This window comes from Triturus cristatus, chromosome 5_1 (assembly GCF_964204655.1).
Source record: "Triturus cristatus chromosome 5_1, aTriCri1.1, whole genome shotgun sequence".
Lineage (NCBI taxonomy): Eukaryota > Metazoa > Chordata > Amphibia > Caudata > Salamandridae > Triturus > Triturus cristatus.
In genome coordinates this window covers 496,716,041-496,788,129 of record NC_140587.1, presented here as the reverse complement: position 1 = coordinate 496,788,129, position 72,089 = coordinate 496,716,041, and positions in this window count along the sequence as shown.

Below are 72,089 nucleotides of genomic sequence, written 5' to 3'. Positions count from 1 at the left end.
GAGAAGTGGCGTTTTTATGGATTTTGGGCAAAAAGTATATACATGGTATACATGGTTTATCCGTTCTTAAGAAAGTATACTCATCCGTGTCGATCAGTGCCTGAAAATACCAATCACTCAGGAGTTTGTGATAATCTACAATGGTTTTCTTGTATTGGACCCAGTCAATGAGTTCATAACATGTTTCATCCGTGAGTTGTCGCATGGCTTCCAATTTGTACTTGTTAGCATCCATCACCACAACATTGCCCCCCTTGTCAGAGGGCTTGATTACAATTGTTGAATCGGATTCTAAGATTTTCAGGGCATGTCTCTGTTCCTTCGTGAGGTTATCCCATTTGGAGTGCTGGAATGTCTTCCTTGTTTTCTTTAATTCGGTGATGACAGCTGAATTATATGCCTCAATGTTGTTGAATGGGACATTTGGATTAAATTTCGATTTCCTTTTTAAACCACTATGTTCTTGATGTCCGCTCATAATGCCACATGATTGTAGTAATGAATGATTATTGCCATAGTGATTATCTCCCATTTCCAGATCATTCATGACTCTTAACAATTCCATATCTTGAACTTGTAAGTTCAATGTCTCCGGGTCAGTTGTAGATGCTTGTTTGCCCTTAGATTTTGAGTGTGTTGCAAACATCTTAATTAACTTCAATTTCCTGATGTAAAGAAACAGGTCGATTCTAGTATCTGTATAGTTCAGATTGTTGCTGGGACAGAAAGACAAGCCCAATTGTAATACTGAAATTTCCAAATCACTCAGGTTTCTACTGGATAAGTTCACAACTGTTTTGTTTGCCATTAGATCTTGAGTAATCGGTGTGTGAAAACTTCTGTGTTTCTTCTTTCTTATTCTTTTTCCTTTGTGCTCCCTCGTCCTCTTCCTCTAAATAAAATGCGGTGTAATCAGTTGGCGAATTTAGCCACAATGGGACTGCGAAATTTGTCATTAATGTCATCATTTAATGAAGCTGATCATGTCGTTGTACCATTATTCTAATGAAGATTAATTCTGGTGCTGCCTAAACCTTGCAATGGTGCTGGGATTTGCAGTGGATTTACCTACTGTGTAGGGCTCATTGGCTATTTTAGCCCTGATTTACGATATATTAAGTTTATTGCAATCCTGCACGGTCGGTATCCATAAAGAAAACAAATATTACCCTTTTACCACTGCAGGACAGCACATATGTTATGGCTATGAACACCAGTCAGATTAAATACTTGCACACAGCGACATACCATGCAATCGTATTTACAACTATGCTACACCCATAACAGACACAGCGTACTCTCAGCATGGAATTTACGGTCTGTCAATTTAATTAATTTATGTATTTTTTCTTCTGCCTATTTCTAACTTTATTGTTCCCTCGTGGTATTTGCCAACAAGGTCCGAGTGTTCAAGTAATGGGATGCACCCGAATTTTCTACTTCCTTTGATGCAATCGCGAGTAAAATTATGCATTCAGATGTTTATCACATGTAATATATTTTAACATCACAGTAATTCATTGTAAGTGATTCGGGTTACATCTATGAAATTTCTTGATGAATGGTCGAAGTATTTTGTTTATGTCCATGAACCTCGGCAAAGTATTTCTATGTTTCGTAGGCTTGCAGGAAGTAACTTGACAAAGGCAATACGCCGAAACGCGTCGTCCTTTAACTGCTAGCGCACAATAAAGTTTTTGTGCCGTTTCCTGGTGTGCCGTCCTCTTATTGTGGAAACGTTCACCCGAAATAAGAATCGTGGAATATATATATATATATATATATATATATATATATATATATATATTTGTTTTCAGATATTACATCACTGATGACATATGTGTTTTTCTGAAAAAAAAATATTTGTAATATATGTATAGCTAAAAATTAATGGAAGAAGACATGGGTAAATAGGTGTCTAAATACAGTGATGTAATATCTGACGTCATCAGCAGAGGATTGCGGTCGCGTGAGTTATAGTTGCCTGCACTAACTATAACGGGGGAATTTCATTGGTTTTTCACGAGTGAAATGTCCTGCTAACTATAACATGTGTGAAACCTATGGTTTTTTCAGTGAATTTGCAAGGTTTTTTAAATGCTAATTCCTAACTATAACGTGTGTGAAACCTATGGTTTTTTCAGTGAGTATATATATATATATATATATATATATATATATATATATAATCAACTGGCGGTCGCCAGTAGATAGTTATAGTTAGGACCGAGTTCCCATAGGAAATCTGAAAATTCTATTTTGAATAACTTTGGCGCCGGTTGACTTATCTTCGTGAAATTTTCAAAACTAATGGGGCGCTCCGCTCAGCTCCTACCCTGAAAGTCTCGGGGTGATATGTCAAGCGGGGGCTGAGAAAAAAGGGGGGTCCCAAAACGTGTTTTCCCCATGCATTTTCCCATAGGACCTTTAGTCGAAGGTACAGCCCGAACGGCTGAACAGAATTACTTGAAATATGGCAAAGAGGTAGTCCTCAGGTCAGGCATGTGCCTTTTGCATATATGGTGTCAATCTGTTCAGTAGTTCCTGAGAAAATCAAAAGTAAAATCACATATATATCTGGGCGGAGCCTAACTACACATCTCATCGTGAGATCTGATTGGCTGTCAGCACTTCATCCAAGAAGTGTTGGCAGCCATCTTGGTACCAATATACATGATAGCACCTCATTAAAAAGCATTGCAGTTAATAGAAGGTTTTAAGACTTTAGTTACATTATAAATCATTTGTTGATGGTACCATACTCATTTTAGGTATTGTGGTGTGTTCTAATGTGATTTTACCATGTGAAAAAGCCTTCTGCTGTGATATCATGAATCATGTTTGAGAGAAAACTATTTTCTCATGCTTTTCCCACAGAGGTTTGGAAGGTGATCTATAAGCTAAACTGAGAGCATATTTTCTGTAAATTTACATTATCTTTCTCAGTCACGTGAGAATGAAGTCTGACATTCTCAATAAAACATGTACATCCAACAAGGGCAGAGACTGTCAGTTGATTCCTTTGAGTTCTACTGCAGCTTCCCAGAGTGTTCTAAAGAACAACTAGAGCGCTAAAAGTCCTACTTATGACAAACGTATGGCACAACTGAAGCCATCTTGGTTGGAATAAAGTGGTAACGCTTAAAACATTTAATTTAAAAAGGAACAAAATGAGGGGGTTCATTTTGCCATAGAAAGTATGATTAGCGCTGCAGAAAGAAAAATTAGGGTACATTTTGAGTGACTTCTCAAATCCTCTTCTATTTCATTAAAAAATTCTGACATGCAGACTGAAACATGCACTTTCAATACCAACAGCAGACTTCCCTGGTGAGCAGTAGCTTTACTACAGTGATCTAATAAGCAACTAGTGTGCTAACATTCTGAATTTATGGCAAATGTGTGACACATCTTCTTAATGGAATCAAAGTAAAAAAACTGAAAGTTTTTCCTACTGAGGAGACTGCAGTAAATGAGGAAATTAGGAAACATCATAACAAATCAATCTCCCAAAATGGCCACCAGAGACAAAAGAGCCCAAATGTAGCCCAAATATCACCAAGATGTAGCCCAAGTATAGCCAAATGACAGAATATCCCAGAGTGTTCTAACGAACAACTAGAGCGCTAACAGTCTTACTTATGACAAAAGTATGGCACACCTGAAGCCATCTTGATTGAAATAAAGTGGGAACACTTAAAACATTTAATTTACAAAGGAACAAAATGAGGGGGTTCATTTTGCCATAGAAATTATGATTAGTGCTGCAGAAAGAAAAATTAGGGCACATTTTGACTTCTCAAATCCTCTTCTATTTCATAAAAAAATTCTGACATGCAGACTGGAACATGCACTTTGAATACCAGCAGCAGACTTCCCTGGTGAGCAGTAGCTTTACTACAGTGATCTAATGAGCAACTAGAGTGCTAACATTCAGAATTTATGGGAAATGTGTGACACATCTGAATGCCTTCTTGATGGAACCAAAATAAAAAACTGAAAGTATTCCCACTGAGGAGACTGCAGTAAATGAGGAAATTAGGAAACTTCATAACAAATAAATCTCCCAAGATGGCCACCAGAGACAAAAGAGCCCAAATGTAGCCCAAATATCACCCAGATGTAGCCCAAGTATAGCCCGATGACAGAATGTCCCAGAGTGTTCTCAAGAACAACTAGAGCGCTTACTGTCTTACTTATGACAAAAGTATGGCGCACCTGAAGCCATCTTGATTGGAATAAACTGGTAACACTTAAAACTTCATAACAAATAAATCTCCCAGGATTGGCCACCAGAGACAAAAGAGCCCAAATGCAGCACAAATATCACCCAGATGTAGCCCACATGTAGCCCAATGACAGAAGTGTGCAAAACACTTATTTTTTGTGTATTTGCAGTTTTATATAGTGCAGACTTGTCAGGTATTGGAGTGCTTTACATGAGCATTGGTTACATCACACAAATTCAAATTCATTTTGGTTGTAGACATGGGGAGATCAAGTGATTTTACCAGAATCACAGAATGTTGAGCTGAAGCAGAAACTCCAACCTGGTTCCCCAGTTGCAAAGTCTGCAGCTCTGGAAGTAACATCACATCCTCTCCCCTAGGTGCAACATTTAATCAAGTGGTCACCTGGATAAAAAAACATAAAGATTACAAATAATTTAAAAGTTCTTTGTCACTATTTGAAAACTCAGAAAATATGTCCTCATTTTAGTTTTTTAGAGCACTAACCATAATTTTGATGCAAATAGGACCCTCTCATATATGTAATTTCTAAAGGAAATACTCTAGGTATTACAGTTTTGATTACATCAAGATGACGTCAGGCGTTCCACACTTTTGCAATCAATATAGAATGTTAGCAATCTAGTTGTTCATTGGGATACTGTTGAGAGGCAGAGGCCAGGGGCACGGACTCTGAAATTTGAAGGCAGGTAGGAGGGTGCAGAGGCAGCGGGCCCGATTCACAGAACTAACTTAAGACAAAATCCTAAACTTACTACCATTTTGGTATTCACAGAATGCACTTACTGCTTTTGGTATTCACAGAATGCACTTACTACTTTTGGTATTCACAGAATGGATTTACGACTACTAAATTTACGTGCGCACTCGGGCCGGAAATTCCGGCCCGGAGGCGGAGCTTCCGGCCCGGAGGTGGGGCTTCCGGCCCGGAGGCGGAGCTTCCGGCCCAGAGGTGGAGATTTTGGCCATGGCTAAATCTCCGCCACTGGCCGGAATCCCCACCTCCGGGCCGGAAGTTCCGCCTCCGGCCCGGAAGCCCCGCCTCCAGGCCGGAATTTCCGGCCCGAGTGCGGACGTAAAGTTAGTAGTCGTATATCCATTCTGTGAATACCAAAAGTAGTAAGTGCATTCTGTGAATACCAAAAGTAGTAAGTGCATTCTGTGAATACCAAAAGTAGTAAGTTTAGGATTTTGTCTTAAGTTAATTCTGTGAATCGGGCCCATAAATTTTACCACACTGGGCAGGCAGGAAGGGCAGGGGCAGCACAACAGACTATGGAGGGCAGTGGAAAGGGGGTCAGGGGCAACAAACCAACAATACAGGACTGGCAAGAGAGGCTGTGGCAATATAATAGACCATTGTGGGCAGAAGGAAGAGGCAGTGGTAGTACAACCATACATGCCAACAGACCCGTTTCAGCCAGGAAACTTCCAATGTTTTTAAGCTCAAATGGGCTTTATTTGATCTGTCTCCTGTCTACAATCTCCTCTTTTTCAATGTAACTCAAAGGGGAAAATCAATACCCCAGTTGTTTTCAAAATCTCCCTCTTACCAAGTTCAAAATGTTCGCAAGTATGGTACATTGGATCATGGTAGGCAGGAGGAGTTGGGGCAGGGACATGGACTCGGATAACAATCCATAGAAAGCAATAGGGAGGGGATAGGACCATGCACATGGACAACAGAGAACAGAGGGGAAAGAGGCAATGGTAGCTAGCTGACCATAATGGACAGACAGGAGAGAAAGCTGCAGCATAACAGAAAATAAATGGCGGAGGGACGGATCAGGGGCATTACAGTGGAACAGACAAGCCAGGAGGGAGGGAATAGGGGTCTGCACATGGAAACAGAGGGCTGGGGGCAAGGAGGCAGGGCAGGAGCAGCAAGATGACCATGGAGGTCAGGCAGAATGGGAACTAGAAACAAGACACACCATGGAGAGCAACAATGAGACTATGATGGCATACACACAGACCATGGAGGGAAGGTGGGAGGGGGTCAGGGGCAGCTAGCTGACCACACAGGAAAGGTGGGAGGGGCCATGGCAGCACAGAAGACCATGCATGGCGAGCGGGAGGGTTAGTGGCAGCACAATGGCTATGATGGGCAGGAAGGAGGGTGCAGGGGTATGCACAAAGGACCATGGAGGATAGAAGGGAGGGTCAGGACCTGGCACAGACAAGAGAGTTCAGGGGAAGGGGCTTCTCAACAGACCGTGCGGGGCAGGCAGGAGGAGCAGTTGCAGCACAACAGACCAGGGAGGGCAGAAGGGTGTGGCAGTAAAATGGACCTTGGAGGACAGGAGGAAGGGGATAGGGGCATGGCATGTGGACAGGCAGGGTGGAGGTGGCAGGGACTAGTTATAGTCATCTGACAATGCTAGGCAGGTGGGAGGGGAATGGCAGCTCAACAGAACACTCAGAGTAGATAGTAGTGGCAGGTCCATGGTACATGGTGGGCAAAAAGGATGGAGCAGGGGCATGCACAAAGACATCGGAGGGCAGGGGGAAGGAGAATAGGGGCAGCAAGCTGAGCACAGAGGCTAAGTAGGAGGTCAATGATGGGCCATAGAATTGGGCAATGGAGGGAAGGTGGAGTGGACTGGTACATCATGCTAAATGGAGGGCAGTGGCAGCACATCAGACCATGCATGGCAGGAGGGAGGAGGCTAGTCCATGGATTCAGACAACAGAGGATAGGGAGGAGGTGGATGGGGCAGCAAGCTAACTGTTCAGAGAAGGTGGGTATTAGGAACTTTATTGTTTTTAAAATGTGTGTCTGTGCGAACTACTTAAAATATGAACAAGTATGCAGCATAATCTCACATTTATTCAGGAAGAAGAGGACGTTTGTGACTGTGACTCCGGGCTCACTTGGCAGAAACACCCCCTGACCCTCCACCCCCATCGCAAAATGTAATGCCCGTGAAAAGGGTAGGTGGACGCAGTGTTATATAGAACATAGTCCTGAGAGCACGATTGAAAATTAAAACTAGATATAGTATATGGTATAAACTATGCGCCAAAAAGTGTGATATAAGATGAACCGGGGCTTGAAATATAATATGCAATACATTGTGCGCAATGACAGATTCATTGGAGAGCGCGAGATAGCACAGGCACTAGCGTGTGCTATGCAATATGCGCCTTGGAGTGTAATATGCACAGGGCAGTGTTGTGTAACCTAACTAGTCTCTAAAGTTGTAATATAAAATATGTGCTGGGGAGTGTAACGTTGCATATGCACTGTGACAAAGATATGGATCCCAGATTGTAATATGTATGGCATAGCACTGTGCGTTATAACATAGGCATCGAGGAAGGCACGTTAGATGGGGCAATATAACCCGTGCGAAGGCAAGTGTGGCATGACATATTCACGGGGTGGTGTTACAGTGCACATGGGCTAGAGAGTGTCATAGCATACGCACTAGCTGGTGGGATATAACACAGAGGTGTGAGGCACTCGGCGGGCACTGGTGGGTGTAACACAGCATTGGGCTCAGCCCGGAGCACGCTGTGACTCTCAAGTGAGATTCATCTCCTTTCCAGAGAGTAAAATAAAAAGTATTACACATACGGTGGTGGATGTGTATTTTATTAACCGTGAGGGGGGTTTGTTGCATAGTTTGGTCGAATTTTTGTCGAATCCCCTTTGAATGGCTTGGTGTGCGTGTATATTAAATGTGCCCATCAATAGCTATCCATGTTTGTATAGATAAACGACAAGGGTGTCTACTTGGAGAGTACCCACTGGCGGGGATGCCGGGATTAGGCACGGTGGGTTGTCAGACACGTCAGAGCTTCACTAGCGGTGTAAATACATTCCACGTAGATTCATTCTATGCATAGTCGCCTTTTAATGAATATCACGCAAATCGTCATGGTGATAGGTACATACGGTTGGTCCAGCATGTCCTAGGTGTTTCTATAAATATATATATTTTTTTTAAATAATAAAAAACAAAGGCCGGCCCCGGGGGATGGGGTCCCCGGGGCCATAAGTGGCCCTGAGGAGGGGGGCCACGCAGCCCCCTCCTAAAGAATTTTTTTTAAAAAGGCCATGACCCGGGGGTTGGGGTCCCCGGGCCGATTAAGACCTTGGGAGGGCCAACTTAATTTTATTCAACAAAAAAAATTAGGGTGCAGACCCTGAGGGATGGGGTCCCCAGGGCCAGTAAATTAGAAAAAGAAGGGGGGCCATGCAGCCCTCCTTCTTCAAAAATAAAATAAATAAAAGACCGGCATCGCGACGGAGGCCACGCCCTCTCCTTGCAGCACTCTGCAAACGCGCCCCCTGGCCAGATGTAAGTTGGGGAATTAATTCCCCTTCAATACTGAGGGTCCCTGAGGGCCAACTAGCCCAACAGGTATCTCCAGTATGCGCCAGGGAGCTGCGTTGCAGACAGGTGTTCTGATGCCACGCCCCTTTTTACACCTCTATGCAACGCAGCTCTGTGGCGCTTACTGGAGGTACCTAGTGGGCTAGTTTGACCCCAGGGACCCTTAGGATTCAAGGGGACTTAATCTCTCAACTTAGAACGGCCACAGGGCGCGTTTACACAGTGGTGAAGGGAGGGGACGGGGCCTGAGGTGACGTGTGCAAACACGCTCTGAGGCGCGTTTTAAGTTGGGGAAATAATTCCATTTCAATCCTGAGGGACCCTGGGGGCCAACTAGCCCACCAGGTGCTTCCAGTAAGTGCCACTGCGCTGCGTTGCAGAGAGGTGGTCTAGGCCGTGCCCCTTTTTACACCTCTCTGCAATGGCGCTTACTGGACGTACCTAGTTGGCTATTTTGCCCCTAGGGACCCTCAGGATTCAAGGGGACTTAATATCCCAACTTCAAACGGCCACAGGGCATGTTTACACAGTGGGGAAGGGAGGGGACGGGGCATGAGGTGACGTGTGCAAACATGCCCTATGGCACGTTTTAAGTTGGGGAAATATTTCCCCTTTAATCCTGAGGGCCCCAGGGGGCTAACTAGCCCACCAGGTGCTTCCAGTAAGCGCCACTGAGCTGCGTTGCAGAGAGGTGATCCAGGCCGTGCCACTTTTTACACCTCTCTGCAACGCAGCTTTGTGGCGCTTACTGGAGGTACCTGGTGGGCTAGTTGGACCCAAGGGACCCTCAGGATTCAAGGGGACTTAATCCCCCAACTAACAATGTGCCAGAGGGCCTGTTTGCACAGTGGTGAAGGGAGGGGGCGTGGACTTGGACCACCTCTCTGCAAAGCAGCTCTGTGGTGCTTACTGGAGGTACCTGGTCTTACTGAATGCATGGTTAGTGACTACACTGTGTGAATGTCTGTATCAGTCTGTCTGTTGTTGTGTAAGCTGCTGCATGGGTTGGTCAGTAGCTATATGGGTGTCTAAATGGGTTATTGATTGGTTGCCTGAGTATTTTTATGTGAGACTGAGTATGTGTGTGGGTGGGTGGGAGGTGTGTGACTCTGTGCATAGATGTGTGAGTGGTTGATACACTGGGTGTATGGGTTCAAGAGTGCATGTGGAAACAGCTGTATGGGTGGATGAGTGTGTGTATGGTTGTGTTGGTGAGTGAATGATCACCAATGTTAGAAATGGGATTTCTGGTTGGCTAGGGCTTGCGCCAAAGCCAGACAGAAACCACCACTCTAGTCAGGGCTGGGGAGTTACACGCCAAAGATAACCCCTGCTCACCCCCTTGGTAGCTTGGCACGAGCAGTCAGGCTTATCCCGGAGGTGATGTGTAAAGCGTTTGCTCACGCACCCAGCGACAACACCCAAGGCCCTCCACAAAAGAAACTCCACACAAGGTATTATATAAAAATAGCCTTTGTATTACCAAAACACATTAGATAAGAACACACACTTTACAATGTGCCAACAGGCACGGGCAGAGTTTACAAGGGATTATATGTACAGGGGACAGGGCCACATGGACCACTGTCAGGAATTAGCACTTTGTAGAAATTAGCACTTAGAACATAGGAATAATACTTTAGAACATAGCACATACAATCACTGTAGCACTAAAATAGAACATGTAGCACACAACCAGTAACTACTGGTAACAGGTAAGTACCACCTACGCAACCCTAACCACCTTAGGAAAATGTCACGCAGGGAACTAGGACCTCACTAGCACCACCTGTACTAGGAGTAAACAAACAACCACCTAAGTATCACAATACCTGTAGGGGTAATAGCACGTTACACATGATGCATCACATTCAGAGGTGTAGGGAAGGAAAACACATGATGCATAAAAACCTTCAGCGGTGTAAAACAAGGCACATGACGCATAAAAACACATTCAGAGGTGCAGGAAAGGAACATAAGCCACCACCTGTGGCAGTCCCTAGGCCAACTGGCCTTGTAGGGGCTAGGACGCCCTGTGTCCCAATGTCAGTGGGGCCTAAACGTGGCAGCTGCCCACTAAGTGCTGGGCAGCTGTGGGGACTGAGGCCTGGGCACCTCTGGGCCCTTAGAACAATTATGGCCTCCTGAGGCCCTCTAGGCTCTAAAACAAGAAATGCCCCCTGAGCCTCGCAGGCTCTAAACAATAATGCGACCCTTCGTTGGAGCCTCGTGGGCTCTGAAACACGAATGCCCCCGTAACGCTGGAGCCTCGGGGCTCTAAACAAATACTCGCCCCGTTGTTGGAGTCATCCTGGACTCTGGCACCAATGAGGGGGTATCGTTGGAGCCTCGTGGGCTCTCGGAACAAGACTGCCCCTGAGTGGCTGGCCTCTTTGTCAGGAGGAGGGCCCACTGCCAAGCGGGGCCGCTCGGGAATGAAGGCAGGTGCTCCTCTCCGTTGGAGCGCCACCAGCGCTCTCGTTAGTGTGGCCCCCGTGGGAGCGGCCCGCTACTGCGGCGCCGCTGGGGGGGACAGGGCAGAGTCTACCACCCACACGGAGTCCCGCTTACCTGGGACTCCCGTGTGGTCTCTCGCAGCACTTCTCCTCAGGGCCCCGGGGCACAGGGTAGGCTCCTGCCGGCTCCGGGGCTTTCAATCCAGCGCGAGTCCTCTGTGGGAGGCGGGGTAGGCTCCCGCCCTCCTATTTCCGGTCCTGGTTGTCCCGGAGGCCCGCCCTCGGCCTGCCTGACTTCCGGGATGCCCCGGCTCCGGGCTGCAGCGGTGATTTCTCCTGCCGTAAGAGGGGTGGGCTCCCTCGTGATGATAAAGCAATATCCCGCGGGGTGGGCACCCGCTTACAGTTACAGCAATGTCCCTGGCAGGGTGGGCACCTGCCAGGAGACTCCGGAATCGGCAAAGGCGGGGCAAACGCCGGGTGGGCACCGGCTAGCGGAAATAAAGCGTTCCTAGCGCTAAGGGCAGAAGTGAAAGCGCTCTCAGCGCTGAAGACAAGTCCAGCGCTTCCAGGCGCTTAGAGAGGGAAAATAAAGCGCTCCCAGCGCCTAAAGGAGGATCCCAACCAAGTCCAGCAAAGTTCTCCCCTGCATGCAGCAGGGCAGGGGTGATGGGCAAGGCTGGACCCAGAGCCAGCTCACTGGGCCTCCAGGCAGGGAGGTAGTCCAAGTGGCGGTCCTCTGGTCCAGCGGCAGCAGCCCCCTCAGGTAAGATCCTGGCAGAGAACAGATTCTGTGGGGACACAGCCCCATTTTTATACAGTAAAACCCTTTGTCTCAGGGTGCAGGGAAGGGGCGAACCAGTTACAACTGGTTCCTGAGCACTTTGTTTTGCTCAGCCCCTCTCCCTATTCAGAGTGCAGGCCAGGGTCATCAGTCGCACCACAGGGGGCGGAGCCAGCATTGTGTGGGGAAAACTCAGCCCTATTCAGGACCCAGGTGGACTCCTCCCACCCATCTAGGTGCTGATCTCCCTATTCACCACTGGGTGACTCCTCCTGACTCTGGGGATTCCCTAGCCCGTCACATGACCTCAGTCAGCCAATCACGCGACAGGCAGTCACTGCATATTTTACACTAATATGCCAACTCCTAGAAGTGGCACTTCCGCACATGACATAATCACGCATCATACATCATTGCGAAGCATTCAATCACCCGAGTCCGCACATACCAAACTCGAGCCTGCACATCCCACGCATCAGGAACTACCAGGGACACATACATTCCCCATGCATTCCTATGGGAGGGCAGGCCTATCTCACCACATGCACTCAGAGGGCGCACGCACTTTACTCTGGGACACAGGGAAAGTGCGCAGAAACCAAAAATCAATACCAGCAGGTCACCAATAAAAGCAAAAAGTTCAGGGGTGAACCTGCCAGAAGGGCCAAGTCCAACAGTGAGTATCTGTGCGGGTGTATGAGTGCATATTTCAGTGGCTATATTGATGAGTGACTTTGTATATGAGTGACTGTATAGGTGAGTGGATGTGTGTGTAGACCTATGAATCAGTGAGTGGGTATGTACTAACTGGTATTTGTGTTTCGAGAATGGTAGTCTGTATTTTAGAGGGGGTGTATCAAAGGTTATATTAGGGTGTGAGGAGATACATCAGATGATCACGTGGATGATGTCATCATGTCATTTGAGATGTCATCAGTGATGTCACTGACCATGTCACAAGTGATGTAATATGTGACTTCATCAGCAGTGCATTGCGGGGGCGAGAGTTATAGTTAGCACAACTAACTATAACGGCCAAATTTCCCTGGTTTTGTACGAGTGAAATGTCCAACTAACTATAACGTCCCTGAAACCTGTGTTTTATTTAGAGAATTTCTGAGGTTTTTTAAATGCTAATTTTTAACTATAACGCCCCTGAAACCTCTGTTTTTTTCAGTAAATTTCTAAGGTTTTTTAACTACTAATTCCTAACTATAACGTTCATGAAACCTCTGTTTTCTTCAGTGAATTTGTAAGGCTTTTTACATGCTAATTTTTCAATATGCCTACATAGATAGGACGCGCAGAAAGATGAAGAAAGGCACAGAAAGAAATAACGGAGGTGCAGAAAGAGGCCTACTTTGACTGTATCTTTCAACAAACTCATACAAAGTACCCTAATCACTAATCCTTCTCCGAAGATTTCTTGAACCTCACTTTTCTCTTGAAGGTTCACTGTAGGAGAGTAGGATCTGCTTCACATGGGTAACCCCACTTTTTGCTGGTGTTTCACTGTTTTTCGACCTTAGTCTGGCTGTGGTCCTGCTAATCAGGACCCCAGCCTAGCTGCTTCCTCTCTAAAATGGTTTCCATGTACATTAGGTACATTTCTAATTGGATTCTGGAGTGCCTTATAAGCCCCTAGTATATGGTATACTATGTACCTAGGGCATAGGTACCTCAGAGGCCTACCAGGGGCTGAAGCATGTATTATGCCACCCCTGGGAAGCATTCCAAAATGACACCACAGGTCTGCTACTGCAGCCTAGGTAAGGAGATGCCTGCACCCCTTACTCTGGTATAGGCTATGTATCACTACCATTGCATACACATATAAAACCTATAAGTCACTCCCATGGCAGGCCTTAACAATCCTGAAGGCAGAGTGCTTGGTTTTTATGTGAGAGGGGGCTGCTGCATGAGCCGAGCCCCTCTGCAGCGTTCGGAGTGCCTCCTCTGATGCTGTTTGTTGTGCAGCCTGACCATATACTCTTAAGTGCATTATAACCTCGCGGTAAATGCTAACTTTGGACTGGCTGCACGGAAACATGTCGTGTTTGGTGTCAAACGCTTTGGACAATAGGTTTCCTGTCCTAGGGAGGTGTAACCACCTCAGACAGGCAGATGTGTATTGGGGCTGGGCGGGAGCACTCTCTAGTGTTTTGAAGTCCTGCACTGGGGGCACACTTGGTGTCCCTGTGCATAGTCCAGTTCAAACCGGTTTCAGGGGCTACCTGCCCCTGCTCTAGCATGAAACTGGACAAAGGAAATGGGTGTAACCACCCCTCTTTCCAAACCCTCCCATAGGTGGGTCCCTAGAGTATGTCCAACCCCCAAACTGTGTATAAGTATGGGAGCCCAGTCCTTACGACTCTAGATTACCCTGGACGAAACTCTGCAACATATATCCTGGACCTTCGATGTTCTATTTCAACTAGAAGACTGAAGACATCTCCCTTGGGGCAAGGAGTGACTCCCCTGTTTGGCAGGCACCAAAGAAGCAACTGACCGGTCTGCAATTCCGAAACTCCCGCCGTACGCCAAAGTCTCTGCATCCCCAGAGGTAGATTTCCAGACTTCCCCGAGGCTACCCTGAGTCCACAGCAAAGCTGAGGCCCGTGGCTATCGTGGGTGACATGGAACCATGACACATGGACACCATGATCTTTTGCTGATCCATCATCTTCCTGGTCTTCCTTGAAGTTGTGCTTTGGGCTCCAAGTAGCCCCAGCCTTGAGCACCTCCTGCACTTAAGATTTCTGGCCTCTACTCCACGAGTGACCCGTGGGCCAGTTTCCAATGCGACTGCTTGAGGCTCCTTCATGATCGCTAGCCCGTTGGCTAGTGGGTCCTTTTGATTGGGCTTTCCTGGTTGCTCCAGATGTGCCCCAACTTACCCTTGCTGGGTGAGTCCCCCAGACCTTGCTGGTCTGCACCGACATCCTTTTTCTATTTCCAAGTGACTTGCCGTTACCAAGGCTTGTTGGGTCGAATCTGGTCGCCGACACCAGAGCACTCAACAAACTTTGTGGGACAGCTCTAATCCAGCTCCTGGTTGTCATCAGCACGTCCTGGACCTCATGGGTGAAGAATCAATACACCCGTCAACTCACCTGAAACACCCGACATCTGTGGGCATTGGACTATCGTGCCCTTGGTCACTGGTAAGTGACCCAGACTCTGTACCCTCTGCTTTCAGGTTCCTTCCATCCTAGATCCAGGCTTGGATCTCTCCGGACACTTCTCCTTTTCACGGCAGCAGCACTTCCTGAGCAGCTTCCATTCAAAACAGCCACACGACCCGACACCATTTGACACCTATGCACCTGGCTATCACGGGTGAGGTAACTCGAGTACTCCGGTGCTCCCATGGGTGTTGGCCCTAGGCACCTCTAAGTCCAAAAGGGTTTACTCGTAGTCATCCTCTAAGTGTCCTTAAAATCCTAATTTCCAACCTCGACATTCCCCATAGAAGTTAATGGCGATTCGCGGCTGTGTTCTCACAATGCACACGTCTCCCGTGGGTCCCCTGTGTCACTACATTGGGTGGTTCCTTGTGGTCCAAGCACTTCTACAGAGTCTAGGCCTTGTGTCTAGCTCAGTCGTGGTTCTTATATCACTTTGTTGGTATATGGTTTGGTACGCCCCTAGGGTCCAAACGTGTATTTGTGCTATTACTGTTGAATACTGACTTGTAACTTAAGTACTTCGAACTCCAGCCTCATGAAGAGACTATAGGGGTGTGCTTTATCTTAAATACATATATTTTAAATATATACCTGGTGTGGTTGTCCTTTCATTTGGTCATTCAAGAGATTATAGACTAGTAAAACAAGCTGCTTTACATTCCTTCAAGACTTAGCCTGAAGGCTGCTCTCCATAGCTCTCACTAGGATAGCTTTCAATAAAAGTTGTCTTTAACCTATCACCATAAGAGGTTGTTTGGACTGATACAAGGTGCCCATTATAAGTAGTGGACAGCATATATCAGGCCAACTTCTCACATTCACTTATAATTGACTGCTCAGAATGTTCGACCTACCAAATATAAAACAGCAATCCTAAGCATATCGCTGTTGTAAGTCTGACCAAGTTTGTGAAGGTATGCATGCGTGTCTATGCATTTACCTAGTGACATGTTACATTAAAATAAACATACAAACACTTGAATACCTGTGTTTCAAACAGCATACTCTGTAAATTTGTGTAAAACAAGGTGTATGCATTTCTTTTTGCTCACAATACAGGGCATATGTGTATTCAATAGTTTATTTGAGGGGCTCTATAACACATATATACATAAGACATGTCTGCCTGTGCAACCGAATGACAGAGCAGAACTGAGAAGATTTGACCACCTATTGGAGAAGTTACCCGCTGTTTAAGCTATAATCTTCAGATGCATAGCACATGTAAGAATAAATACATATACCAGTAGACATGTACCTCAGTCACGAGAGCATGCAGACCTTCACACTTGCTTTCACTTCCCATTTGAGTACAGAAGGAGGCAAGAGAAGTACAGAAACAGGCAAAAGAGGTGCAGAAAGAAGCAAGAGCAGTGCAGAAAGAACCAAAAGAGGTGCAGAAGGAGGCAAGAGGGGTGCAGAAAGAGCCGAGAGGGGTACCAAAATTTGCAAGGGAGTTGCAGAAGGAAGCAACAGAGGTGCGGAAGGATACAAGAGAACTGCAGAAAGAGGGAAGAGAGTTGCAGAAACAAGCAAAAGGGGTACAGAAACAGGGAACAGGTCGGCAACCGAGGCAAGAAATGTGCAGAAAAAGGGCAGAGGGGTGCAGAAAGAGGCAAGAGGGATCCAGAAATTTGGAACAGAGGTGCAGAAAGAAGCAAGAGAAGTGCAGACAGAACCAACAGAGGTGCAAAAAGAGGCAAGAGGGGTGCAGAAAGGGGTAGGAGAGGTGCACAAAGAAGCAAGAGTGGTACAGAAAGAGGCAGGAGGGGTGCAGAATAAAGGAAGAGAAGTGCAGAGAGAATCAATAGAGGTGCTGAAAGAGGCACGAAGGGTGCAGAAAGAGGCAAAAGAAGTGCAGAAAGAAGTAACAGAGGTACAGAAAGAGACAAGATTGGTGCAGAAAGAGGGAAGGGAGGTGTAAAAGAGGCAAGGGAATTACAGAAAGAGGGAAGAGCGGGGCAGAAAGAAGCAAGTGTGGTGCAGAAAGAGGTACAGAAAGGCAAGAGATGTGCAAAAACAGGCAAGAGAAGTGCAGAAAGAGGCAAGGGAATTGCTGAAAGAAGCAAGAGTGACGCAGAAAGAAGCAAGAGCAGTACAGAAAGAAGCATGAGAAGTGCGGAAAGAAGTAAGAGAAGTGGACAAAAAAGGAAGAGGGGTGCAGAAATAGGCAAGAGGGATGCAGAAATTTGCAAAAGAGGTGCAGTGCAGAAAGAACCAACAGAGGTGCAAAAAGAGGCTTATGACATATTGATCCATGCAGTACCAGTTGCTTCTCTAGAATCTTAGGGTGCACCACTGGTGTGCTTGCTGCAGGGAGTGGAGAGGTACGCTGTGTGGGCACATATGCTCTGTGGAATGCCGGTCTGTCTTCAGGTCCATCTGACCTATGATGTGAGCCTTGTAAACCATTGCAGAAACCTGTCCTGCGGTAATGTCACTTGCTAAGCATCTACATGCATTGTACCAAAGAGGACAAGATGGCATGGCTTCACAAATGTTTAGAGTTAGGTACAAAACAAGTGGGAGAAGTAGAAAAAATATATATAATGGGAATAAAACAGGAACATATAGAAAAGGCAAGGGGGCATCAGGAGGCTGACAGCTGGAGTGTTTGAGAAAAGGCAAGTAAAGTAGAAAACAGAGAAGATGCACAAATAGAAAATGGGGAAAGATGGGCAGAGGGGCAGGAGGGGAAAGAGACAGAGTGGTCAACTGTCACAAAAGGCAGGCAGAAAAGATTAAGATAGATAGAAAATGAGAAAAGACAGACAAAGATAACAAGAGAAACACGCAGATAGAAAATAAAATCACAACAAAGAGACAGTTACAGTGAGCTATGGATAAAGCGAAGGCAGGCAGAATGAAAAAAAAGGCAAAAGGATGAACGAATATTCAGACGGACAGGTGCCACGAAGCAAAGAGACACAGGAAGGCAGATAAAAGGCGGAGAAAAGCTAGCTATGGAAAAAGTAAAAGCAAACAAGGAATGACAACAAGGGAGGCATACAGTTAAAGAAGGGATACACACAAGTAAACCAAGAGGGGAACATGAAGAAAGGCAGGATAAGGGACAGTTGTGAAGTTTTAGTAGCATTAGAAGACAGTTATGGCTTATGATTTGATTAAATGAGTTAGGCTTTGACAGAAAAGTGCAGTCCTGAAATATGTAGTTTGTGTGCAGTTCCCGTACCACTTGCACTGTAGTGAATGAGTTTTGGTAAACTCCTAGGGATAGTGGTGCTTGTCTAGACTCACACTGCGAGTCTGTGTGCATTTTGGAACCACTGTGAGAGAAGTGTTTGGTAACATCGTGTATTTGCTGACAGATAACTGTGTTGAAACCTGTCATGTTGTCAAGTTTTAGTAGCATTAGAAGCCAGTCTTTGCTTATGCGTTGATTAAATGAGTCAGGCATTGACACTAAAGTGCAGTCGTAAAAAATGTAGATTGTGTGCAGTTCCCTTACCACTTCCACTGTAGTGAATGAGTTTTGGTAAACTCCTAGGGATAGTGGTGCTTGTCTAGAATCACACTGTGAGTCTGTGTGCATTTGGGAACCACTGTGAGAGAAGCGTTTGGTAACATCGTGTATTTGCTGACAGATAACTGTTTTAAACATGTCATGTTGTCAAGTTTTAGTAGCATTAGAAGCCAGTCTTTGCTTATGCGTTGATTAAATGAGTCAGGCTTTGACACAAAAGTGCACTTTTGAAATATGCACATTGTGTGCAGTTCCCTTACCACTTCCATAGTAGTAAATAAGTTTGGGAAAACTCCTAGGGATAATGGTTGTTGTCTAGAATCACACTGTGAGTCTGTGTGCATTTGGGAACCACTGTGAGAGAAGCGTTTGGTAACATCGTGTATTTGCTGACAGATAACTGTTTTAAAACCTGTCATGTTGTCAAGTTTTAGTAGCATTAGAATCCAGTGTTAGCTTATGCGTTGATTAAATGAGTCATGCTTTGACACTGATGTGCTGTACTTAAATATGTAGATTGTGTTCAGTTCCATTAACTCTTCTAGACTAGTGAATGAGTTTTGGTAAACTCCTAGGATAGTGTTGATTGTCTAAAATCACACTGTGAATCTGTGTGCATTTGGGTAAGGATTGTGAGAGAAGCATTTGGTAACATCGTGTATTTGCTGACAGATGACTGTTTTAAAACCGGTCATGTTGTTAAGTTTTAGTAGCATTAGAAGCCAGTCTTTGCTTATGCTTTGATTAAATGAGTCAGGCTTTGACACAAAAGTGCAGTCCTGAAATATGAAGATTGTGTGCAGTTCCCTTACCACTTCCACAGTAGTGAATGTTTTTTTGTTATCTCCTAGGTATAGTGGTTGTTGTCTAGAATCACACTGTGAGTCTGTGTGCATTTGGGAACCACTGTGAGAGAAGCATTTGATAACATCGTGTATTTTTTTGCAGATAACTCTTTTAAAACCTGTCATGTTGTCAAGTTTTAGTAGCATTAGAAGCTAGTCTTTGCTTATGCATTGATAAAATGAGTCAGGGTTTGACACTAAGGTGCAGTACCATGTACTATTCTGTTCACTGTGGCAGAACTGAAAATTTAAAAGTTTTACTTAAGCACTGTCCTAGAAGTATACAACAAAAGATCATCCGATTCGAACCTCACTTCGAATAGGGCGATCGTGGAAGGACGGATGAACACTGTCATCGACCTATCATTTGTCCTTATGAAACTATAAGATGGACAATGTCTGGACAAACTTTTCCTTAAACAGACTCCGTTAGCCATACTGAATATGGATATCTGATATTAGAGAAAGCCTACTTCTTGAGCCCTGAAGAAGTCCATATGTGGACGAAACGCATTGGCGGTTGCAAAATGAATAAAAGATGAAAATTCAACACCAACAGAATAACGTTGACTCTTTACTTAAGCAAACAACTGTATCATAACTGTACCTCACTGTGGGTTGTCAAGACTGAATATTTACAAGTGTGCAGAGCTATCTTTTGTTGTATGGTTTTAGAGGAACCGGTTGGGTCTCTCCTGGTTTCTCTATTTTTGGGACCTAGGGGATTGTGTCCCAGGCTTTTTTGCACCTTGTTCTCTGTTTAAATTTTATGAGACGTTAAGACTGGTGCGGGTATTTGTGCTTCGATCCCCATTTTCTTTGTGATATACTGTCCTAGAAGTAGTCTGAATATTTAGTCAGTTTCTAAGTACCAAATAGATTGCTTCAAATGTCTAAGTAGTATGCATGTAGTGTTCTAACATACTATACACTTGTCTTTTACACCTTCAATTCCCTAGTCAGTATCCATACACTTCCAGGAAACACCCTGTCACTCCCTTTGCAGTCCTCTAGTGACCCATTCAACACCATGTACTAATCCATTCACTGTGCCAAAACCCAAACAGTTATAAATTCACCAAGACACTCTCTTTCCAGTACTCTAATGATTCAGTCACTGCCTAAGTATTTATGCACTGAGCCAGGCCTTAGCACATGGACTTCTTCAAACCCCTATCCACTATGCATGCAGTCCTCTAACCACCTACACACTTGTGTTTCACACCTTCAATTCCCCAGTCAGTATCCATACACTTCCAGCAAACCCCCTGTCACTCCCCTTGCACTCCTCTAGTGACCTTATTAAGCATCATGTACTAATCCATTCACTGCGCCAAACCCTAATAAATTCACCCAGGCACTCTCCTTGCAGTACTCTAATCATTCAGTCAGTACCCAAGTAATAATCCAGTGACCCATGCCTTAGTATATGGACTGCTTCAAACCCCTATCCACTATGCATGCAGTCCTCTAACCACCTCCTCAATTGTCTTTCACACCTTCAATTCCCTAGTCAGTATCCATACACTTCCAGGAAACACCCTGTCACTCCCTTTGCAGTCTTCTAGTGACCCATAGTACTAATCCATTCACTGTGCCAAATCCCAAACACTTATAAATTCACCAAGATACTATCTTTCCAGTACTCTAATCATTCAGTCAGTTGCTTAGTATTCATGCACTGTGCCATTTCTTAGCACATGGACTGCTTCAAACCCCTATCCACTATGCATGCAGTCTTCTAACCACCTAGACACTTGTCTTTCACATTTTCAATTTCCTAGTCAGTATCCATACAGTCCTGCAAACATCTTGTCACTGCCTTTCCACTCCTCTAGTGACCCATTCAGTACCAACTACTAATCCATTCCCTGTGCGAAAAGCCTAGCACTTATAAATTCACCTAGGCACTCTCCTTGCTGTACTCTAATCATTCAGTCAGTACCCAAGTAGTGATTGGGTACTTAGCACATGGACTGCTTTAAATGCCTATGCAGTATGGATGCAGTCCTCAAATCACCTACACAGTTGTGTTTCACACCTTCAATTCCCTAGTTAGTATTCATACTCTTCTAGCAAACACCCTGTCACTCACCCAGTGTGTCTCCTTATAGTACTGTAATCATTTAGTCAGTTAGCATGTAGAGTTTTAGTGAGGTTGGCTTTAGGGCATGAACTGCTTCAAAGTAGTATGCACTATGCATGTAGTGTTTTCACCATAGTCACACTTGTGGTTCAGGGACATAGTTTCTTAGTCAGTATTTATATAAAATGTGTTTGTACAGTAATGGAATAGTATAATTTTGAAAGTTATTAATATAAATGTATTTTTGATTCTTTTTTACAGATACAGAACAGGAGTGTTTCTCATCTGTTTGCACTCTTCTCGTGCAAGATTGTTTGGATGAAGGGTCCTTAGGTGTTTCATCATACTTGCTGTGCCGCATGAGTATTTTTTGTTAGGATCTTCTCGTAACAGAACTCTTTTGAAAATCTTGTGCATGAGAAAGGTGGTATTGGTCTTTGTTTGCCCCTCGAGAAAAGTAGAACATTTCCACATCACTGAAGGAAAACGTTGTGGGCGTGGTGCATTCTCCAAAAATTCAACTTTAGATTTGGTGAATATTTTATAGCGACATCTTTACAGTTTTTGTAAGTTAAAGTTAAAAACCTTTGTTAGCTGTGTGCATTTTATATTTCTGTGATTTGTATTTTGAGAATGGCATGTTGTTTTTTTTAACAATCTTTCAGATTGTGTCTTTTTTTGCCCGCTGTTAAGTGATGAATACTATTGAAATTTAATATATTCTGAGAACAGCAAAAAAGGCAAAAAAATTACTTTGGGGAAATTATGCTGTGTTGTATAAAATGTATTATTACATGTTATAATTGTTTTTTCCTTTTCTTTCACAGAACCAAATTTAAAAATAAGCAATTTATATGAATTTATATTTGAATGAAAAACAGAAAAAAATGTATACCATTTTTTATTCCTATTACTGTGAAGGTAAGTTTAACTAAGTCTCAATATGCAGAATGAAGAGGCCTGCAAGAAGCTACAAAGTTGAAACACGTTTCTAAAAACACTCTGTTTATGTAGTTTTGAAATCTGACCATAATCAGATATCATGTGACCTGCAAAAAAAGAGATTTGAGGGGTTCATAATATTTCACCTTTTTAGCTGTTGAAGGACCGCAATTATTTCAATCATTTTTCTTTGAACATCTTTACAAACAAAACTCTGTGCTTACCTTCTATCATTCGCAAGGAAATTTAAAAACGGAAATATGTCACTTTTTGTAACATAAATATTGTGCAAGATACTCTTTTATATTTACAAAGAGAGGAAAAGGCACTCTGTGCACTTTTTATACTCCATGTAAATATAACCTCATCATGCACACCACTTTGTGTTGAAAGGGTGCTCTATAAGTGTTGTTGTGCATGATTGCACTTAATATTCATAGAACAAGACACATGTCTAGATTTAACAGAAATCATTAATCTCGATATGTGTGTGAATGCTGCACCATTTTAAAATTGGTGTAGGAAAGCACAACAAGGAGAATTGTTTTCATTTCTCCACATTTTTATATCTTCAATGCATGCTGAAATGTTTAGCATACATTGAAGGACAAAAATGCATTTTCTCATTGTTTTTGTGCAGGAAGGTGTGTCTTCCTGCAGAAAAACAAACAGCACATGACACAGATATCCTTGCAGTATGGTGCAAGGGTGCCTGTGTCACCACATGGCTGCAATTTAAGCAGCCATGCAGAGAGAAGCATAGATTTGCAACATATTTATGTACATATGTTGCATCCCTGTGCTTCGGAAGTACTACAGCACACTGCAGTTAAAGAGGTTACTGTGTGATGCTGCAGCACTTCCTCATAGTTCTGCACTTTCACCATACGCTACTAATGCATTCATTCAGTCAATTACATACTACACATACAAAGAAATTTAGCTCTTTTTTTAAACCAGGAAAGCTAGTTCTTACAAGAACTTTTTTTTTTCTTCTTTCTTCTTTTATAATTTTTTGGGGGGTTTCTGAACAATTTTTAATTTTTTTTGGTTTTTCTGCAACAAAAAAAAACAGGAGAAACCAAACAATGAACTTCAGGGAACAATAAAAAAAAAAAACTAGCAAATGTGACTTTCTTGGCGGCGGCAGATCAGATCGATCGACTGCTCACCATAGCACAAAGTCGCATTGCACTTAGTGCAGAGTACTTTTAAAAATTGAAATTGAGGACGGATGTTCAAGGTTTGGGCTGATGGATGCCCTCTTGATGTGCTCGGCTGCGATGAGGTGGATGGCACAGGAGCAGGAGTGTTTCTCATCCGCCGGCACTCTTCTCGTGCAAGATTGTTTGGATGAAGGGTCCTCATGTGCTTCATCATACTTGCCGTGCCGCAAGAGTATTTCTTGTTAGGATCCCCTCTCGATAGGACTCTTTTGCAAATTTTGCACGTGACCAAGGTGGCATTGGTCTTATTCTGCCCCTCGGGAAAAGTAAAAAATTTCCACACCACTGTAGAAAAACGTTTTTGGAGTGGTGCCTCCGGCAAAAATTCATCCTCAGAAGTATGAGGTGATGCAGGTGATGCCTGCTGCCCTGAAGCCATTTTTGGTTGAAAAAAGTTAGAGCTAAGTGTAAACTTAGTCTAAAAAATCTTCTTCTCTCCAAAGAGATGGTGCTCTAAAGAAGGTCAAAGAAGAATGATTGAAATAGTTAGAAGAGGAAGTGTAATGAACCAATCAAATTTATTTTTTTGCAGGTCACATGGGATCCGCGCACCGTGCGCTTACGCAGCATGCACCCAGCGCGCATCCGCGAAATTGAATTAAAAAAAATTATAGGATTAGATGTAAAAATATATTAGTTTTAAGACTAGTTTAGAGTTTGTCTTCAATTAATATTCACATGAAATACATATATATATGTTTTTTTAAATGTTAAATATTTCGCGGGATCTGCGCACCTACCGCGCCATAGACGCAGATGACGCATCACGGAAGCGCGTAAACGACACGTTATGTACATCAAACGTGTCGCGTATAGGCTGGGAGTCGCGCACCGGTCGCATTGCGATCGCGCACTAAACACGTACCCAACTCGTACCATGCGCGGATGCTATCACGTAGGGATCGAGAACGGTGCGCATAGGGTGCGTGGATCCAAAAACATTGAAAAAAAATATCTATAAAATAAAGTTTTGCACATATAGTTAAAAAAATATTTTGAAAAATATTAAAAAAACATTAAGTTCAAGTAATATTTTTTTAATTTTTAATAGAATTAATTGAAAAAATAAGTTTAAAAAATGTGATAAAAAAGTATTTAAAAAAAATGTAATTAATGAAATTGACACACTGAATTTGAAAAATATAGAAATCCAATCAAAATCATTACACATGATATCTTCAGAGATAAGTTATAGATCGGAATTAGCATTTAAAAAACCTTTGAAATTCACTGAAAAAACCATAGGTTTCATGCACGTTATAGTTAGGAATTGGCATTTCAAAAACCTTTGAAATTCACTGAAAAAACCAAAGGTTTCAGGGGCGTTATAGTTAGGAATTGGCGTTTAAAAAACCTTAGAAACTCACTGAAAAAAACCATATCTTTTCAGGGGTGTTATAGTTAGCTGGACATTTCCCTCGTACAAAACCCTAGAAATTCCCCTGTTATAGTTAGTTCAGCTAACTATAACTCGCGCCCCCGCAATGCACTGCTGATGACGTCACATATTACATCACTCATGACATGGTCAGTGACATCACTGATGACATCTCAAATGACATCACTGATGACATCACTGATGACGTCATCCATGTGATAAATTAGTGCATCTTCTCACACCCTAATATAACCTTTGATACACCGACTCAAAATTTCAGACGGCCATTTTGAAAACAATAGATACTCCAATACGAATAACTACATACCCACTCATTAACTCTTATGTCTACATACACCTCCACTCACTCACCTGTACAGTCACTCATTCTTACATTCACTCCGTACAAGACTATCAGATGCATTTATACACCTACATAGACACTCACACACCACCAATCACCCATAGAGGTACTCTCACACCTAGTCAGTCATGCAAAAAATTAATCACACTCCCATTTACTCACCTACGCAGTTATACACACTCAAGTTCACTTACTCATACAAATAGTACCACATTCTTACGCTCTTATACAATCATTGATACAAGCATACACTCATCCATACAGCCACTCTCACAATCACACACTCTCACATATACCCTCTTATATACTCTTACACTCATATATACTGCATTTCACATACATAGTTAGTCACACATGTACCACTGAGATATACATTCAATCCCTAACACACCCATACATACAGTCACACAACCATACAGTTCATCACATATGCACTCTTAAAACCATGCACCCATAGAATCACCCACTCACACATCTATGCATAGAGACACACGCACAAAACCCACACATACACTCAGGCACCCATACTCAGACAACCAATCAATAACCCATATAGACACACATATAGCTATTTACAAAACCATGCAGCCACTTATACACCTACACACAGACACATACAGACATTCACACAGTTTAGTCACTAGTCTGCAGTAAGATACATTTAATGACTCACTTATAGAGTCAGTTACGCACCTAGAAAATCATCCATTCACACAGTTGTACACCTACTTATTCTTCCACAGGCCTTTCACTATAAATATATAAAACATATTTAAACTTTACAGAAACACAGTCACTGGATGACGTCATCAGTGATGTCATCAGTGATGTCATTTGAGATGTCATCAGTGATGTCATCAGTGATGTCACTGACCATGTCATGAGTGATGCAATATGTGACGTCATCAGCAGTGCATTGCGGGGGCGCGAGTTATAGTTATCTGAACTAACTATAACAGGGGAATTTCTAGGGTTTTGTACGAGGGAAATGTCCAGCTAACTATAACACCCCTGAAACCTATGGTTTTTTCAGTGGATATATATATATATATATATATATATATATATATATTCATGCCCCCTCAATGCACTGCTGATGAGGTCACATATTCACATATTACATCACTCATGACCAGGTCAGTGACATCACTGATGACATCACTGATGATATCTCAAATGACATCACTGATAGCATCATCCACTTAATTTCTGATGCACCTACTCACACCCTAACATAACCTTTTATACACCCACTCTAAAATACAGACTACCATTCTCAAAACCATAGACACACCAAGACCAGTTAGTACCCACCCACTCACTGATTCATAGGTCTACAGACACATCCACTTACTCACCCATACAGTCACTCATACATGCAGTCACTCATCAATACAACACTACCATATGCACTCATACACCTATACAGACACTCACATACCGCCACTCATCCATGGACTTGCTCACAAACCTAGTCAGTCATGCAAAGAATCAATCACACTCCCATTTAATCACCTATACAGTTATACACACACCACCTCACTCATTCATACAGATATTAACGCATACTTACTCTCATATATAATCACTGATACAAGTACACACTCATCCATACAGCCACTCTCACAATCACTGACTCTCACATATAGTCATTTATATACTCCAACTCTCACATACACTGCCTTTTACATATGTAATTACTTGGACATGTACCACTGAGACATCCATTCACTCACCAACACACCCATACACACACTCACCCACCCATACAGCTGTTTCCACATGCACTCTTGAACCCATACACCCAGTGAATCAACAACTCACACATCTATGCACAGAGTCACACACCTCCTACCCACCCACACACACACTCAGTCTCCCATACAAATACTCAGGCAACCAATTAATAACCCACATAGACACTCATTTAGCTACTGACCAACCCATGCAGCAGCTTACAAAACAACAGACAGACTGATACAGACACTCACACAGTTTAGTCACTAACCTATGCATTCAGTAAGACACAGTTAATCACTCAATTATACAGTCAGTCACGCACCAACTAAATCCTCCATCTAGACACTTATACACCCAATCATTCTTCATAACATCTTTGCATATTTATAAAACATATTTAAACTTTAAAGAAACAGACAATCACAGGATGATGTAATCAGTGATGTCATCAGTGATGTCATTTCAGATGTCATCAGTGATGTCATCAGTGATGTCACTGACCATGTCATGAGTGATGTAATATGTGACGTCAACAGTGCATTTCGGGGGCGCGAGTTATAGTTAGCACAACTAACTATAACGACCAAATTTCTCTGGTTTTGTATGAGTGAATTGTCCAACTAACTAAAACCGCCCTGAAACCTGTGTTTTTTTCAGTGAATTTGTAAGGCTTTTTAAATGCTAATTCTTTTATATGCCTACATAGGTAGGACCTGCAGAAAGATGAAGAAATGCGCAGAAAGAACTAACAGAGGTGCAGAAAGAGGCCTACTTTGACAGTACCTTACAACAGACTCATACAAAGTACCCTAATCACTAATCCTTCTCCGAAGATGTCTTAAACCTCACTTTTCTCTTGAAGGTTCACTATTATTCGACTGCTCAGAATGTTAGGTCTACCAAATATAAAACAGCAATCCTAAGCATATCACTGTTGTAAGTCTGACCAAGTTTGTGAAGGTATGCATGCATGTCTCTGATTTTACCTAGTGACATGTTAAATTAAAATAAACATACAAACACTTGAATACCTGTGTCTCAAACAGCATACTCTGTAAATTTGTGTAAAAGAAGGTGTATGCATTTTTTTCTGCCCACAATACAGGGCATATGGGTATTCAATAGTTTATTTGAGGGGCTCTATAACACATATATACATAAAACATGTCTGCCTGTGCAACCGAATGACAGAGCAGAACTGAGAAGATTTGACTACCTATTGGAGAAGTTACCCGCTGTTGAAGCTACAATCTTCAGATGCAAGTAGACATGTATCTCAGTCACAAGAGCACGCAGACCTTTAAACTTGACAGATTGCACTTCCCATTTGAGTACAGAAGGAGGCACGAGAAGTACAGAAACAGGCAAAAGAGGTGCAGAAAGAAGCAAGAGCAGTGCAGAAAGATCCAACAGAGGTGCAGAAGGAGGCACAAGAACTGCAGAAAGAGGCAAGAGATTTGCAGAAACAGGCAAAAGAGGTACCTAAAGAGGAAACAGGGGTGCAGATAGAGGCAAGAGAGGCGCAGAAAGAGGTAAGGGGGTATAGAAAGAGGCAAGACAGGTACAGAAATTTGCAAGAGAGGTGCAGAAAGAAGCAAGAGCAGTGCAAAAGAACCAACAGATGTGCAGAAAGAGGCAAGTGAGGTGTAGAAGGAGGCAAGAGAACTGCAGGAAGAGGCAAAAGAGTTGCAGAAATAGGAAAAAGGGGTGCAGAAAGAGGGAACAGGTAGGCAGACTGAGGCAAGAGAGGTACAGAAAGAGGGAAGAGGTGTGCAGAAAGAGGCAAGAGGGATGTGGAAATTTGGGACAGAAGTACAGAAAGAAGCAAAAGGGGTACAGAAAGAGGCAAGTGAAGTACAGAATGAAGTAAAAGAGGTGCAGAAAGAGGCAAGAGAAATTCATAAAAACAGCAAGAGAGGCGCACAATGAGGCAAAAGGGGTACAGAAAGAGGCAACAGGGGTGCAGAAAGAAACAAGAGAAGTGCAGAAAGAAGCAACAGAGGTGCTGAAAGAGGCAAGAGGGGTACAGAAATAGGCAAGAGAAGTGCAGAATGAAGCAACAGAGGTGCAGAAAGAGTCAAGACAAGTGCAAAAGCAGGCATGAAAGGTACAGAAAGGGGGAACAGGGGTGCAGGGGTACAGAAAGAGGCAAGAGGGATACAGAAATTTGCAAGAGAGGTGCAGAAAGAGGCAAGAGCAGTGCATAAAGAACCATGAGAAGGGCAGAAAGAAGCAAGAGAAGTGGACAAAAAAGAAAGAGGGGTGCAGAAATAGGCAAGAGGGATGCAGAAATTTGAAAAAGAGGTGCAGTGCAGAAAGAACCAACAGAGGTGCAAAAAGAGGCTTATGACATATTGATCCATGCAGTAGATTCTCTAGAATCTTAGGGTTCACCACTGGCTTGCTTGCTGCAGGGAGTGGAGAGGTACGCTGTGTGGGCACATATGCGCTGTGAAATGCTGGTCTGTCTTCAGGTCCGTTTGACCCATGACGTGAGCCCTGTAAACCATTGTAGAAGCCTGTCCTGCGGTACTGTCACTTGCTGAGCATCTACATGCATTGTACCAAAGAGCTCGGGGACAAGATGGAATGACTTCACAAATGTTTAGAGTTAGGTAAAAAACAAGTGGGAGGATTAGAAAAAAAAGATATATATATATAATGGGACTAAAACAGGAACATATAGAAAAGGCAAGGGGGCATGATGAGGCTGACAGTTGGAGTGTTTGAAAAAAGACAAGTAAAGTAGAAAACAGAGAGGATGCACACATAGAAAATGGGAAAAGATGGGCAGAGGGGCAGGAGGGGAAAAGAGAGAGAGTGGTCAACTGTCACAAAAGGCAGGCAGAAAAGATTAAGATAGATTGAAAATGAGAAAAGGCAGACAGAAACAAAGGTAACAAGGCAAACACGCAGATAGAAAAAAAAAATCACAACAAAGAGACTGTTACAGTGAGCTATGGCTAAAGCGGAGGCAGGCAGATAGAAAATATGGCAAAAGGGTGAACGAATATTCAGACGGACAGGTGCCACGCAGCAAAGAGACACAGGAAAGCAGATAAAAGGCAGAGAAAAGCTAGCTATGGAAACAGTGAAAGCAAGCAGAGAATGACAACAAGGGAGGCAGACAGTTAAAGAAGGGATACACACAAGTAAACCAAGAGGGGAAAATGAAGAAAGGCAGGATAGGGGACGGATACAATAATATAAAAAAAGAGGCAGTTAATAAAAGCCAAAAAATAGGTTCAACCAGGCAGACAGACAAATAAAAATATGACGCAAGACAGACTGAAAAGTAAAACAACCATTAAGCAGTAGGACAGAGAATGGGCAAACGGCACACAGACACAAAAGGGTAAAAAACAAATTAGGCAAAAGACAAATGGAATGACAAAAGGATGGGAACTCAGACAGAAAATGGCAACCACACATTCGGGCAGCCATGCACAGCTTGAACATATGTGAGTCGAGCAGAAACAGAGAAAACAAGAAAAGCAGAAAGAAAATTTTGAAAATACAAGCACTACTGATGTGCAGCGGATGATAAAACGGGGAAAGATAGATCGGTTGAAAGACTTAAAAAGCAGAAGACAGGCTTCTAGATAGAGGGGAGGGCAAATAGAAAATACATAGATTGAAAAACGTTTGCAGCTAACGGTTGGCAGAAGGACAGATACTAGCATAAAAGGGAAATGGAGTGAAACCAGACTGAGATGATAACAGAAAGTTATTGTGGGAAGCGAATAACAAAAAACCATCTTAGAAATAAAGAAAAAGACAGGCAGAAAGACAAACAACTGAAAGCTTGAAGAAACACAAGTACATTTGGCAAAGAATGAACGAGTTGTGTTTAAAACACCAAATGCACACCCTACTCCCAATTCACTATGGAGGCCGAAATTTAGAATACAAAACTTTATCGAAAATAATTAAAAGCCCCTGTTGAAAAAAATGTTCTACGGCAAAAAGTGTGGGTGTTTCTTTCTGCTTATTTGATGCAGGCATGGTGTGCCTTCTGTTCCCCTACACATGCAGACAGTGGGATTTTTTTTGCTTCAACCACAAAAAGAATGCAGCAGTTCTTAAAATGCATAATATCTATATTGTTACAGATATATGTAGGCCATGCTTTCTTCGAAATGATTAACAATCTTAGCATACGAAGGGTTCTATGGAACTGTATGGTGTACTAGTAATGTCCCTCTGAGCAGCTGCTAGTGTGCAGAGTGAGACGATGCGCCGATAATGCAGGTGTATTGCCATGTGACACGTATCACACGGTGCGTGCCAACGAAGGGGGCAGCTCGGGAAAATCAGTGAGTTTAGGTATGGTCAAAACTACTGCGAGTTTGGGGGGAAAAAAGTAAACACTTTAAATGAAGAACAACATCCACATAATAGTAAAAGCAGTATCCACAGTGTAGTACAAGTGGTCGGAACTACAGGGGGAAATAAAAATTGGATAGCCGCTCGATTAGTTAAAGAGGGAGTTTGTGCCTAACATGTCAATAAATTATTGCACAAAACATGGGGTAGAGTTGACTTCATTGTTGCATATGACATTTAGCTAAACCATGGGCGGTCTTCATTTAATATTTACAATTTTAATGTATTGAGCCATAAAAGGGGCATTCTCTATATAATAAATGCCCTTTATGGCTAAGTGTACAACATCTTTTTGTAAAAATAATTTTGAGAAGAAAAGAGGAGGCAAACCGGGCTAGTTCCCATGTTTCAGATGAAGAGCAGTATATATATTTATATATATATAGATTAAGGGCAAGTGTTGCCTGAAACCCGTCGTTCTGAGGAGCAAATAAAAAGATCTTTATGCCAAAGATTTCCAGTGGTTCGTGGATTCTCTGCTTGCCCGTCTTGGATGTGGAGGTGCGGAGAAACTGAGTTTGTTTGTTGATATATATATATCGATGGAGGAGTGAATATTTCATCACTTGCAGGTACCGGCGCAATGATTTGCTAGATAGCATGAGGGCAAATGCTTTTTCACAAAAATGCACAGATAAGACGTTACTTAGCCCTACACGGAACTGAATCCTTTTGAGGCTGCAACAATACTGGACTGTGATTTATTTTTGTGAACAATAAAAAAAAATTAAAGTGGTATAAAAACGGAAGGACATGGCAATGCCCAGAAATCCAAAATGATGCATTATGGATTGGGTAGTCCTAAGAACTAAGAAATTATGGATCAGTGACCCACTTTAATTCTTTTTTGTACTGAAACAACTTGGACACACTCGTGTAATGTAGGGGTTTTGTTTAAAATATGTATACTGATTCCCAGGCGTTTAAAAACTATATAATGTGATGAACAAGTTTGCTATGAAGCGCGAGCATGTCAGTCCTTCCTCACTTTTGATAATCAGGGATTTAAAACTCATGACCATCTGTTCCTCATTTTCTGCATATGATTAAGACCGTTGTTCGGTCAATACGCGTAATGCATACTTGCTGGTACCTGCAGAATTAAAAAACTATGTTTCATTTCACTCCCAACTGGAGGGCCTATTTTCTCGCATTGGGAAGGCTTTGTGGGATTCCGTTTGGTATATATATATATATATATATATATCTATTACCTACTAGCAGTCGCCAGTAGGTAGTTATAGTTAGGACCTATTTTCATAGGAAATCCGCAACATTCTATTTGGAATAACGTTGGCGCCGATTGACGAATCTTCGCGAAATTTTCCAAACTTTTGGCCAACTCCAGTACGCTTCTATCCTGAAAATTACACAGTGATTCGTCAAGCGGGGGCCGAGAAAAAAGGGGGGTCCCTAAACGCGTTTTCCCCATGCATTTTCTAATAGGACCTGTTCACGCAGCTACAGCCCGAACTGCTGAACGGAATTACACCAAATTTGGCAAAGAGGTAGTCCTCAGTTCAGACTCATGCCATTTGCTTAAATGGTGTAAATCCATTCAGTAGTTCCTGAGAAAATTAGAGTTAAAACGATAGATATATCTGGGCGGAGCCTAACCACACCTCTCATCGTGAGATCTAATTGGCTGTCAGTACTTCATCCAAGAAGTGTTGGCAGCCATCTTGGGACCAATATACATGATAGCACCTCATTAAAAAGCATTGCAGTTAATAGAAAGTTTTAAGACTTTAGTTACATTATAAATCATTTGTTGATGGTACCATACTCATTTTAGGAATTGTGGTGTGTTATAAGGTAATTTTACCATGTGAAAAAGCCTTCTGCTGTGATATCATGAATCATGCTGGAGAGAAAACTATTTTCTCATGCTTTTCCCACAGAGGTTTGGAAGGTGATCTATAAGCTAAACTGAGAGCATATTTTCTGTAAATTCACATTATCTTTCTCAGTCATGTGAGAATGAAGTCTGACATTCTCAGTAAAACATGTACATCCAACAAGGGCAGAGACTGTCAGTTGATTCCTTTGTGTTCTACTGCAGCTTCCCAGAGTGTTCTAAAGAACAACTAAAGCGCTAACAGTCCTACTTATGACAAACGTATGGCACACCTGAAGCCATCTTGCTTGGATTAAAGTGGTAACTCTTAAAATATTTAATTCAAAAAGGAACAAAATGAGGGGGTTCATTTTTCCATAAAAAGTATGATTAGTGCTGCAGAAAGAAAAATTAGGGCACATTTTGAGTGACTTCTCAAATCTTCTTCTATTTCATTAAAAAATTCTGACATGCAGACTGAAACATGCACTTTCAATACCAGCAGCAGTTTTCCCTGGTGAGCAGTAGCTTTACTACAGTGATCTAATGAGCAAAAAGAGTGCTAACATTCTGAATTTATGGCAAATGTGTGACACATCTGAATGCCTTCTTGATGGAATCAAAGTAAAAAACTGAAAGTATTTCCTACTGAGGAGACTGCAGTAAATGAGGAAATTGGAAACTTCATAACAAATAAGTCTGCCAAGATGGCCACCAGAGACAAAAGAGCCCAAATGTAGCCCAAATATCACCCAGATGTAGCCCAAGTATAGCCCAATGACAGAATGTCCCAGAGTGTTCTTAAAAACAACTAGAGCGCTTACTGTCTTCATTATGACAAAAGTATGGCACACCTGAAGCCATCTTGATTGGAATAAACTGGTAACACTTAAAACATTTAATTTAAAAAGGAACACAATGAGGGAGTTCATTTTGCCATAGAAATTATGATTAATGCTGAAGAAAGAAAATGAGGGCACATTTTGAGTGACTTCTCAAATCCTCTTCTATTTCATTAAAAAATTCTGACATGCAGACTGAAACATGCACTTTTAATACCAGGAGCAGACTTCCATGGTGAACAGTAGTTTTACTACAGTGATCTAATGAGCAACTAGAGTGCTAACATTCAGAATGTATGGCAAATGTGTGACATATCTGAATACCTTCATGATGGAATCAAAGTAAAAAACTGAAAGCATTTCCTACTGAGGAGACTGCAGTACATGAGGAAATTAGGAAACTTCATAACAAATAAATCTCCTAAGATGGCCACCGGAGACAAAAGAGCCCAAATGTAGCCCAAAATCACCCAGATGTAGCCCAAATATAGCCCAATGACAGAAGTGTGCAAAACACTTATTATTTTGTGTTTTTGCAGTGTTATATAGTGCAGACTTGTCAGGTATTGGAGTGCTTTACATGAGCATTGGTTACAACACACAAGAACAAATTCATTTTGATTGTAGACGTGGGGAGACTAAGTGATTTGACCAGAATCACAGAATGTCGAGCTGAAGCAGAAACTCCAACCTGGTTCCCCAGTTGCAAAGTCTGCAGTTCTGGAAGTAACACCACATCCTCTCCCCTAAGTGCAACATTTAATCAAGTGGTCAACTGGATAAAAAAACATAAAGGTAACAAATAATTTAAAAGTGCTTTCTCGCTATTTGAAAACTCAGAAAATATGTCCTTATTTCAGACTTTTAGAGCACTAACCATAATTTTGATGCCAATAAGACCCTCTCATATATGTAATTTCTAAAGGAAATGCTCTAGGTAAAACAGTTTTGATTACATCAAGATGACGTCAGGCGTTCCACACTTTTGTAATAAATATAGAATGTTAGCAATCTAGTTGTTCATTAGGATACTGTTGAGAGGCATGGCACACCTGAAGCCATCTTGATTGGAATAAAGTGGTAACTCTTAAAACATTTAATTTAAAAAGGAACAAAATGAGGAGGTTCATTTTGCCATAGAAAGTAGGATTAGTGCTGCAGAAAGAAAAATTAGGGCACATTTTGAGTGACTTCTCATATCCTCTTCTATTTCATTAAAAAATTCTGACATGCAGACTGAAACATGCACTTTCAATACCAGCAGCAGACTTCCATGGTGAGCAGTAGCTTTACTACAGTGATCTAATGAGCAACTAGAGTGCTAACATTCTGAATTTATGGCAAATGTGTGACACATCTGAATGCCTTCTTGATGGAATCAAAGTAAAAAACTGAAAGTATTTCCTACTGAGGAGACTGCAGTAAATGGGGAAATTAGGAAACTTCATAACAAATAAGTCTCCCAAAAATGGCCACCAGCGACAAAAGAGTGCAAATGTAGCACAAATATCACCCAGATGTAGCCCAAATATAGCCCAATGACAGAATGTCCCAGAGTGTTCTAACAAACAACTAGAGCGCTATCAGTCTTACTTATGACAAAAGGATAGCACACCTGAAGCCATCTTGATTGGAATAAAGTGGTAACACTTAAAACATTTAATTTACAAAGGAACAAAATGAGGGGGTTTATTTTGCCATAGAAAGTAGGATTAGTGCTGCAGAAAGAAAAATTAGGGCACATTTTGACTTCTCAAATCCTCTTCTATTTCATAAAAAAATTCTGACATGCAGACTGAAACATGCACTTTGAATACCAGCAGCAGACTTTCCGGCTGAGCAGTAGCTTTACTACAGTTTGTGCTAACATTCAGAATTTATTACAAATGTCTGACACATCTGAATGCCTTCTTGACGGAACCAAAGTAAAAAACTGAAAGTATTTCCTACTGAGGAGACTGCAGTAAATGAGGAAATTAGGAAACTTCATAACAAATAAATCTCCCAAGATGGCCACCAGAGACAAAAAAGCCCAAATGTAGCCCAAATATCACCCAGATGTAGCCCAAGTATAGCCCAATGACAGAATGTCCCAGAGTGTTCTTAAGCACAACTAGAGTGCTTACTGTCTTACTTATGACAAAAGTATGGCACACCTGAAGCCATCTTGATTGGAATAAACTGGTAACACTTAAAACATTTAATTTAAGAAGAAACACAATGAGGGGGTTCATTTTGCCATAGAAATTATGATTAGTGCTGAAGAAAGAAAAATTAGGGCACATTTTGAGTGACTTCTAAAATCCTCTTCTATTTCATTAAAAAATTCTGATATGCAGACTGAAACATGCACTTTTAATACCAGCAGCAGACTTCCGTGGTGAGCAGCAGCTTTACTACAGTGATCTAATGAGCAACTAGAGTGCTAACATTCAGAATTTATGGCAAATGTGTGACATATCTGAATACCTTCTTGATGGACTCAAAGTAAAAAACTGAAAGCATTTCCTACTGAGGAGACTGCAGTAAATGAGGAAATTAGGAAACTTCATAACAAATAAGTCTCCCAAGATGGCCACCAGAGACAAAAGAGCCCAAATTCAGCACAAATATCACCCAGATGTAGCCCACATGTAGCCCAATGACAGAAGTGTGCAAAACACTTATTTTTTGTGTATTTGCAGTTTTATATAGTGCAGACTTGTCAGGTATTGGAGTGCTTTACATGACGATTGGTTACATCACACAAGATCAAATTCATTTTGGTTGTAGACATGGGGAGATTAAGTGATTTGACCAGAAAATCACAGAATGTTGAGCTGAAGCAGAAACTCCAACCTGGTTCCCCAGTTGCAAAGTCTGCAGCTCTGGAAGTAACACCACATCCTCTCCCCTAAGTGCAACATTTAATCAAGTGGTCAACTGGATAAAAAAACATAAACATTACAAATAATTTAAAAGTTCTTTGTCGCTATTTGAAAACTCAGAACATATGTCCTCATTTTAGTTTTTTAGAGCACTAACCATAATTTTGATGCAAATAAGACCCTCTCATATATGTAATTTCTAAAGGAAATGCTCTAGGTATTACAGTTTTGTTTACATCAAGATGACATCAGGCGTTCCACACTTTTGTTATAAATATAGAATGTTAGCAATCTAGTTGTTCATTGGGATACTGTTGAGAGGCAGAGGCCAGGGGCATGGACTCTGAAAATTGAAGGCAGGTAGGAGAGTGCAGAGGCAACAATTTGACCACACTGGGCAGGCAGGAAGGGCAGTGGCAGCACAACAGACTATGGAGGACAGTGGAAAGAAGGGTAGGGGCAACAAACCAACAATACAGGACTGGCAAGAGGGGCTGTGGAAATATAATAGACCATTGTGGGCAGAAGGAAGAGGCAGTGGTAGTACAACCATACATGCCAACAGACCGGTTTCAGCCAGGAAACGTCCAATGTTTTAAGCTCAAATGGGCTTTATTTGATCTGTCTCCTGTCTACAATCTCCTCTTTTTCAAAGTAACTCAAAGTGGAAAATCAATACCCCAGTTTTTTTTTCAAAATCTTCCTCTTACCAAGTTCAAAATGTTCGCAAGTATGGTACATTGGATCATGGTAGGCAGGAGGAATTGGGATAGGGACATGGACTTGGATAACAGAGGACAGGAGGGACATGGAGAGGTGCACCAAACTGACCCTACAGGGCAGGCATCAGGGTTTGCAGCAGCACAATACACCACACAGGGCATGCGGGACGGGAGTGCAGCACAACAATCCATAGACAGCAATAGGGAGGGGAGAGGACCATGCACATGGACAACAGAGAACAGAGGGGAAAGAGGCAATGGTAGCTAGCTGACCATAATGGACAGACAGGAGAGAAAGCTGCAGCATAACAGACCATAAAGGGCAGGAGGGACGGATCAGGGGCACTACAATGGAACAGACAAGCCAGGAGGGAGGAAATCGGGGTCTGCACATGGAAACAGAGGCCTGGGGGCAAGGGGGCAGGGCAGGAGCAGCAAGATGACCATGGAGGTCAGGCAGGATGGCCACTAGAAACAAGACACACCATGGAGAGTAACAGTGAGACTACGATGGCATACACACAGACCATGGAGGGAAGGTGGGATGGGGTCAGTGGCAGCTAGCTGACCACACAGGGAAGGTGGGAGGGGCCTTGGCAGCACAGAAGACCATGCACGGCAAGCGGGAGGGTTAGTGGCAGCTCAATGGCTATGTTGGGCAAGAAGGAGGGTGCAGGGGCATGCACAAAGGACCATGGAGGATAGAAGGGAGGGTCAGGACCTGGGCACAGACAAGAGAGTTCAGGGGAAGGGGCCTCACAACAGACCGCGCAGGGCAGGCAGGAGGAGCAGTTGCAGCACAACAGACCAGGGAGGGCAGAACGGTGTGGCAGTAAAATGGACCATGGAGGACAGGAGAAAGGGGATAGGGGCATGGCATGTGGACAGGCAGGGTGGAGGTGACAGGGACAGGTTACAGTCATCTGACAATGCTAGGCAGGTGGGAGGGTAGTGGCAGCTCAACAGAACACTCAGAGTAGATAAAAGTGGCATGTCCATGGAACATGGTGGGCAAAAAGGATGGAGCAGGCACATGCACAAAGACATCGGAGGGCAGGGGGAAGGAGAATATGGGCAGCAAGCTAAGCACAGAGGCTAAGCAGGAGGTCAATGATGGGCCATAGAATTGGGCAATGGAGGGCAGGAGGAGTGGACTGGTACATCATGCTAAATGGAGGGCAGTGGCAGCACATCAGACCATACATGGCAGGAGGGAGAAGGATAGTCCATGGATTCAGACAACAGAGGATAGGGAGGAGGTGGATGGGGCAGCAAGCTAACTGTTCAGATAAGGTGGGTATTAGGAACGTTATTGTTTTTAAAATGTGTGTCTGTGCGAACTACTTAAAATATGAACAAGTATGCAGCGTAATCTCACTTTTATTCAGGAAGAAGAGGACGTTTGTGACTGTGACTCCGGGCCCACTTGGCAGAAACACCCCCTGACCCTCCACCCCCATCGCAAAATGTAATGCCCGTGAAAAGGCTAGGTGGACGCAGTGTTATATAGAACATAGTCCTGAGAGCATGATTGAGAATGAAAACTAGATATAGTATATGGTATAAACTATGCACCAAAAAGTGTGATATAAGATGAACCGGGGTTTGAAATATAATATGCAATACATTGTGCGCAATGACAGATTCATTGGAGAGCGCGAGATAGCACAGGCACTAGCGCGTGCTATGCGATATGCGCCTTGGAGTGTAATATGCACAGGGCAGTGTTGTGTAACCTAACTAGTCTATTAAGTTGTAATATAAAATATGTGCTGGGGAGTGTAACGTTGCATATGCACTGTGACAAAGATATGGATCCCAGATTGTAATATGTATGGCATAGTGCTGTGCGTTATAACATAGGCATCAAGGAAGGCACGTTAGATGGAGCAATATAACCCGTGCGATGGCAAGTGTGGCATGACATATTTACGGGGTGGTGTTACAGTGCACATGGGCTAGAGAGTGTCACAGCATACGTACTAGCTGGTGGAATACAACACAGAGGTGTATGGCACTCGGCGGGCACTGGTGGGTGTAACACAGCATTGGGCTCAGCCAGGAGCACGCTGTGACTCTCATGTGAGGTTCGTCTCCTTTCCAGAGAGTAAAATAAAAAATATTACACATCCGACGGTGGATGTGTGTTTTATTAACCGTGAGGGGGGTTTCTTGAATAGTTTGGTCGAATTTTTGACGAATCCCCTTTGAATGGCTTGGTGTGCGTGTGTATTAAATGTGCCCGTCAATAGCTACCCATGTTTGTATAAATAAACGACAAGGGTGTCTACTTGGAGAGTACCCACCGGCGGGGGTGCCGGGATTAGGCACGGTAGGGCGTCAGACACGTCAGAGCTTCACTAGCGGTGTAAATACATTCCACGTGGATTCATTGTATGAATAGTCACCTTTTAATGAATATCACACAAATCGTCATGGTGATAGGTACATACGGTTTGTCCAGCATGTCCTAAGTGTTTCTATGAATATATATATTTTTAAAATCATAAAAAACAAAGGCTGGCCCCGGGGGATGGGGTCCCTGGGGCCACAAGTGGCCTGAGGAGGGGGGCAACGCATCCCCCCTCCTAAAGAATTAAAAAAAAAAAAGGCCATGACCCGGGGGTTGGAGTCCCCGGGGCCGATTAAGGCCTTGGGAGGGGGGCCACGCGGCCCCCTTCCAAATTAATTTTTTTCAACAAAAAAAATGAGGGTGCAGGCCCTGGGGGATGGGGTCCCCAGGGCCAATAAATTAGAAAAAGAAGGGGGGCCACACAGCCCTCCTTCTTACAAAAATAAAATAAATAAATAAACGCCCCCTCCTTGCAGCACTCTGCAAACGCGCCCCCTGGCCAGTTGTAAGTTGGGGAATTAATTCCCCTTCAATACTGAGGGTCCCTGGGGGCCAACTAGCCCAACAGGTATCTCCAGTATGCGCCAGGGAGCTGCGTTGCAGACAGGTGTTCTGAGGCCATGCCCCTTTTTACACCTCTATGCAACGCAGCTCTGTGGCGCTTACTGGAGGTACCTAGTGGGCTAGTTTGACCCTAGGGACCCTTAGGATTCAAGGGGACTTAATCTCTCAACTTAGAACGGCCACAGGGCACGTTTACACAGTGGTGAAGGGAGGGGACGGGGCCTGAGGTGACGTGTGCAAACACGCCCTGTGGCGCATTTTAAGTTGGGGAAATAATTCCCTTTCAATCCTGAGGGACCCTGGGGGCCAACTAGCCCACCAGTTGCTTCCAGTAAGCGCCACTGCTCTGAGTTGCAGAGAGGTGGTGCAGGCCATGCCCCTTTTTACACCTCTCTGTAATGGCGCTTACTGGACGTACCTAGTGGGCTATTTTGCCCCTAGGGACCCTCAGGATTCAAGGGTACTTAATCTCCCACCTTAAAACGGCCACAGGGCGTGTTTACACAGTGGGGAAGGGAGGGGACGGGGCACAAGGTGACGTGTGCAAACACACCCTATGGCGCGTTTTAAGTTGGGGAAATAATTCCCCTTCAATCCTGAGGGCCTCTGGGTGCTAACTAGCCCACCAGGTGCTTCCAGTAAGCGCCACTGAGCTGCATTGCAGAGAGGTGGTCCAGGCCATGCCACTTTTACACCTCTCTGCAACGCAGCTCTGTGGCGCTTACTGGAGGTACCTAGTGGGCTAGTTGGTCTCTAAGGACCCTCAGGATTCAAATGAACTTAATCTCCCAACTTAAAACGGCCACAGGGTGTGTTTACACAGTGGTGATGGGAGGGGATGGGGCCTGAGTTAACGTGTACAAACACACCCTGTGGCGCGTTTTAAGTTGAGGAAATAATTCCCTTTCGATCCTGAAGGACCGTAGGGGTCAACTAGCCCACCAGGTGCTTCCAGTAAGAGCCACTGCGCTGCGTTGCAGAGAGGTGGTTCGGCCGTGCCCCTTTTTACATCTCTCTGCAATGCAGCTCTGTGGCACTTACTGGAGGTACCTAGTGGTCTAGTTGGACCCTAGGGACCCTCAGGATATGGGGGACCTAATCTCCCAACTTAAAACGGCCACAGGGCGTGTTTACACAGTGGGGAAGGGAGGGGACGGGGCATGAGGTGACGTCTGCAAACACGTCCTGTGGCGCGTTTTAAGAGGTAGTTTTAATCCCCTGCCATACTAGGGGCTTACAGAGGAGGTCATGCTAATCACAGGGGGACCCCAACACATAGTGTTCCCTAGTGTATGTAGGTGTTTTCACTGTATTCTGAGTGTCTTTTAACATAGCACTGGCTCTAGGACTAGTTAGTCAGACTCAGTTACCACCAGTATCCGTCTGAAAAAGTTGAGGGTACAGGATGATTTTGCAACAAGGCTTCTTTCTGCTCATCTGTTTGTTCTTTCTGCACGTTATCCTTCTTCCTGCACTTTTCTTCGTCTTTGAGGACTTCTGTTGCTTCTTTCTGCATTTCTTTTTTTTCTTTCTGTGCGTTTTTTCTTCTTTCTTCACATGTCCTATCTCTGTAGGCATAGTTAGAAATTAGCATTTAAAAAACCTTTGAAATTCACTGAAAAAACCATAGGTTTCAGGCACGTTATAGTTAGGAATTAGCATTTAAAAAACCTTAGAAATTCACTGAAGAAACCATAGGTGTCAGGGGCATTATAGTTAGCTGGACTTTTCACTCGTACAAAACCATTGAAATTCCCCCGTTATAGTTAGTTCAGCTAACTATAACTCGCGCGCCCGCAATGCACTGCTGATGACGTCACACATTACATCACTCATGACATGGTCAGTGACATCACTCATGACATCACTGATGACATCTCAAATGACATCACTGATGACATCATCCTTGTGATAGAGTGGCAGACCGCCTCTCCCCCTAATGTAACCTATGATACACACATTCAAAAATAGAAACTAAAATTTTCAAAACAATGGACATACCAATACCAGTTACAACAACCTATTCAGTAGTTCTAAGATCCACATACACCTCCACTCATTCACCAACAGTCCTATACAGTCACTCATACATGTACTCACTCATCATATGTACTCATACACCTATACATCCTGTTACACAATGCCACTCATCCATAGAGTTACTCACACACATAGTCACTCATGCTAATAAAGAATCAAACATCCATTTACTTGCATATACAGTTATACACACACCACCACACTTACTTCTACAGAAACTTACAAATACTTAGTCTTTTAAACAATCACTTATAGAAACACATACTTATTCATACAGGAACTCTTCCAATCTCTCACTCTCACATATACTCACTTATATACACCAATAGTCCCATATACTAGTTTAAAACATATGTAGTTACTCATAAAGACACTATTGAGACAGTCCTTCACTCACTAACACATCCATGCACACACTCATCCACCTACAGTTCTGCACATATGCAGTCTTCAACGCATACAAACAGTGTGTCACTCATTCATGCACCTGTGCACTACGTAATACCCCCCACCGATCGGTCCTGACGAAGCGCCACGGGATCCTCCTGACCCACTAGGCGTGAAACATGTTGACCAGAAGAGTAGAGCGTAGCTAGCCACTCCTCTCATTGTGAGCAAGTTTAGCTTTTACGCCACTCACCCCTTTTAACAAGGTGGTTGACTGAACCAATAAAGTCTTATTTCGGATCAACCAACCTTCTTTAACCATATATGTCTACACACACGGGCCCTCACACGTACGCACCATACGGCAGGGAACAGAAGATCTCCGACAAAGAGACCCTATATGGGTGCCCGTCGGGTATTGCACCGCCGACCCGACGAGGAGCAAAACCCAGATGATGAAGCATGACACCTAGCTTGCTGGGTGTGTGAGGGTTTCAGTTCCACCCTAAAGGGACCCCCCTCCCTTGTTCTTTTACATTCACTAGGTGTAAGTCTGTCTTCGGAAAACTTCTTTCCCCCAGACTGTTCACTCTGTAGGAACTCCACATCTCTCGCTTGTGTCTATGCCTCAACTTTCCCACACAAAAATGTGTGAAAAAGGTGATTTTTTCAGCTAAATTTGAGGTTTGCAGGGCATTCTGGCTAAGGAAATGTTGGGGGATCCATGCAAGCCATACCTCCCTGGAATCCCCCGGTTGTCTAGTTTTCAGAAATGTGTGGGTTTGGTAGGTTCCCCTAGGTGGCCGCCTAGCACCCGGCCAAAACCCAGGTGACCCCCCCCTTGCAAAAGCAGGTCGTTTTGAGGTAGGCAATTTTCATGTCGCCTCAATACGTTTTGGGGCCTTGCCTGTCGCGGGTACTTGGGCCTCCCACATGAGTGAGGCACCGTTTTTATCGGGAGACCCGGGGGAATGCTGGGTGGTAGGAAATTTGTGTCAGCCCGGTGATGCCTCAACTTTACCACACAAAAATGTGTGAAAAAGGTGATTTTTTTCAGCTAAATTTGAGGTTTGCAGGGCATTCTGAGTAAGGAAACGTTGGGGGTTCCACGCAAGCCATACCTCCCTGCAATCCCCGGGTGTCTAGTTTTCAGAAATGTGTGGGTTTGGCAGGTTCCCCTAGGTGGCCGCCGAGCACCGGGCCAAAAACCCAGGTGACCCCCCTTGCAAAACCAGGTCGTTTTGAGGTAGGCAATTTTCATGTCGCCTCAATAAGTTTTGGGGCCTTGCCTGTCGCGGGTACTTGGGCCTCCCACACGAGTGAGGCACCGTTTTTTTCGGGAGACCCGGGGGAACGCTGGGTGGTAGGAAATTTGTGTCAGCCCGGTGATGCCTCAACTTTCCCACACAAAAATGTGTGAAAAAGGTGATTTTTTCAGCTAAATTTGAGGTTTGCAGGGCATTCTGGGTAAGGAAACGTTGGGGGTTCCACGCAAGCCATACCTCCCTAAAATCCCCCGGGTGTCTAGTTTTCAGAAATGTGTGGGTTTGGTATGTTCCCCTAGGTGGTCGCCGAGCACCGGGCCAAAAACCCAGGTGACCCCCCTTGCAAAACCAGGTCGTTTTGAGGTAGGCAATTTTCATGTCACCTCAATACGTTTTGGGGCCTTGCCTGTCGCGGGTACTTGGGCCTCCCACACGAGTGAGGCACCGTTTTTAACGGGAGACCCGGGGGAACGCTGGGTGGTAGGAAATTTGTGTCAGCCCGGTGATGCCTCAACTTTCCCACACAAAAATGTGTGAAAAAGGTGATTTTTTCAGCTAAATTTGAGGTTTGCAGGGCATTCTGGGTAAGGAAACGTTGGGGGATCCACACAAGCCATACCTCCCTGGAATCCCCCGGGTGTCTAGTTTTCAGAAATGTGTGGGTTTGGTAGGTTCCCCTAGGTGGCCGCCGAGCACGGGGCCAAAAACTCAGGTGACCCCCCTTGCAAAACCAGGTCGTTTTAAGGTAGGCAATTTTCATGTCGCCTCAATACGTTTTGGGGCCTTGCCTGTCGCGGGTACTTGGGCCTCCCACACGAGTGAGAAACCGTTTTTATCGGGAGACCCGGGGGAACGCTGGGTGGTATGAAATTTGTGTCAGCCCGGTGATGCCTCAACTTTCCCACACAAAAATGTGTGAAAAAGGTGATTTTTTCAGCTAAATTTGAGTTTTGCAGGGCATTCTGGGTAAGGAAACGTTGGGGGATCCATGCAAGCCATACCTCCCTGGAATCCCCCGGTTGTCTAGTTTTCAGAAATGTGTGGGTTTGGTAGTTTCCCCTAGGTGGCCGCCGAGCACCGGGCCAAAAACCCAGGTGACCCCCCTTGCAAAACCAGGTCGTTTGAAGGTAGGCAATTTTCATGTCGCCTCAATACGTTTTGGGGCCTTGCCTGTCGCGGGTACTTGGGCCTCCCACACGAGTGAGGCACCGTTTTTATCGGGAGACCCGGGGGAACACTGGGTGGTAGGAAATTTGTGTCAGCCCAGTGATGCCTCAACTTTCCCACACAAAAATGTGTGAAAAAGGTGATTTTTACAGCTAAATTTGAGGTTTGCAGGGCATTCTGGGTAAGGAAACATTGGGGGATCCACGCAAGCCATACCTCCCTGGAATCCCCCAGGTGTTTAGTTTTCAGAAATGTGTGGGTTTGGTAGGTTCCCCTAGGTGGCCGCCGAGCACCGGGCCAAAAACCCAGGTGACCCCCCTTGCAAAACCAGGTCGTTTTGAGGTAGGCAATTTTCATGTTGCCTCAATACGTTTTGGGCCCTTGCCTGTCACGGGTACTTGGGCCTCCCACACAAGTGAGGCACCATTTTTACCGGGAGACCCGGGGGGACGCTGGGTGGTTGGAAATTTGAGTGAGCCCGGTGATGCCACAACTTTCCCACACAAAAATGTGTGAAAAATGTGATTTTTTCAGCTAAAATTGAGGTTTGCAGGGGATTCTGGGTAAGGAAACGTTGGGGGATCCACGCAAGCCATATCTCCCTGGAAGCCCCCGGGTGTCTAGTTTTCAGAAATGTATGGGTTTGGTAGGTTTCCCTAGATGGCCGCCGAGCACAGTGCCAAAAACCCAAGTGACCCCACTTGCAAAACCAGGTGGTTTTGAGATAGGCAATTTTGATGTCGCCTCACTGCGTTTTGGGCCCTTGCCTGTCGCGGGTACTTGGGCCTCCCACACAAGTGAGGCACCATTTTTACCGGGAGACCCGGGGGGACGCTGGGTGGTTGGAAATTTGAGTGAGCCCAGTGATGCCACAACTTTCCCACACAAAAATGTGTGAAACATTTGATTTTTTCAGCTAAAATTGAGGTTTGCAGGGGATTCTGGGTAAGGAAACGTTGGGGGATCCATGCAAGCCATACCTCCCTGGAAGCCCCCGGGTGTCTAGTTTTCAGAAATGTATGGGTTTGGTAGGTTTCCCTAGATGGCCGCCGAGCACAGTGCCAAAAACCCAAGTGACACCCTTGTAAAACCAGGTGGTTTTGAGATAGGCAATTTTGATGTTGCCTCACTGCGTTTTGGGCCCTTGCCTGTCGCGGGTACTTGGGCCTCCCACACAAGTGAGGCACCATTTTTACCGGGAGACCCGGGGGGACGCTGGGTGGTGGGAAATTTGAGTGAGCCCGGTGATGCCACAACTTTCCCACACAAAAATGTGTGAAAAATGTGATTTTTTCAGCTAAAATTGAGGTTTGCAGGGGATTCTGGGTAAGGAAACGTTGGGGGATCCACGCAAGCCATGCCTCCCTGGAAGCACATGGGTGTCTAGTTTTCAAAAATGTATAGGTTTGCTAGGTTTCCCAAGGTGCCCGCAGAGCTAGGGTTAAAAAACTACAGCTAGACTTTTTGCCAAAAAAGGGTCATTTTTCACTGCGAAATTGAGGTGTGACCATGTTGCGTTTTGCACCGTTTCCTGTTGCGGGCACTAGGCCAACCCACACAAGTGAGGTACCGTTTTCTCGTAAGACTTTGGGGAACGCAGGGTGGGTGGAAATTTGTGGATCCACGCAGATTCCGGAACTTTCCATCTCAGAAATGTGGGGAAAATGTGTTTTTTTTGTCAATTTTTTAGGTTTGCAAGGGATTCAGGGTAACAGACCCTGGTGGAAGGCAGTCAAGTCACCCCATCCTGGATTCCCCTGGGTGTCTAGTTTTCAAAAATGTATAGGTTTGCTAGGTTTCCCAAGGTGCCCGCAGAGCTAGGGTTCAAAAACTACAGCTATACATTTTGCTAAAAAAAGGGTCATTTTTCACTGCGAAATTGAGGTGTGACCACGTTGCGTTTTGTGCCGTTTCCTGTCGCGGGCACTAGGCCGACCCACACACGTGAGGTACCGTTTTTCTCGTAAGACTTTGGGGGACGCGGGGTGGGTGGAAATTTGTGGATCCACGCAGATTCCGGAACTTTCCACCACAGAAATGTGGGGGAAATGTGTTTTTTTTGTCAATTTTTTAGGTTTGCAAGGGATTCTGGGTAACAGACCCTGGTGGGAGGCAGTCAAGTCACCCCATCCTGGATTCCCCTTGGTGTCTAGTTTTCAAAAATGTATAGGTTTGCTAGATTTCCCAAGGTGCCCGCAGAGCTAGGGTTCAAAAACTACAGCTAGACATTTTGCCAAAAAAGGGTCATTTTTCACTGCGAAATTGAGGTGTGACCTCGTTGCGTTTTGCGCCGTTTCCTGTCGCGGGCACTAGGCCGACCCACACAAGTGAGGTACTGTTTTTCTCGTAAGACTTTGGGGAACGCGGGGTGGGTGGAAATTTGTGGATCCACGCAGATTCCGGAACTTTCCACCACAGAAATGTGGGGAAAATGTGTTTTTTTTGTCAATTGTTTAGGTTTGCAAGGGATTCTGGGTAACAGACCCTGGTGGAAGGCAGTCAAGTCACCCCATCCTGGATTCCCCTGGGTGTCTGGTTTTCAAAAATGTATAGGTTTGGTAGGTTTCCCAAGGTGCCCGCAGAGCTAGGGTTCAAAAACTACAGCTAGACATTTTGCCAAAAAAGGGTCATTTTTCACTGCGAAATTGAGGTGTGACCACGTAGCCTTTTGCGCCGTTTTCTGTCACGGGCACTAGGCCGACCCACACAAGTGAGGTACCGTTTTTCTCGTAAGACTTTGGGGAACGCAGGGTGTGTGGAAATTTGTGTATCCACACAGATTCCGGAACTTTCCACCACAGAAATGTGGGGAAAATGTGTTTTTTTGGACAATTTTTTAGGTTTGCAAGGGATTCTGGGTAACAGACCCTGGTGGCAGGCAGTCAAGTCACCCCATCCTGGATTCCCCTGGGTGTCTAGATTTCAAAAATGTATAGGTTTGCTAGGTTTCCCAAGGTGCCCGCAGAGCTAGGGTTCAAAAACTAGAGCTAGGCATTTTGCCACAAAAGGGTAAATATTTTGTGACCACGTTGCATTTTGCACCGTTTCCTGTCGCGGGCACTATGCCTACCCACACAAGTGAGGTACCATTTTTATCGGGAGACTTAGGGTAATTCAGATTTGTAAAGGAACTGTTATTATCTATTGACTTTCGATGCATTTCTGCCTTCCAAATGAAAGATTTTGTGTAAAAAAGAAGTCTTTCTAAAAAATGACTGATAATTCTCATGCTAGTATGAGTATTCCCAATTTCAGAAATGTGCAAATATCTACTGTTTCTAAACTCTATATTTTGTTCCCATTTCAGAAATACATAGGTGTCTTTCATACCGATTTTTCCATGTACACATTTTTACAGAATAATTACTATATACCCGGTACATAATAAAAAACCATTGCAAGTTGCTGCTCAGTTTTTGGCTCTGGGTTCGTCGGGTTCTTGGTGAACCTACAAGTCCTATATATCCCCACAACCAGTAATGTCCAGCGGATGTAATAGTATCTTGCTTTCAAAGAGCTGTCATAATTAGAAGAAGTTACAGGTGAAAACGTTGACACAAAAGGCTGTTTTTTTCAACTAATTTTCAATTTATCCTATATTTAACTGTTAGTTTCTATAAAAAAACCTTGATGGATCTACACAAATGACCCCTTGCTGAATTCAGAATTTTGTCTTCTTCTCGAAAATGTATAGCTTTCTAGGATCCATTATTGCTTTTGTACCCATTTCTGCCATTAACTGGAAGGAGGTCAAAAGCACAAAAAATAGCAAAATTAGGCTATGTCCTAGAAAAATGCCAAAACTGTGTAAAAAATGTTGGGTTTCTGACAAAAGCCTGGTATCCCCGAAAAGCTGGGAAAATGGTGATTTCAACCCCACAAACCCTTTTTTGATAACATTTGCAGGGAAAAACCCAGATGCTTTCATTTGCAGCCCGTTTTTCCAATTTTTCCGAAAAAAAACAAAATGTTGCTGTATTTTGGCTCATTTCTGTGACCCCTCTAGGAGAATCCACAAACCCTGAGTACCTTTACAATCCCCATGATGTTGGAAGAAAAGGACGCAAATTTGGCGTGGATACCTTATGTAGTCAAAAAGTTACAGGGGCCTCAGTGCGCACTTCCCCAAATAGCCAAAAAAGGGCGTGGCACAGGAGGGGAAAAGGCCTGGCAGCGAAGGGGTTAATCAGTCAGTTATACAATCAATTTTTCAATAACAGATCATCCATTTAGACACTTATACACCCATTTATTCTTTCATCGACCTTGAGATATACATTAGAGGTGGGCAAAATTTGCGAAATTCACTTTCGCAAATTATCGCGAAAATGTTAAAAATCTCCGCAAACAGGCGGAAATATCGTGAAGATGCGGATGTTTTTTTCCCGCCCGTTCGCAGTATTCTCTGCGTGGTCGCGGCTCGCCAACTTACCCATGCGGTTGCTCGCGGGCGCGGCCATCTTGTTTTCACTTGTCTCGCGGTGCATGATCGCGAGAAGAAAGACGTGATCGCGCGACGCATGACTTTACTGCGGGCGCGAACTGTCGCGAGACAGCGCAAATGGCTACCAACAATCCAACATCTCGTGGAGAACGCGACCGGATTGGGAAAACTTGTCGGCGAACTCGGGGATTCAGGTAAGGCGATCGCGCACACGCGAGAATGTATTATTTTACAGCGCGAGCAAGCAAACAATTTCTGGTAAAATGCGGATTGCGGAAATTTTGACATTTTCGCGCTCTTCGCGGAACGCGAAAATGTAAAATTATTACAATTTTCACGAGCGGAACGGAATTTTAGCCCAGGCCTAATATACATATATAAAACATATGTGATTTTCAGAAAAACACACATTCACTGGATGATGTCATCAGTGATGTCATCAGTGATGTCATTTGAGATGTCATCAGTGATGACACTGACCATGTCATGAGTGATGTAATATGGAACGTTATCAGCAGGGCATTGCGGGTGTGCGAGTTATAGTAAGCTGAACTAACTATAACGGGGGAATTTCAATGGTATTGTACGAGTGAAAAGTCCAGCTAACTGTAATGCCCCTGAAACCTATGGTTTCTTCAGTGAATTTCTAAGGTTTTTTAAATGCTAATTCCTAACTATAACGTGCCTGAAACCTATGTTTTTTAGTGAAAATATATATATATATATATAAAACTCATGCCCCCCTCAATGCACTGCTGAGACTACCATTCTCGAAACCATAGACCCACCAATACCCGTTGTGAGAAGTTGGCCTGATATATGCTGTCCACTAGTTCTAGTGGGCACCTTGTATCAGTCCAAACAACCCTTTATTGGTTATAGGTTAAAGACAACGTTTATTTAAAGCTGTCCTAATGGTAGCTATGGAGAGCAGCCTTCAGGCTAAGTCTTGAAGGAAAGTAAAGCAGCTTGTTTTACCATTCTATAATCTCTTGAGTCACTAAATGAAAGATATCCACACCAGGTATATATATAAAATATATGTATTTATTACTAAACACACCCTCCTAGTCTCTTTATGAGACTAGAGGTCAAAATACATAAGTTACACATCAACAATCACAGTAAAATAGCACAAATACACGTCAGGCCCTAGGGGCGAGCCAGACCATATACTAAAATAGTGGTATAAGAACCACGACTTAACTAGACACAAGGCCTAGAGCCTGTAGAATCGCTGGGACCCCAAGGAACCACCCAAGGTAGTGACACAGGGGGCCGTGTGCAGTGTGTAAACACAGCCGCGAGCTCCCCTTAACTTCTATAAGAAAAGTCACGGTTAGATTTTTAAAGATTAGGGACACTTAGAAATGAGTCGGGACCAAACCCTTTTGGACTTAGGAAGTTCTAGGGCTAGTACCCATGGGAGCACTGGAGTACTCGTGTTACCTCACCCAGGGAAGCCGGGTGCATAGGTGTCTTTTGGTGTCGGACCGCGTCGTCGATTTCAATGGGAGCTGGCGAAGAAGTGCTGCTGCTGTGAAGATGCGAAGTGTCCGAAGAGAACCAAGCCTGGATCAAAGATGAGAAGAACCTGCAAGCAGAGGGGACAGAGTCTGGGTCACTTGCTGGTGACCAAGAAGGCGATGAGCAGATGCCCACCGATGTCGGGTGATTTCAGGTGAAGGAGGTGAAGCTTGACTCTTCAGCCACGAGGACCAGGAGGCATTGACGATGACCAGGAGCTGGATTCTAGCTGTGCCAAGAAGTATGTCGAGTGCTGCAGCATCGGTGCCCAGATTGCACACAAGAAGCCTTGGCAACAGCAACCCATGCAGAAACAAGAAAAATGCTTTGGTGCAAACCAGCAAGGTCTATGGGACTCACCACTTGGATGAGATTCAGGGCACGTCTGGAGCAATCAGGAAAGCCCAAAGAAATGCAACGTTACTCCCTCAGGGACCCACCAGTGACCAGACCAGGGATCGCAAAGTGACCTCTAGACGAAACACAAAATGGCAGCCCACAGGTCACTCGGAATAACCAGGCCAACAATCTTCGGTGGATTCAGTGCTCGGGGTGTGTGCTACAAGTCAGCCTAAGCACAACTTCAAGACACGTCAAGAAGTCAATGCACTTGCAGAAATGCACGGTGACCAGGAGTTCCAGTTCCACGCTACTCACGAGGGCTGTGGGTCTCAGCTTTGCTGGGGACTCGAGTCAGCCTCTGAGATGTCTGTAAATCCTCTTCCTGGGCTGCAAATACTTCAGAGTCTGGCGGGAGCTTCGATGATGCAGACCAGGAAATTGCTTCATTGGTGCCTGCCAAGCAGGGGAGTCACTCCTTGATCCAAAGGGAGATTTCTTCAGTCCTCTGGTCTTGAGCAGAGCGTCAAAGGTCCAGGATTCAGCTTCAGAGTTTCGTCCAGGGTAATCTAAAGTCCTAAGGACAGGGGTCCCATACTTATACTAAGGTAGGGGGTTGGACATACTCTGGGGACCCACCTATGGGAGGGTTTGGAAAGAGGGGTGGCTACACCCATTTCCTTTGTCAGTTTTGCACCAGAGCAGGGGCTAGAAGCCCCTGAACCGGTTTGAGCTGGACTATGCACAGGGACACCAAATGAGCCCTCAGTGCAGGACTTCAAAGCACTCAGAGAGTGCTCCCACCCAGCCCCAATACACATAAGCCTGTCTGGGAGGTGGTTACACCTCCCTGTGACAGGAAACCTATTGTCCAGGCCTCCCTTGCCGGAGTTTCGGTCAGCAGCAGGAGGCCAGACCTGTGTCAGTGGCTGCAGCATCCATTTTGTGATGCCAGGGCTCTATTAAGTTTCTACCGGGTATACCAATGCTGTCATGTCTCTCCCTCTAGAAGGGTGAGATCATACTCCCACACAAGTTACTGGTGTGAGGGTATGATTCCAAGGTGTTTGACACTGAACACGACATGTTTCCGTGCAGCCAGTCCAAAGTTAGCATTTACCATTTGGTTATAATGCACTTAAGAGTATGTGGTCAGGCTGCACTACCAACAGCATCAGAGACGGGTCTACGAACGCTGGGGAGGGGCTCTGCTCATGCAGGGGTACCCTCTCACATAGGAACCAAGCACTCTGCCTTCAGGATTGATAAGGCCTGCTATAGGTGTGACTTATAGTTTTATATGTGGGTATATAGTGAGATATAGTGAACCTATATCCCAGTAAGGGGGGCATGCACCACCTTACCCAGGCTGCAGTAGCAGACCTGTGGTGTCATTTTGTGTGGCTTTCCAGGGGTGGCATAATACATGCTTCAGCCACGTGTAGGCCTCTGGGGCACCTATGTCCTGGGTACATAGTATAGCATATACTAGGGGCTTACAAGGGTACCTCAGTTCCAATCTGAACTGTACCTAAAGTACATAGAATCATTTTAGAGAGGAAGCAGCTAGGCTGGGGCCCTGATTAGCAGGGTCCCAGCCAGACTAAGGTCGTAAAACAGTGAAACACCAGCAAAAAGTGGGGGTGAACATGTGAAGCAGATCCTACTCTCCTACACCCGTTAGTACATACCCACTCACTGATTCATAGGTCTACACACACGTCCACTCACTCACCCATACACACACTCATACATGCAGTCACTCATAAATACAGCTACTATTATTTGCACTCATACACCCATACAGACACTCACACATCGCCACTCACCCATAGAGTTACTCAAACACCTAGTCAATCACCCAAAGAGTCAATCACAATGCCATTTACTCACTTCTACAGTTATACACACACCACCTCACTTATTCACAGATACTAAAACATACTTACTCTCATATACAATCACTGACACAAGCACATTCTCATTCATACGCCTGCTGACTCCGCCACCGAGCCGCTGCTCACACTGCGACCCTTAGGCACCGCACTCCGCATCGCCTCGCTTCACAACAATACCTTGATACCCCCGACGACGACGATCCACGCCAGAATCGATGCCGCTGTTTGCACCGTGGTTCGAGGGCACTGCTTTTAAAGTTACACGATGCACCACCCTCATCCCGCACCGCTGCTTTGGCCTACCGATGCCGGTGCCATCGACTCCATTTCGGCAGCCGACGACAGCGCTTCAGCAACGATGACACCGCTGCTTACACCGTGACCTGCCGTCACCATGACGAACACTGCCTTCATCTCACACCGCAACCCTGGTCTCACCGACGACGCCATCTGATGCCGCCACGAGCCGCTGCTTGCACGCGACCTGAGGGCACCATGCGCTGCACCTCTGCACTTCGCACCACAGCACCCGACATCGGCCGACGCCAGTGCACCTGACTTCAACAAAGAGGAGTTCGACTTTGAGGGCCCGACTGCTTCTGCACCGACCTCCGGAACCAACTCCTACCGACGCTGTGTGTTTGGAAGCTCAATGAGAGGTCATCAATGCCCTGCATTTCTGAAAGGTACTGTTTACGGGTCTTCCCGACGCGGTAGCCAGCCCGCCACACCGCGGTCAGCCAGAACTGTTTGGATTTGTTTGCCCGCGACGCCGTGATAGCCCCGGATGGAGCTATCGACATCAAGGAAATGCTTTTCAAGGTTATTTTGATAACTGAAGATTTTTAAGTACTGTATTGTGGAGTTTTTATCGTTTTGGTCTTGTCTTAAGTATATAAAAATATTGGATATTTTTCTAAACTGGTGTGGTGTCTGTTTGCAGTGCTTACACTGTATTACTGTTGGTTATTTGCAAATGCTTTACACACTGCCTCTAAGATAAGCCTGACTGCTCGAGTGTAACTCCCTTACCCTAACTAGGAAGAAGGGTTCCTATTTGGACAAAGGTGCAAGCCCTTGCCAACTAGAGACCCCATTTCTAACAGACGTCATCAGCAGTGCATTGCGGGCGAGTGAGTTATAGTTAGCTCCGCTAATTATAACAGCTGAATTTCTCTGGTTTTGTACGAGTGAAATGTCTGACTAAGTATAACGTCCCTCAAACCTGTGTTTTTTTCAGTGAATATTTAAGGTTTTTTAAATGCTGATTTCTAACTATAACGTCACTGAAACTAGTGTTTTTTTCAGTGAATTTTACATATATGTATTTAATCTCCTCTAACTCTTACAAGGAAGGAATCAGCACTCAGGTTGTAGTTTGAAAGTATTTAATCTGCAAAGCACGCGATCCACGCATTTTGGCTCGTCTGAACCTTGATAACGATACAAGACGTAATTGTAGCTTCCTTATTTAAATGTACAAATGCCTCCAGTTGTCAACATTAACAAAGGACTGCATATTACTTTAATCCAAAAAGCTGGTGGTCATATTGGCCTGGTCACGATGTGAAAATTCAGGAATTGATACAATAAAGAAAAGAAAACAAGTGTTAATATGCACACAATGTCATTTCAGCATACCTTGCCCCGTGACCGCCATACCTGCAGTATGTTTGTCAACGTGACTTATTCACAATAACCATATTTAGGATTGCAAACATCAACATAAGCAATGGACTACACATTACTTCAAAGTGAAAGGCTGTCGGCCATATTGATCTGGGCACCTTGCATATTATAATGGTTCTTACATGAAAGAAAAAGAAAAAAGGGGAGTTAATATAAACACACTATCCCTAAATAAAGTTTTAGCGATTATAGTTCCATTCCATTCACAGCTCATTTGAGATGTCATGATTGATGTCATGAGTGATGTAACTGACCATGTCAAGAATGATGTAATGTCTGAGGTCATTAGCAGTACATTGTGGGGGCGTAAGTTATAGTTAGCTCAGGTAACTATAACTGCTGAATTTCACTGGTTGCGTATGAGTGCAATCTGAGTCTAACTGTAATGTCCCTGTAATCTTTGTTTTTTCCAACACATTTCTAGGTTTTTTAAATGTTAAGTAAGATGCATATCACAATGGATGGTGGGGAGTTGGAAGCAGGGCCTGGCCTGCCATTGTGCTGCCCCTACCCAAGCTTGCTGCTCCTGCCTCTTCTCCTAGCCATTCATTGTCCAAGTCCATGTCCCTGCTCCCTTATTACAGCCCTGTGTGGCCATTTTTCTGCCACTGGCCTTCCCTCCTTCTCTGAACAGTTAGCTTGCTGCCCCATCCACCTCCTCCGTATCCTCTGTTGTCTGAATCTAAGCACTAGCCTCCTGCCATTCATGGTCTGATGTGCTCCCACTCCCCTCCATTTAGCATGATGTCCCAGTCCACTCCTCCTGCCCTCCATTGCCCAATTCTATGTCCCACCATTGACCTCCTGCTTCGCCTCTGTGCTTAGCTTGCTGCCCCTACTCTACTTCCCCCCTGCCCTCCGATGTCTGTGTGCATGCCCCTGCCTAGCCTTGTCAGATGACTGTAACCTGTCCATGCCACCCTCTCCCTGCCTGTCCACATTCCATGCTCTATCCCTTTCCTCCTGTCCTCCATGGTCCATTTTACTGCCACGCCCTTCTACCCTCCCTGGTCTGTTGTGCTGCAACTGCTCCTCCTGCCTGCCCCGTGTGGTCTGTTGTGAGGCCCCTTCCCATGAAATCTCTTGTTTGTGCCCAGCTCCTACGCCTACCTTCTATCCTCCATGGTCCTTTGTGCATGCCCCTGCCCCCTCCTTCTTGCCCATCAATCATGGCCATTGTACTGCCACTAACCCTCCCATTTGCCATGCATGGTCTGCTGTGCTGCTACGGCCCCTCCCACCTTCCCTGTGTGGTCAGCTAGCTGCCTCTGACCCCCTCCAACCTTCCCTCCATGGTCTGTGTGTATGCCATTATAGTCTCACTGTTGCTCTCCATGGTGTGTCTTGCTTCTAGTCACTCAAAATGTGCCCTCATTTTTCTTTCTTCTCATAAGGGTGTTCTCTATTATTTGTATAGAGGCAAGTTGTGCTCATTCATAGAATAACATGCAGAAGGTACAATCGAACAGAGATATGGGATCTAGTGGATAGAGGCGAATAACAAGTCATTGGAATTAGCAAGTTACTATACTAATTATTAGAAAAAATACAAAGAATACATATTTGAATCAAATACCCAGTTTCTCTTTTCTTTCTTATCTTACTCAATACAGAAGATGATGCTGAGGAAAATTAAGAAAATGATTTGAATTGGTGACGATTTTAAATTCTATTCTGGACAAATATCAAAAAAGAATCAAAAAGATAAAAGCAATGAGCAGTAGATTATAGAAAAGAAACTGTTTTAATACAAGGAATTTTCCATTGTTTAAACATATAGAAGAGAAAAAAGGAAAAAAATACAAGCATGCGAATATATTCCCTTGGGTGATATTCAGAGAAATAAACCAAAATGTTATATATTTTAATAGATGCTTGATAATGTTGTAATGTAACTAGATATTTTTCTTTTTAGCAATGATGCTAAAATGTAGATTTCATGTGCATATCAGAGGGAAGAAATGATAATATAGTTGATTATATAGATGTATAAGAAATGGTTTTATGTTATTTTGAAAGAGTTTTAGAAACTGATGTATATTTTTTGTTTGTACCAGAATTGGAAGAAGTGCAAGTGTGCGCGAAACACGTGTTGGCTGTATTGCCCTATAAAGATGGCACATCCAAAGATTGAAAAGAAAGAATAGCAAAGAGAAACTTCTCATGAATGCTCAATTTGTTTTGCTGATAAATACCAGTAATTGTGTGTATATGTATATATATACATATATATATGTATATATATATATATATATATATATATATATATATATATATATATCAAACAGCGAAAAGAACTCCTTCCGGGAACCGGAGACCCTCGGGACGTGGTGCGTAAACCAGCAGAGCAACTGGCAATCAATCGAAGAAATGCCACAATATACGCGCTCTCAGGAATCACAGAAGAGGGGCTATAGGTACAAAAGATTTATTAAGTCATAAATCTACAAGTGACACGTTTTGGCCACCCAGCGGCCATGATCACACAAAAGTGAATTCGCATACAGAGTGTCACATGTACATAATACACGAAACTGAAAAAGGACTCGCTTGCAGAGTAACGTAAACAGAGTTAAATGGTGGCCATCACTGTTTGAGCCACATTCTCTGTCTGAATCTGAGAAGTTGGCTAGACACAAGATCTTGGAATGTATTGTGTGGCATTGTAGGGAGACTAGTCGATTTGGGTATAAAGTTTACAGATATACTCGTGCATAGTGACATCACAACCAACGGAAGCACTAGCAACATCAATTTGAAGGGTAGTACCATGAGAAAAGAGTATAACAACCCTAATAAGAATACTAACATACCTATCAAATAATTTCTTGCATATAGTTCTGTGTTTGTTATATATGTGCTCAAATGTCCATGCAGTCTCCGCTATGTGGGTAATACCAAACATATGGCTAAGAAGAGAGTTTTAGAACATATGAGGGCCATAGTGAATAAAGTTCCGCACTACCCCATTGCGAGACATTTTGAAACACATCATTACCTGGATAGCTCCAAGCTCAAATACTTTGCCATAGAACTGGTGAATGTGGGTGCACGTGGTCGTAACAGGGTACTACAGTTGAGAAAATGTGAATCCATGCATATCATTGACCTAGGAACTCGTTACTCTGGTGGGCATAATATCGATGAAAAAATGTTCATACATTTACACCCAGAGTAACTTCATGTTCTGCCCTTGTTGCCTTTTGTTTCTGAGTCCCTGTTTATGGAATTTATTCTTAGTTTGAACATATAGCACTCTAATAAGTATCTGCAAGTGTACCACCTTTCTAACACTGTCATTCCTTTATCTTTCAGGAGGAAAGGAAGGGACCCACGGATCAGGACCAAATACTTCTGGGATCCCTACCCTTTTCTTCAGGCAAGCTGATCACCTTTGGTCTCTCTAGCCCCAGATAAGAATTTCCATTCTTCTCTATCCCTATGTTTTTTCACTTCTCATACAGAGCGCATATGCTCTCTCCCACTTGGGGATTTGTATTATTTAATTGTTATTATGAGACTCCTTGATTGCTAACTTCGCATATGTTAGTGCCATTCCTTTTTGTATCACTGTATCTAGGAGGGAGACGTTGTATGACATATAATGAACAACTTTTGCCTTGTTTGTCCACTTGGAGATGTGAATTTGTGATCGCTATTATTTGATTTCCAGATTTTGACTCTGCATATGCTGATACCGTTCTTGATTTACTGCATTACTCTGTCCAGAAGAGAGGCATATTTGATTGTATTATACCTTTGCTGTTTACTATAGCCAGTCTTTAGTTCCCGCGGTGTACCAGGGCCACTCGAACCTGACACTATGTCCATAAGTAGGTCCACTGCCTATGCAACTCATTGTGTTTTTACTATTTTTAATATATTGTTTTTATTTTACAGAGTTTTATATATCGCAAACTTGACCCGAATTGGGTATCAGAGCGCTTTACATAGAACCAGTTGCATTACATGAGGACACATTCATTTTTGTTAGGCACAGGGAGATTAAGTGATTTGCCCAGAATCACAGGATGTTCAGCATCATTGCCGAGACTCAAAACCAGTTCCCCAGATTCAAGGTCGACCGCCCTAGCCATTAGGCCAACTCCTCTCCCCTGAGCATGACGTTCTCCTTTTCTAATGTCCTTATTCTTTGGACCAGTACTTTGCATACATTATACATTATGGTATGTCTCCTCACTTGGGCGAGCAATGTATTGTTTGTGTATATACTTGTATCCACTCTAAGATGGCCGCCATTTAACTCTGTTTACATTACTCAGCCACTGAGTCCTTTTTCAGTTTTATGTATTATGTACATATGACACTCTGTATGCGATTTTAAATTTGTGTGATCAGGGCCGCTGGACGGCCGAAACGCGTCACTTGTAGATTTATGACTTAATAATAATCTTCTGTACCTATATCTCGCTGTTTTGTGATTCCTGAGAGCTCGTATATGTTGCCATTTCTTGGATATATATATATATATATATATATATATATATATATATATATATATATATATATATATATATACATTATCTACTGACGGTCGCCAGTAGATAGTTATAGTTAGGACCATGTTTCCATAGGAAATCCGCAACATTCTATTTGGAATAACTTTGGCGTCGGTTGACGAATCCTCGCAAAATTTTCAAAATAGGTGGGGCTCTCCGCTCCGCTCCTACCCTGAAAGTATCGGGGGGATTCATCAAGCGGGGGCTGAGAAAAAAGGGGGGTCCCAAAACGCATTTTCCCCATGCAATTTTCCATAGGGACCTTTAGTCCAAGCTACAGCCCGAACGGCTGAACAGAATTACTTGAAATTTGGCAGAGAGGTAGTCCTCAGGTCAGGGATGTGCCTTTTGCAGGTCTGGTGTCAATCTGTTCAGTAGTTCCTGAGAAAATCAAAAGTAAAATCATATATATATGTGGGCGGAGCCTAACCACACATCTCATCCTGAGATCTGATTGGCTGTCAGCACTTCATCCAAGAAGTGTTGGCAGCCATCTTGGGACCAATATACATGATAGCACCTCATTAGAAAGCATTGCAGTTAATAGAAGGTTTTAAGACTTTAGTTACATTATAAATCATTTGTTGATAGTACCATACTCATTTTAGGAATTGTGGTATGTTCTAAGGTGATTTCACCATGTGAAAAAGCCTTCTGCTGGGATATCATGATTGAGAGAAAAATATTTTCTCATGCTTTTCCCACAGAGGTTTGGAAGGTGATCTATAAGCTAAACTGAGAGCGTATTTTCTGTAAATTCACATTCTCTTTCTCAGTCATGTGAGAATGAAGTCTGACATTCTCAGTAAAACATGTACATCCAACAAGGGCAGAGACTGTCAGTTGATTCCTTTGTGTTCTACTGCAGCTTCCCAGAGTGTTCCAAAGAACAACTAGAGCGCTAACAGTCCTACTTATGATAAACGTATGGCACACCTGAAGCCATCTTGCTTGGATTAAAGTGGTAACTCTTAAAATATTTAATTCAAAAAGGAACAAAATGAGGGGGTTCATTTTTCCATAAAAAGTATGATTAGTGCTGCAGAAAGAAAAATTAGGGCACATTTTGAGTGACTTCTCAAATCTTCTTCTATTTCATTAAAAAATTCTGACATGCAGACTGAAACATGCACTTTCAATACCAGCAGCAGTTTTCCCTGGTGAGCAGTAGCTTTACTACAGTGATCTAATGAGCAAAAAGAGTGCTAACATTCTGAATTTATGGCAAATGTGTGACACATCTGAATGCCTTCTTGATGGAATCAAAGTAAAAAACTGAAAGTATTTCCTACTGAGGAGACTGCAGTAAATGAGGAAATTAGGAAACTTCATAACAAATAAGTCTGCCAAGATGGCCACCAGAGACAAAAGAGCCCAAATGTAGCCCAAATATCACCCAGATGTAGCCCAAGTATAGCCCAATGACAGAATGTCCCAGAGTGTTCTTAAAAACAACTAGAGCGCTTACTGTCTTCATTATGACAAAAGTATGGCACACCTGAAGCCATCTTGATTGGAATAAACTGGTAACACTTAAAACATTTAATTTAAAAAGGAACACAATGAGGGAGTTCATTTTGCCATAGAAATTATGATTAATGCTGAAGAAAGAAAATGAGGGCACATTTTGAGTGACTTCTCAAATCCTCTTCTATTTCATTAAAAAATTCTGACATGCAGACTGAAACATGCACTTTTAATACCAGGAGCAGACTTCCATGGTGAACAGTAGTTTTACTACAGTGATCTAATGAGCAACTAGAGTGCTAACATTCAGAATGTATGGCAAATGTGTGACATATCTGAATACCTTCATGATGGAATCAAAGTAAAAAACTGAAAGCGTTTCCTACTGAGGAGACTGCAGTACATGAGGAAATTAGGAAACTTCATAACAAATAAATCTCCTAAGATGGCCACCGGAGACAAAAGAGCCCAAATGTAGCCCAAAATCACCCAGATGTAGCCCAAATATAGCCCAATGACAGAAGTGTGCAAAACACTTATTATTTTGTGTTTTTGCAGTGTTATATAGTGCAGACTTGTCATGTATTGGAGTGCTTTACATGAGCATTAGTTACAACACACAAGAACAAATTCATTTTGGTTGTAGACGTGGGGAGACTAAGTGATTTGACCAGAATCACAGAATGTCGAGCTGAAGCAGAAACTCCAACCTGGTTCCCCAGTTGCAAAGTCTGCAGTTCTGGAAGTAACACCACATCCTCTCCCCTAAGTGCAACATTTAATCAAGTGGTCAACTGGATAAAAAAACATAAAGGTAACAAATAATTTAAAAGTGCTTTCTCGCTATTTGAAAACTCAGAAAATATGTCCTTATTTCAGTCTTTTAGAGCACTAACCATAATTTTGATGCCAATAAGACCCTCTCATATATGTAATTTCTAAAGGAAATGCTCTAGGTAAAACAGTTTTGATTACATCAAGATGACGTCAGGCGTTCCACACTTTTGTAATAAATATAGAATGTTAGCAATCTAGTTGTTCATTAGGATACTGTTGAGAGGCAGAGGCCAGGGGCACGGACTCTGAAAATTGAAGGCAGGTAGGAGGGTGCAAAGGCAACAATTTAACCACACTGAGCAGGCAGGAAGGGCCGTGGCAGCACAACAGACTATGGAGGGCAGTGGAAAGGGGGGCAGGGGCAACAAACCAACAATACAGGACTTGCAAGAGAGGCTGTGGCAATGTAATAGACCATTGTGGGCAGAAGGAAAAGGCAATGGTAGTACAACCATACATGCCAACAGACCCGATTCAGCCAGGAAACGTCCAATGTTTTTAAGCTCAAATGGGCTTTATTTTATCTGTCTCCTGTCTACAATCTCCTCTTTTTCAATGTAACTCAAAGGGGAAAATCAATACCCCAGTTTTTTTTCAAAATCTCCCTCTTACCAAGTTCAAAATGTTCGCAAGTATGGTACATTGGATCATGGAAGGAAATGGGGTAGGGACATGGACTTGGATAACAGAGGACAGGAGGGACATGGAGAGGTGCACCAAACTGACCCTGCAGGGCAGGCATCAGGGTTTGCAGCAGCACAATACACCACACAGGGCATGCGGGACGGTAGTGCAGCACAACAATCCATAGAAAGCAAGAGGGAGGGGACAGGACCATGCACATGGACAACAGAGAACAGAGGGGCAAGAGGCAGGACCATAATGGACAGACAGGAGAGAAAGCTGCAGCATAACAGACCATAAAGGGCAGGAGGGATGGATCAGGGGCATTACAATGGAACAGACAAGCCAGGAGGGAGGGAGTAGGGGTCTGCACATGTAAACAGAGGGCTGGGGGCAAGAGGGCAGGGCAGGAGCAGCAAGATAGCCATGGAGGTCAGGCAGGATGGGCACTAGAAGCAAGACACACCATGAAGAGCAACAGTGAGACTGTGATGGCATACACACAGACCATGGAGGGAAGGTGGGAGGGGTTCAGGGGCAGCTAACTGACCACACAGGGAAGGGGCCATGGCAGCACAGAAGACCATGCATGGCAAGTGGGAGGGTTAGTGGTAGCACAATGGCTATGATGGGCAAGAAGGAGGGTGCAGGGGCATGCACAAAGGACGATGGAGGATAGAAGGGAGGGTCAGGCCCTGTGCACAGACAAGAAAGTTCAGGGGAAGGGGCCTCACAACAGACTGCACGGGGCAGGCAGGAGGAGCAGTTGCAGCACAACAGACCAGGGAGGGCAGAAGGGTGTGGCAGTACAATGGACCATGTAGGACAGGAGGAAGAGGATAGGGGCATGCCATGTGGACAGGCAGGCTGGAGGTGGCAGGGACAGGTTACAGTCATCTGACAATGCTAGGCAGGTGGGAGGGGAGTGGCAGCTCAACAGAACACTCAGAGTAGATAGGAGTGGCAGGTCCATGGAACATGGTGGTCAAAAAGGGTGGAGCAGGGGAACGCACAAAGACATCGGAGGGCAGTGGGAAGGAGAATAGGGGCAGCAAGCTAAGCAAAGAGGCTAAGCAGGAGGTCAATTATGGGGCATAGAATTGGGCAATGGAGGGCAGGAGGAGTGGACTGGTACATCATACTAAATTGAGGGCAGTGGCAGCACATCAGACCATGCATGGCAGGAGGGAGGAGGCTAGTCCATGGATTCACACAACAGAGGATAGGGAGGAGGGGGATGGGGCAGCAAGCTAACTGTTCAGAGAAGGCGGGTATTAGGAACTTTATTGTTTTTAAAACGTGTGTCTGTGCGAACTACTTAAAATATGAACAAGTATGCAGCATAATCTCACTTTTATTCAGGAAGAAGAGGACGTTTGTGACTGTGACTCCGGGCTCACTTGGCAGAAACACCCCCTGACCCTCCACCCCCCTATCGCAAAATGTAATGCCTGTGAAAAGGGTAGGGGAACACAGTGTTATATAGAACATAGTCCTGAGAGCACGATTGAAAATGAAAACTAGATATAGTGTATGGTATAAACTATGCACCAAAAAGTGTGATATAAGATAAACCGGGCGTGAAATATAATATGCAATACATTGTGCGCAATGACAGATTCATTGGAGAGTGCGAGATAGCACAGGCACTAGCGCGTGCTATGCGATATGCGCCTTGGAGTGTAATATGCACAGGGCAGTGTTGTGTAACCTAACTAGTCTCTAAAGTTGTAATATAAAATATGTGCTGGGGAGTGTAACGTTGCATATGCACTGTATGGCATAGCACTGTGCGTTATAACATAGGCATCGAGGAAGGCACGTTAGATGGGGCAATATAACCCGTGCGAAGACAAGTGTGGCATGACATATTCACGGGGTGGTGTTACAGTGCACATGGGCTAGAGACTGTCATAGCATATGCACTAGCTAGTGGAATACAACACAGAGGTGTGTGGCACTCAGCAGGCAATGGTGGGTGTAACACAGCATTGGGCTCTGCCAGGAGCACGCTGTGACTCTCAAGTGATGTTCGTCCCCTTTCCAGAGAGTAAAATAAAAAGTATTACACATCTGGCAGTGGATGTGTGTTTTATTAACCGTGAGGGGGGTTTCTTGCATAGTTTTGGTCGAATTTTTGTCGAATCCCCTTTGAATGGCTTGGTGTGCATGTGTATTAAATGTGCCCGTGAATAGCTACCCATGTTTGTATAAATAAACGACAAGGGTGTCTACCGGGATTAGGCACGGTAGGGCATCAGACATGTCAGAGCTTCACTAGTGGTGTAAATACATTCCACGTGGATTCATTGTATGCATAGTCGCCTTTTAATGAATATCACGCAAATCGTCATGGTGATAGGTACGTACGGTTTGTCCAGCATGCCTTAGGTGTGTCTATAAATATATATTTTTTAAAAATAATAAAAATCAGTGGCCGGCACTGGGGATTGGGGTAAAAAAAATATAATTAGGAGACAGGCCCTGGGGGATGGTGTCATCAGGGCCAATAAATTAGAATAAGAAGGGGAACCACACAGCCCCCCTTGTTAAAAAATTAAAATAAATAAAAGACTGGCATCGTGCCGGAGGCCACGCCCCCTCCTTGCAGCACTCTGCAAACGCGCCCCCTGGCGAGTTGTAAGTTGGGGAATTAATTCCTCTTCAATACTGAGGGTCCCTGAGGGCCAACTAGCCCAACAGGCATCTCCAGTATGCACCAGGGAGCTGCGCTGCAGACAGGTGTTCTGAGGCCAAGCCCCTTTTTACACCTCTCTGCAACGCAGCTCTGTGGCGCTTACTGGCGGTACCTAGTGGTCTAGTTTGACCCTAGGGACCCTTAGGATTCAAGGGGACTTAATCTCTCAACTTAGAACAGCCATAGGGCGTGTTACACAGTGGTGAAGGGAGGGGACGGGGCCTGAGGTGACGTGCAAACACGCACTATGGCACGTTTTAAATTGGGGATATAATATTCCTTCAATACTGAGGGCCCCTGGGGGCTAACTAGCCCACCAAGTGCTTCCAGTAAGCGCCACTGAGCTGCATTGCAGAGAGGTGGTCCAGGCTGTGCCACTTTTTACACCTCTCTACAACGCAGCTCTGTGGCACTTACTGGAGGTACCTAGTGGGCTAGTTGGACCCTAGGGACCCTCAGGATTCAAATGAACTTAATCTCCCAACTAAAAACGGACACAGGGCGTGTTTACACAGTGGTGAAGGGAGGGGACGGGGCCTGAGTTAACGTGTGCAAAAACGCCCTGTGGCCTGTTTTAAGAGGTAGTTTTAATCCCCCTGCCCTATTATATACTAGGGGCTTACAGAGGAGGTCATGCTAGTCACAGGGGGACCTCAACGCATAATGTTCCCCAGTGTATGTAGGTGTTTTCACTGTATTCTAAGTGTCTTTTAACATAGCACTGGCTCTAGGACTGGTTAGTCAGACTCAGTTACCACCAGTATCCGTCTGAAAAAGTTGAGGGTACAGGATGATTTTGCAACAAAGCTTCTTTCTGCTCTTCTTTTTGTTCTTTCTGCACGTTATCCTTCTTCCTGCACTTTTCTTCGTCTTTGAGGACTTCTGTTGCTTCTTTCTGCACTTCTTTTTTTTCTTTCTGTGCATTTTTTCTTCTTTCTTCACATGTCCTATCTCTGTAGGCATAGTTAGAAATTAGCATTTAAAAAACCTTTGAAATTCACAGAAAAAACCATAGGTTTCAGGCACGTTATAGTTAGGAATTAGCATTTAAAAAACCTCAGAAATTCACTGAAAAAACCATAGGTTTCAGGGGCGTTATAGTTAGCTGGACTTTTCACTCGTACAAAACCATTGAAATTCCCCGTTATAGTTAGTTCAGCTAACTATAACTCGCGCGCCCGCAATGCACTGCTGATGACGTCACATATTACATCACTCATGACATGGTCAGTGACATCACTCATGACATCACTGATGACATCTCAAATGACATCACTGATGACATCACTGATGACATCATCCTTGTGATAGAGTGGCAGACCTCCTCTCACCCTAATATAACCTTTGATACACACATTCAAAAATAGAGACTAAACTTTTCAAAACAATGGACATACCAATACCAGTTACAACAACCTCTTCAATAATTCTAAAATCCACATACACATCCACTCATTCACCAACAGTCCTATACAGTCACTCATACATGTATTCACTCATCATATGTACTCATACACCTATACATCCTGTTACACAATGCCACTCATCCATAGAGTTACTCACACACATAGTCACTCATGCTAATAAATAATCAAACATACATTTATTTGCATATACAGGTATACATACACCACCACACATACTTCTACGGAAACTTACACATACTTAGTCTTTTAAACAATCACTTATAGAAACACATACTTATTCATACAGGAACTCTTTCAATCTCTCACTCTCACATATACTCACTTATATACACCAATAGTCACATATACTAGTTTAAAACATATGTAGTTACTCATAAAGACACTATTGAGACAGTCATTCACTCACTAACACACCCATACACACACTCATCCACCCATACAGTCCTGCACACATGCTGTCTTCAACACATACAAAGAGTGAGTCACTCATTCATGCACCTATGCACTACGTAATACTCCCCACCAAACCATGCAGACACTCAGACTGATACTCAAAAACCAACTAATAACCTATATAGACACCCATGTAGCTACTCACCAACCCATGCAGCCGCTTATACACAAAGTGAGAGACTGATACAGATATTTACATATTTAAACATTACTCACTAAGCCATGTATTCACTATGATACACTTAATCAGTCAGTTACACAATCAATTTTTCAAAAACAAATCATCCATTTAGATACTTATATACCCATTTATTCTTCCATCGACCTTGAGATATACATATATAAAACATATTTAATTTTCAGAAAAACACACATTCACTGGATGATGTCATCAGTGATGTCATTTGAGATGTCATCAGTGATGTCATGAGTGATGTCACTGACCATGTCATGAGTGATGTAATATGTGACGTCATCAGCAGTGCATTGCGGGCGCGCGAGTTATAGCTGAACTAACTATAACGGGGGAATTTCAATGGTTTTGTACGAGTGAAAAGTCCAGCTAACTATAACGCCCCTGAAACCTATGGTTTTTTCAGTGAATATATCTATATATATATATATATATATATATATATATATATATTACCTACTGGCGGTCGCCAGTAGGTAGTTATAGTTAGGATCTTGTTTCTATTCAAATAGCGTTTTTTCTTTTCCCAATATCTTTGGAGCCGGTTGACGAATCTTCGCGGAATTTTCAAAACTAATGGCCCCTCCGGTCAGCTCCTATCTTGGTAGTTTCGGGGTGATTCGTCAAGCGAGGGCCGAGAAAAAAGGGGGGTCCCAAAACGCATTTTCTCCATGTTAATTTCCGTAGGAAAAATTGGAACAGGCTACAGCCCGAACTGCTGAACAGAATTACACCAAATTTGGCAAAAAGGTAGCCATTGGTTCAGAAAGAGCTCTTTTTTAAATGGTGTAAATCTGTTCAGTAGTACCTGAGAAATTAGAAAAAGAAAAAAATCTCCATATCTGAGCACCAAGGAGGGTTCGCGAACCCTCCCGAGCACGAGCTTCACTCTGATTGACTGCCAACATACCAAACCAGGAAGTGTTGGCAGCCATCTTGTGACTCGATAACTGAGTCACAAGAATCAAGTGGAAAAAAGGTTGTAAAAGAAGAAAATGGGGCAGGGTAGACACACCTTGACTTCCAAGGCCAGCTCAGGGGGTCTCACAAGGACCCACAGAGCCAAAACAAAGCATGTTTTTCTTAAACAGCAGAATTCGCGTTGGGGTCGTGAATCCTGCTGAGAAAATAAAAAAAGACATCAGATCTTGGGGCAGAAATCCTGGGCAGTGGCCGTGGGGAGCCCGGGCCCCTCTGCTCCATATCACACTTGCTCCTGCGTGACATCCCAATGAGGACGCCTGGACGCTGGTAGCCACGCGCCTTAATGACAGGCAAATAAATGGTCTCCCCAACCTAGCTCTTGACTTTTCCTGTTTTTAACCAGACTAACTTGCCTGTGATGTCCCGGCTCCTCTACCCCTTTTGAAATTATGCAGATACGGTTTTTTTCCTAAGTCCAAAAACGGGATGCGACCCTTGTGGGGGATATCAGTGAAAGCAAAGTGCCGTGAAATCTACTAATGCGCTACGGATCAAGGCGGTAAGTATACAAGAGAAGCGCGTGGCGGGAGGTCTGGAGGCCAGAAAGGGGGTGCTGGGCAGAGGCTGGGGGCAGTGTGTGTCCTGATGACCAGGTGGATGTGCAAATAGGGCTTAGAGCAGATCTGCAGAGGTCAACAGCAGATGTGTCAAAGCTTCGACTCCATCTGTCGTGCCAGTGCCACCGAGGGGCTGAGGCTAGGGCAGGCACCGCTGCAGTATAGCAGCTGGCACGTGCCCTGTGCCCCAGCAAAGGCACAGTCTGGTGCAGGCAGCCACAGCCCTGCGCTCAGACACAGGTAGCATCTAAACCAGGCAGCTGGTGGAACATGGCAACTCGCGCATGCACAGCGCTCCAGCACAGGCAGCTGCTTAAATACCAGATACAACAATATGGCAACTCACACATGCCCTGCACCCGGGCACATGAGGCAGTTAGAACAGGCACAACGTACAAAAGATGACAATTAATACATGTTAAGCACCCGGACACAGGCATCAACCAGAATAAACACATACAGCAAAATGGTAACTCTCAGGCGCACCGCGCTTGGGTACAGGCAGAAGATATAACAGGCAGATATTAAAAGATGGCAACTCGCATGTGTCCAGCTCATGAGCGAATGCCAGTCACTATGGCCGGGAAATACTACAAGATGGAACCTCGAACCTGCCCTGCGCCCGGGCACTGGCAAGCGCTAGAACAGGCACATTCCTTGCGTGCGGCACACACAACATCTACAGCAGAGAGCTGGGCCGCATCCATGCCCACCTCCTGGCACAGACAGCACCTGAAACAGATACATACTGCAAATTGCCAGCATGCACATGATCTATTTCCGGACACAGGTATACAGGCCGAACAGGCAAAAGGAGTCTGTGCGAAATTACTGAGAAATATAAGAGGAAGCAAATAGTAAATATGGCAGAAATTAAAATATGGACCCAAATTGCGGTGCAAGTGCTGCGGCCAGCAGAGGGGGTGTGTGAGCGGGGCTGCATCCTGCAGGGGTTAGGGGCAGGAGGCGCTGCCTTATGGTGAGCTCCATGCCTCCCGAATAGTTACTTAAAATACACAGAAGCATTGCCCCGAAAGCCATTCTAGTGAAACCCTGACCTCTTAAAGGTGCGGCAAGGAGGCAGACAAAATGCTCGAATTGTCTTTCTCCAAAATATGACTGTGAAAAAAATATTATTTTTGCCGATCTTATGTGTGTTGTTGAAGACTGCGGTCATAGCCAGGTGTCAGGTCGAGAGTTGGCGATAGGAAGGTATGTTCCAGTCTTGTATGTTCCAGTCTTTTCTCTGGCTACTAATATACATAAAGAGTGAAACGCTTATCACATGTATGTTTCAGTACTGCGTATATATGCGAAAGCCAATGAGATGGAAACAGCAGAAGAAAAAACATATATTAGACCAAGTAGGAAAACCTCTCTCATTAATGAAGAGCGCGAGGTACTGCAACGCCTCTGCCGCACAGTGGGTGCCATATTGGCTGCAGCTGCACTGCTCCAAGGCAAAATATTCATGCATATATATGTGTGTGTGTATATATATGTATACATACACATATATATTGTGATCAAGGCCCCACGTGGGCTGAAACGCGTCATGGTGGTGATGGTGTCGGGCATTGAAAAATAAAATATTGAGCACCAGTCAACGGGTTCGCTTCGTCCTTTTTTCCGGTGTACCAGTGTGCCTGTTGGACGACTTTATCTCATATATATATATATATATATATATATATATATATATATATATATAATGCTCCAAGTTGCCCAAAGGTCGGGGATGCACTCAGGCGACAATTAACATTGCTTTATACGAAAATTAAAATTGAAAAAATTCTTCATGATCAAAACAGGACTTGAAAAGAAAAAGAATACTTATGATATGACCAATCAGGCTGGATTACAAGCCTCAGATGTGCAAACACTATTGACAATGCATGAGTTGGAAAACAATGAGATCGATGAACCATCACTGTCAACACAACAAAAATTAAGCACTATCAATTTGCTTCAAAAGGGTGCAGGAGAAAGCCCCTATAAAGCGAAATCTACATTTTTGCCAATCATGCCCAAGGACGCTGTGGATATCTTCCATGAACGAGTCACAGATGATATAAAGAAACTTCATCGCCAAGTGAATTATAAAAAAAGCAGACCGAATTTGAATCAAAGACATCATCACAACTTGATAAAAAAACTTAGAGATGACAATGAAGTGATTGTGAAAAAATCGGATAAAGGTGGCAACATTGTCCTATGGCCCAGATCACAATACACACAGGAAGCTATGCGACAATTAAACGACACAAGTTGCTATGAAAAATCCACAACACTAGCCTATAACAAAGCTAAAGAATCATTAAAAAAAGAGTTGAAAAAATGGAAATACGAGGGACTCATTTCCCCAGATGAATACCAATTCATGTTCAATGAACATCCGGTTCTTCCTTTTCTTTACCTATTGCCAAAGATACATAAGGGCAAGGTTCCAGTTCCCGGTCGCCCCATCATTTCAGCAATCAAAAGCATGACCGAACAAGTGGGACGATATATCGATTTCTATCTACAAGACATAGTGAAGACATTGCCTTCCTTTGTCAAAGACACAGGAGACTTCATAAATAAGTTAAAGGATGTTTCATGGAACAACGATTGGACTCTAGTAACTCTTGATATAGAATCACTTTATACCAGTATTCAACATTCAAGTGGGATAAAGGCTATTGAACATTTTTTAAGCTCTAGGCCGTGTGAATATGTGATGCATAACAAAATGTTGTCTTCTTTGATTACTTGGTGTTTGAACAACAACTACTTTATGTTTGGAAAAGATATTTACAGGCAAATACAAGGTGTCGCGATGGGGGCCTGCTTCTCCCCTAGCTACGCGTGTTTGCACGTGGGCTATTGGGAGGAGCAGGTCCTCAGAACAGAACATAAGGAATTGTTTAATACAAG